This window comes from Panthera onca, chromosome A3 (genome assembly GCF_046562875.1).
Source record: "Panthera onca isolate mPanOnc1 chromosome A3, mPanOnc1 haplotype 2, whole genome shotgun sequence".
Classification (NCBI taxonomy): domain Eukaryota; kingdom Metazoa; phylum Chordata; class Mammalia; order Carnivora; family Felidae; genus Panthera; species Panthera onca.
Window position 1 is genome coordinate 131,418,279 of NC_138341.1, and position 71,435 is coordinate 131,489,713.

The window sequence follows — 71,435 nt, forward strand, 5'->3', positions numbered from 1 at the left end:
CGTATGTTGGCAAGCCCACATAAAGAAGCTTGGGCTCCCTCAACCATGCTTGCGTTTCTGGAGTGGAATTTACGCAGTAGAGAGCAGGGACCACGGAAGACTTGACTGCCGGACCCCACCCCCAAAGTTTCTGATTCAGCGGGTGTGTGAGCCTGATGGTTGGCATTTCTGGCAACTTCCCAGCGATGATGATTTTGCTAATCTGGGACCACCAGTTGAGAGAACCCACTTACAAACAAGTGAAATCGAACAAGTTTGAAATCTTTCCTTAGAATGTTGGTAATAATATTGGCATCATGACTTCCTTGCTATATGTAGTAGGGTAAAGCAAGCCATGTGGGTATCGGGAACCCAACTTTTCAGAGAATCCAATATAAAAATCAAAGAAACAAAAGCACTATTTTAATTCTGAGACAGAAACAGCCATATAGAGGCACCTAGTTGGCTATGTTGGTAGAGCATGTGACTCTTCATCTCAAGGTTGTAGTTTGGAGTCCCCTCTTTGGCTTAGAAATTGCTTAAAAATAAAATAAGAAAGAAAAGAGGAAGAAAGGGAAAGAGGGAAGGAAAGAAAGAGGGAAGAGGGGAGGGGAGGGCAGGGCAGAAAACAGCAATATAATTCACTCAAGTGTTGTTTTGTTTTACTCTTTAAGAGCATATATATCCTTTCTCTGTTATGAAGGCCCTGGGGTTGAAGCAGCCTACCCCCAAATCACCATTTCTAATTACCATTTCCCAGGAAAGGAACCCAAGGTCCTCAGGTAAGTAACTCTCCAGGTCCGGGTCAGGAAATGGTCAAGGAGAGCTCAGAACGCCTGCCTTAAAACCAAGAAGCCTCCAGAGTGTTGTCCAAAACATAGCCAACTTGAAGGAGACCCTGTCGGCCAGAGACCCCGAAGATTCTGAGCGTCAAAATGATGCCTACAATTTGCTGACAACTTGCCAAATGTACAATGAGTTCTTAACAAAAAATTCGAAAGTTCATTCACCAGTCTTGTCTGGGACCAGACATTATTCTCAAGGCTGGTTAATCAAGGGGGAGAATCAAGTTTTATTTATCCTGTCATGTTTAAGCTGTATTTCAAGGTCATCAGATAATCACATGAGGTCTTCTGTCCAATAATAAATGCAGAGGAAATGACAGAACTTAAAAAAAAAAAAAAAAAACCACCTTTTGCAACATCCCTAATGTTCGTCAGTGGCTGCTAAAACCCAAAGGAGAAAGGTTGATGGGGAACTTTATTACGGCTGGTTAGTCTGACACCTGAACCCACTGATCAAACATCACTACAGGTTGGAAAACCAAATATTGTACATGTCCAGAGGTGATGCGATTGGGAGCACACAGACCCCTGCTCCCCAAAACTGAGCTCAAATCTACTTTAAACCCCTAGATTTAATTCACCAGTTTATAGGAGATAGACTGGAAAAACAGGTCAGATGAAACCACAAATATGCAATAAACCCTAACAAGGTGCCAACTTCTACAGGACGAATGACGCAGCCTCTTCACTAAGTAAAATGTCCTCTAAGGTGTGTGTGGAGGGAGACGTGAATTAAAACAGGCTTTAAAAAAAAAAAAAAAAACGATATTCTAGGGGCGCCTGGGTGGCTCAGCCGGTTAAGGGTCCGACTTCAGCTCAGGTCATGATCTCACGGTCTGTGAGTTCGAGCCCCGCATCGGGCTCTGTGCTGACAGCTCAGAGCCTGGAGCTTGTTTCCAATTCTGTGTCTCCCTCTCTGACCCTCCCCCGTTCACGCTCTGTCTCTCTCTGTCTCAAAAATAAACAAACATTAAAAAAAATTTTCTTTTTAAAATAAAATAAAATAAATAAAAATAAATAAATAAATAAAAAACGATCTTCTAAACTAAGTGGATCTTGTTTGGGTCTTGATCACAACTCAACTGACCAAATCTAAGACGACACTTTTGCAAGGCTGTGTGGGCATCGTGGTTGGTTACGTGTGACCATGAAAGCCCTTATCCGTTAGGGACTCACAGTGAAGGGTCGTAGGGATGAAACTAAATCGTGTCTGAGACTCGCTTTAAAATACTCGGGGGAGAAAAAAATACTGCTGGCGAGGGTGAGGACTCATTACACGAACCCCTCTACTAAACTGTAGGCTTAAAGTTGTAGTTCTAAAAAGTTAAAAGCAGAAACGAGGGACGCAATAAAGACCCAAACCAAGACTGCAAAACACCAAATCTATATTTACATCCACATATAATAACATAACTTTAAGCTGAAATATATCATAAATAAAACAAGTAATGTCTACTGTTTGACAAGTATCAACAATTAAAATAAATCAAACTGGAATGAAATAAATACATAAACAAAAATCCAACGGATTGTACCTCTATTATATGTACTGTTGTCTCAAAGGGAAAAAAAAAAAAAAAAACATACAAAACCAGTAGTATCCCAATAGTTAATACTGATGGACAAAAAAAAAAAAAAAAAAAAAAAAAAAATTGGAGGACAAGGGCTGTGGAACAAAGGACATTTTTATGTATTCAGAAATTGAGAAATGTGGTTAGAAAAGAGAAATCTGAAAGCCCCCCCAAATTTCAGCATGACATGAATTGACTTGTTTTCAAATAGATTTGGTGATTTTTTTTTTTTAAATACAGGTTTAAATTTCAGCCCTCTATTATCTCGTATCCCCTTTTAAAGATTTACATTTATAGTCACAGCGAGCTTTCTGTAACACTCATTGGATTAGGCAAAGATCAAGTCAATCATCTTGCAAATGTGTTAAATCTTCAAAAATAGGCTATAAAAGTGCAAAACTATGAAAACAAAAATCTAGATTATGTACATATGGCTCAGCTTGTGAACAGGAAAAATGGTGGATAGTGTACTACTCTCTCCTGATACAAAGCACTTCACTACAAGGCCAACAGACCAATCAGGTCTCCCTTTCCCACGGGAGTTAAGACTTCTCGGTCAAGTACGCTTCGTGTTGCATAATGAAAACAAAAAAAATCAGGATTCTTGTAGGACTTTACTCTCGCTCTAACGCAGAAGGGCAGGGCAAGAAAACTTAACAGTGCAAATTTATTTTTGAAACAGTTTTCTTAATAAAATATCTTGTGGTTGCTAAACCCACGTACTGCTGAATAAACTCAGCCACGGACAGCATGTGGAAGGGAACAAAAGTCTAAAACATCTAGTAGTGAGCCAGCTGGTGGCCATCCTCGCTTTAAAACCCAAACTACATCTGGTTGCTCAACACAACCAAAAATGGGAAGACAACTGAGGTCAAGAACCAGATCGCACCCTCCCCATTACCAGAAGGCCCGGCAGGCAGTTCCTTATTCAGAATCAACGTGTCTACAATTAACTCGTGTACGTCCACGGTTAACCCAAAGGCCAGGCACACCAGGACTTCCAGATACGAACCTAAAATTTACCCAGACGCTTTCACGTCCTTTAAAACCGCTCCCAATATATGAAATTCATGTGTGTAAATTCAGCATTTCAGGTTTTTTACATACCAATTTAAGCGAAAGCCAAAAAAAACCCTGAATTTTCCAACAAAAGTGATGAACTTGACAGAAAGTAAGTAACTCCACATAGAATTTGGTATGTTTACTGGATATGGGGCTGTCCTGAAGAGGACAGACGCACTTCTCTGTAGACACGCCCGCTTAAAAACCCTACGGGGCACAGGCTGCTCTCAGAAAAGGGTCGCAGATCGGGACTCTTCCTCAGTTGACGGACTGAAAACTTGCAATGAAAGGGCACCGAATTCAGAATGGCTGACCTCAGTATATGCAGCACATAGTCACAGAGGGTCGATAACTTCCGTTCACAATTTTGTTAAGACGACGCACTGAGGAGGATTTAACATAATACAAATCATCGGGAATTTTTTTTTTTTTAAACATACATTTTCCATGAAAGAACACACAAACAGCAGGAGCTGCTCATGGGGATGAGCTACAGGAGAGAGAAAGGGGACGCACAGTATCTGAACAAGCAGGTTTCGAACTTACGTATGTACAGAGTTACCTGAGGTGCAAGCGTTCGTTATAGACTCTCCCCCCCCGCCCCCCCACCCGGATGGTTTGTGTTCAGCAGCGCTCAAGTATGCAAAAGACTCCTTATTTGGTCAACTCTAAAAAAAATATTATTCAGGGACAAAATAGAGATTTGCAGTCTCCATTTGTGTACAACCCAACTGTTCCAACTATGGTTTTTATTGCTATTTGGTACAAAAGCTAACAGAACAACTTTACAAAACCGTAGTGTTCCTGGTATGTTACATGCACGGCACGGTCACAGCTTATTTCACGAGCTTCCGCCATCTGCCTTCTCAAAGGATGGACTCACTCAATTTCATGGACAGAACACACATCCATCGGGACCTACGGGGGAAAAAGGTTCAAGAGAGCGGCTCAAGATAAAACTGAAAACAGCTTGGGAAAATCTTTTTTCTTTTAATAAAGAAGTGTAATAAACAGAACCAAAGGGATCTAGAAATGCACCGAGTTCCCCTTAAGCTCAAATGTCGCAACGAAGGGGCGCCTGGCTGGCTCAGTGGGTGGAGCATGTGACTCGATCTCCCGGTTGTGAGTTCGAGCCTCACGATGGGGGTGGAGGTTAACAAATTAAAGCTTAAAAAAAAACTGTTGCAATGAAAGGACCAGGACTCTGCACAACGCTGCGCCACCCCAGAGGATACTACTACGTTCTGAACAGTGATTTAGCGAAGAGGATTTCACCAAGAATCAGAATTTGCATCAGTTACACGAAGCCTGGCAAAGACCACCACAAGAAACCGAAAGGTTGTAACATCATCTGTTCAGCCAACATGTAACGGGTTTGATCAGTGATGGTCCCGGCAGCGGGCGAGGCAGTGAACAAAGCAATCTCCTCTCAAGCGGAGCTAGCAGTGAACTGGGGCACACAGGTAAGAGAGGCAGACGTGGGGGTGAACTGCACGAGCAAGGGGCAGCGGCCAGGGAAGTCCCTGGTTCCTGGCAGACGTCCTGAGGAAATGATGTTAACCGGTCCCGCGTATCAGAGAGAGGTGATCTGGCACCCAGAATGCAGAAGGACGTTCCAGGCAGAGGAAATGCAAGCAGAGATGCTCAGAGGTTACAGAAAGAGGCCGGGGCGGGACCAACAGGACAGTGGCATCCTCTGTGACTGACAGACTGTGCCCCTACAGTGCAAGTAACCTGTTACAAATTAGCTGTGCCTTATAATCCATCAACGATTTGTTTTGTTTTCATGGAGAGGGGGCTGAATCCCGCTCCTGCGACAACACTTCCTTCTCCTTCTCCTTTCACTAAGTGAGGGGAGAAAGGAGCATAGATCTGCATCAGCCCGATGGGCCCCACATGTGTCTCACTGCAAACAAGAGGGAGACTGGGAGTACATGGTGGGCGTTAGACAAGAAAAGCGGTTCTGGGAGAGAACTCAAACCTGTCCATAAACCCAGCTCTTGTCATTCAATTTATTGGTAAATGAGGTCTAGTAACTTGTGCGGACATCAGGCCCTGTAGCCAAACTCGGAATTAACTCAACGGAATTAACACAACTCTGAGGGTCCTGCTGGAGTCTTCTGCGTATCTACAGTTAGATACATTCGCCACGTGAACCACACTGTCAAAATGCACCTCTGCGCTCTTGTCCCGCTCCCCTCCCTCAACAGATAAGGATGCACCGAGGTTTTGAACAAGCTCTTTAAGCATGAGGGTTGGGGCCCAGGCTTTGGGTCATGCTAGGACAGAACTAAGAAGAGTGGGATGCGACCCAAGTCTCGGTACCCTCATCCGTAAAGGGTGCACGGGACCTCCCAACCCAGCAACCATTTTCTGTAAAGAGCCAGAATGTAAATGTAAATATTCTCAGCTTTGCAGGCCACGCGCTCTCTGTCACAGCTACCACTCTGCTGATGTGGCTCAGAAGCCATCGGCTATATGGAAAGGCATGGACACGACTGTGTGCCAGTAAAACTTTGCAGACAAAAACAGGTGGAGGTTTGCTAATCCCTGGCCTAATGCCCACCCCCCCCCCCACCCCGCATGTGGGAAGGATTAAATGAGGTCATGATTATAAAAACACTTCCAGGCTGAGCACAAAATAAATGCTTAGTAAATTCCAGTCGGTACTATTGTTATTAGTTACCATCATCATGGATATCCGGAGACCCTGAGTACTGGAGGTCTTAAGAACACTTTAAAAATCAAAAATAATTTTACTTTATATTCTACTGAATGAACTAGATGGTTTATTTTCAATTAACTAAAATCAACAGATCATATATGCTTACCTTTCTTACCCGAAACAGGAAATCAAGTTTTTTTATCATTTGGTCGATAATGTGCATTCCCAATAAAATTCTCATAGTTTCTCTTTTGTAGCATGCTGCTAGATAAGTGTTGATAGGACACAGGCCTTTTTCCTGATTGGAGAAAAAAAAAAAACGCATAAAAACATGTTACAACTGAAATGGTTTTAAGTGCCTCGAGGACATTTGCTAGCACAAAATTTTAAATCACTGAAGCCAGAATTATCTGAGTGCCATGTGGTCATTAGTAAGAATGACATTAGTAACTGTAAGTAAGCTACAATCTCGGGTTTCGGCACCAGAGTGGGGGGGAATAAAGCCCCAAACAATGGTGGTAGACGTTATCTTAAACCTACATGCATCATGAACCATAACCGTGGGGAAGAGGAGAAAAAATACTGATGTTTGAAAAGAGGCTTTCACTTGCAACATAGAGCCCTACTCTTCAAGTAAAGGCAAAGTTTTGACTCACGTCCGTTTTAACAACCGATAGGGAGAAAAATAGACACTTCTAATCAAAAGGCTGTAAAAATTAGTATTTCATCACAGGATTTAGAAAATTCACTGGAGTGTGTAAAAGCAATTGTTTTACAATTTGCTATCCCTACCGTATCAATTGGCATCAAGCTATCCTTGATAAGAGTATCGTCGCCACACAGAACCCTTAATTTGAAATTAATACAAACTGAGAGGTTTGAAAATGGATTTCTCTTTGGGGCTGCACAGACCAGCGGGGCTTATATCGGACAAAGGAAGTGGTTTAATTAAGTCGGCCTCGTGGGACAGCTCCCCAGGACACTCTGATCGACCTCTTCACCTGCACAGGTAAAGCGCCACAGGCCTCTAAGGGAAAGAGGCCGGAAGGAAGCAGGGGTTTTGAAAACACTTCCCTGGGGAGAACTCCAAAGTAATCTTCGACTTTTAACAATTTACCCACATGGGAAAAACGGGTTTTGTCCCTTCCTTCTTCCTTATGGATGTCTTATGGAAATATATGATGGGTATGAGACAAATTAACTCTATTGATTCTACCAACACTGTAACTGCTGAAATGGCATTCTAATGTTTGCTTTCCGTGGGGTCAGGCCATATGATGCACAGAGCCTCTTTTATGTGAAACGTTATCTACTGCTTAAATGTTTATGCTGTGTTGATAATATTACATCGATGCATGACCCTGTATGTTGTGTGCCTAGTATGTGAAGAAAGGGATTACAAGATGTATATAATGACTTGCTAACCTTGCGGCGTTCAGAGTTTCCAAAAGATGAAGAAAGACCAAATCTAAATAAAACACTTCATCGTTTAAGAAAAAAATTGTCCATATGGGAAAAGGGTGAGGCTTTTAAAATGCGCTGAATATTTAACAAAAAACGGTCTGATTCTAGAGTCCTAGCATCAAAAGAATGTCCACTGAGGTTCTCATACTTTCTGCTCCTGGTGGAAGACGCATGCTCCTAGAGGGCTCACAGTGCACCTGTCACCGGCTAGTGGGGACACTGCCCACCCACAGACCACTCATACCGGCGAAGGGACAGACTGGGCTGGGCTCCAAAGGGCTTCAGCATGAAGGGTGGGGAGCCAGCACTGCCCAGGGCCCCCCGGACCTCACTAGCATTGTGAGCTGGCTGCGGGCGGGGAGTGTGGCCTTCAGCCCGGAGGGCGTGGGCCCCCGGGTCTGTCCATCTCCCCACCCCTGACCCTCAGCAGCCCCCAGGCCCAGGGCCCAGCCCCTCCTCCACTCCCGCGGCCTAGGGTCCCTAGGCCCGTACCCCCTCCACCTTCGCCAGCGAGCCCAGGGCCTATTATCCACCCCTCCCCTGGCCTCCCCTTGGGGGAAGGGGGAGGGCAGGGCCTATTCCCCCGCCCCCCCCCCCCCAGCCTCCCCTTCGGCGGCGGGCCCAGGGCCTGTCCGCAGCCCCCGAACCGCAGCCGCAGCCTCACCTTCCGGGGGGGGGGGGTGACCCAGAGCATCCGCGCACCCCTCCCCCAGCCTCACCTTCGGCGGCGGGCCCGCAGGCGAAGAGCGGCGCGGGCGCGGCGCGGGGCTTGGGCGGCAGCGCGGCGGGCGGCGGGCACACGCACTCGGCGGGCAGCAGCGACTGCAGGCCGCGTACCACGTGGTACTTGGGCAGCTCGAAGGCCCGGCGGAAGGTGGGCGCGGGCGGCTCGGCGTCGGGCCGCGGCCGCTTGGGCAGCGGCTCTCCGGGCTCGGCGGGGCGGCCGCTCGGGGGGTCGCGGCCCCGCGGCGCCCAGGGACGCTCCGCACAGCCGTTGGCGGCGGCGGCAGGACCGGGCGGGGCGGGGCCGGCGGGCGCCCTGGCCTTGGCCTCGGGCCTCCGGCCCCTCTCTGGGTTGGCGGCGTCGGCCGGCGGCCGGGCGACCCCCTGCGCCCCGCCGGGCTGCGGCTGCGGCTGGTGCGGCGGCCGCGGCGCCTTCAGGTTGCTGGGCGCTAAAGTGCTGGGGTCGAGCCCCGGGGGCGGCGGGGGCCTGGCGGGCGCGGCGGGGCCCGGCTTCCCCCGGTCGCGGTCGCGGTCCCGGTCGGCCGGCGCGGCCTTGGCGGGCGGCGCGGGCGCGGGCCTGGCCTTGGGCTTGGGGAAGTGCGCCAGCGGGGCCACGTCCTTCCCCAGCAGCGCGGGCGGGCAGCCGGTGCGCCGGCTTCGCAGCAGAGACTTGCTCCTGCAGTTTTTGTGGATGTCGGGGTTGTACTTATGCTCCAGTCGCTGGTGCATCATCAAAACCTCGGGATAAAAGGTCTTGAAGGTACAAAATGGGCAGGTGATCCCTGGGATTAAACTTTTGCTCAGAGAAATGGCCGGGCAGCCGTGAAGCGCCCCGAGGGACAGGTTCAGAGGCTTCTCCTGGCAGTCCGCACCGGCCTTGTGCTTGCCCTCGGCCGCCGTCGCCGTCCCCGCGTGCTTCTCCCGGTGACCGACCTCGGCCGCACGGGCCGCACCTCCGGGGACCCCCACCTCTGTTCTACACGTGGGTTCCTGCGCCTGAGGGTCACCCGCCGCTCTCTTGGGTAACGCATCCAAATAGGCGGGGGCAGGAGTTTTGCAGACTCTATCAGTACTGTCCTCCGTTGCATTTTTATTGAAATCCTGAGTATCTTTGTGAACTGGTGAGAGGACAGTGCTGCCCAGAACATTCGGAAAGGCAGAGGCCATCCCCTTAAGTTGCTTTGCAGGTGGGCTGCCTTTAACATCTTTGGCACCATCGAAAAATCTTTTCAAATTTTTGGTTTGCGCACTGTCGGGGGTAAGTAGTGCATCTTCGGGCTCCTGGTTCTTCCCGTCGTTCTTGACTTCCGCCGCAATATCGATCTGTTTGTCCTTGTGATGTCTCTCCAGGTGATACCGCAGAGAGGTCTTCTGGGCTGCAGCATAGTCACAGAATTCACATTTGTACGGTTTTTCACCTAAAACAACAAATGTCACCGTATTACACGAGTTTATCTGGAATCAATGAAGAATCTGTCCCCAAGTGACAAAAGCGTCAAACCAGATCTTTGGAAACTAGAATCATCTAAGAGAGAATAGAGGGTCTTTCCTTTTCCCTTCTCCCTGCTGACCTTCGTACCCGGGGTTTTTCCCCGGCTGCTCGCTTCATCACCCTCACTCCACTGGGTATTTGAAAATGTGAATAGCGTCTTAAACAGCGCGCCTTAAACTTACTTCATCTTAAGCCTCGTAAACCATTATGGTACAGCTGCTTCTACAATCTCAAGGAAATTCTAAACATATTCTCGTTTCATCCCAAGTCATAAAAACCAATACCCAAAAAAGCTGTGGCATTAAAACATACTAAAGATAAAGAGCAAGTTGTAATAAGATGAGTGGCTACAACCGTCAGAAAGTAAATAAACTAAGTTCAAAATCAGGAACAGCTCGAGTTACAAAATGACACTAACAGACTGCCATTAGCACACTACACATTGACCCAAACTATTCTCCAAGGGTCTAACAGAATAGTCGAACAACAGTATTAAACAAAGAAACACAAAGAACCGCATCATCATTGTTTAAGCCAGGAAGAATTAAAGATCTAGGAAGCTCCTTACCTGTGTGCGTTCTGAGATGAATATTGAGGTAATAATTTGAACGGAAAAACTTCCCACAGTAACTACATTCTCTTGAGGACGTAAGATGCTTTATTTTTCCTCCATCATCATTTTTATCTTGAAGCAGAAACAAAAATATTTATGTAAGAAGACAGCTCGAGTACACGAGTAAGACAAGTGGGCTTTAAGTATTTTTGATGGAAGCATTTTTGGAAAAGCATAAAATAGCTTTTATATATTAGTGCTGGGGTAAACCAGAAAGGGTAGGAACATACCAAACACTGTTTGGAGGTCATCTGAAGTCTTGCAAGCTTTTTAGCATGCGTGCCTTGTTTTTTGTTTTGTTTTGTTTTGTTTTTGTTTCCTGAGTACAGCCAACTTAGTGGATCGTTAAAAGAGTCCGTTCCTCATTTGCCTCAATCACAGGAAAGATCACTTAACAGACTGACATGCATGGGCAACTTTCTGTTCTCCCAACACGTCTGCGACATGCCTGCTGGACCTACACTCGCTGGCTGCAATATCCAGCTTCTTCAGAGCAACTGATTTAGAAAACTGAGCCAATATAAATTGCCAGTTTCCCCAACCAGACAGAAGGCGGCGATCCTAAGATCAGGCCAGCTACCACTAGAGGGTAGCAAGCACAACCTAATCTTCACAGAAACTAAAAGGTTTGGCGTTGGGTCAAACACCTTGTTTGTCAAAATTTAGCATGTTTTGGAAAGCAAACCGTATCATTCGCCAGCACGCATGTGGACAAGATATACCTGAGACCAATCAGAATCTGTCTTCAAGTGACGATGGGTTCAACTTGAAATTTCAAACTCTGCACTGACCAGGAGAATAGATCTCTGCTACAAGAGAGTAAAGGTCTGCCGGGGACGCTAATTTAAAGGGTGATTGTATTTAAACTCCAGCCCTCCAAAAGACCATTCCGTTTGCTCCAGTTAAGATGCCCACTCCCACAAAACTGATTGTCAAAGTTCGAGATCAACCTGCTCTTACTACACACACTACACAATGAGGACAAGAGAAGGAAGTAGTCATCTCTTAAAATTGAGCATCACTAAACTGGCCATTTTGCCTTGAAAACCGAACTCCAACCTTTGAAAGGCCTCCTTTCCCTGCTCCTTCCTCACTCTGCATTTTGGACTGTATATATTTGGTTTACAGATTTAAAAAGCAGTGTATAAGCAAACCTTGGGCAGCCTCCAGTACGACAGAGACCAGACTGCATGATTCCCCCTCAACTCCCCGAGGAAAATGTATCCAGCTCTAAACATTCTCAAACAGCAGGAACAAGCACTGATGGAAAAAGATGTCATGAAGACTTAAAAAAAAAAGAATTACACGAATAACCACTGTTAAACCTATTTTCAAGTAGAACAAATATAAAAACAAAATGTTTACTTTGTCTTTTGATCTTCTTTAAAGTAAATCTAAAAGAGAGCCGGGTTGATGGTAAAAAACAGTAAGCCAAATGGAAACCACCCCCGTCATGATACAAATTGAGGAGAATCAATTCTCTCGACACAGAATGCCTAGCTTTGTCTTCCAATCACACCCACCTAGCCAAGTCTGAACTTTACTGCAATTTCCTACTCCCGAGTATGCATCAGAATTTGTTATGTTGCATCACACCCAAAAAGTTATGAAATGCCTCTCTTTTAACAGAAAGGACACGAAACACCCACATATACCTGGTTCCTGCTCCTTGGGCATCACCTCTGAGTTTTAAAGAACTGCAAACTTTTTTTACCAATAGGCTGTTGAAATGATCCTTGGGAGGTGGAAGACAAGGGTTGACGAACCAAATTTTGCAAACAGAAATCAGGGCAAAGAAATGTTAAGCAACCTGTAATCCGCCACAAAACAATGCAGTGGGAGAACCCGCCTCCAGGCAAGTCGCGGCGCTCCCAGCGATTATCATGGGGCATTCTATCTGCCCAACCACCAAGATTTCCACCCAAGATTTCCACCCGGTTCTCCGGCCCACACCACCCACACCACCCGCTGGCAGAATGTGACTGGCCATTTCATTTCTTTCAGGGCAGCTGGCGGACCTAATTATCTCCCCATTTACTACTACGTGCCCCTGAGAATGGGACCCACGCTAACAGGGACCACTATAAAGATAGAGGTCTGTGTTCAAGGCCTTCTTTATGATGTCATTAAGACACCATAATGTGCTTTCGAGATTCCCGAAGGCTGTAGTATGCTAAGTGCTAGGTTTCCTTGTGTCCCATCAAAGTCCAACCATTCTAAATACTCCAGAGGAACTAACAGCTTGTTCTCACATCCATCATGTGATCAGAAAAAGAACCAGGGCACTGGTTTGGGGAGGATCATCTGGTCAAACTCATCTTGGGTCTCACACTCGAGTTCTGACTAGCCAGCCATCAAGTTACAGTGAAAGAAGGCAGCGGCTGAAACCAAAGACCACTCTTGTGAATGATCATGTTTCTCTAAGACTAATTTACGTTCCCATCACTCGGCTGCTGAAGACGACGCAGGGGTTCTTTTAACTGTCTTCCAGCAGGAGAGTCCTTTATTCAAACCAAATCTTACTAAATGGATATGCCAAGTCTCTGGTTTAAGCGCAGATGGGCAAGGCTTGAAGCACACAGGTGGGATCTCTCTGCCTTAGATATCATGTCCACTGGGCCTCAAGACACAATGTGTCAGTGACAGCTTCTGTCTCCTATAAAAGCCATTAGGACACTGAAAACCTGAGCAGCGAGATTCCTTTAAAACATCTTTGGTGCGTTCGCGTTCCCTCTATTTTGAACACAAATGGACTTAGTTCCTGAGCTAACTGTTAACGAACACTAGTCCCCCCAGACATGAGAGGAGAGGGTACCAGGTAGCCCCAAACTCTCAGTACTCACCAAACTCTCTCAGTACCCTTGCTCTGGCTGATCATCATTCCCAGTGCCTTTCGTGACCCTAGAAAACCATCTGGAATAAATGCATGAGGGCTGGGTCCTGAAGGAAGGGGAAGTCTGTTGCATCGAAGGATAACTTGTTTTTGTAGATGAGATCAGGTTGGCCGGAAGAACGGAGCGAAGCCCAGGGTCTCTCAACCCTGACCTCACGGGACACTGGGACCACACAATGACTTGCTGGGGGGGCCGTGCTGTGCACTGGAGGACACTCAGCGGCATCCCTGGCCTCTACCCACCGGACGTCAGCAGCACAACACAAACACAGTTGTGACACCCAAAAAGACCTCTAGACACTACCAGGTTCCGCTGGGGGCAAAACTGCCCCAGTTAAGATAATGTGTGTCGCTTGTTAGCCAGATATTTAAAAAAAGAAAAAAAAAAAAAAAAATCACACAAGTTTTCAGAAGAGGAAGAAACCTTGAGAAAAATCAAAGCCCTGAGAGGTTAGGTGAACTTACAACGAGGAGGGTACCAGAAGAGCCTGGACTCAAACCCGGCTCTCCGACCCCGACCTGCCAGCGCTGTCCGGGGCTGGAGGCGGAGGAAGGACAGCACGCGACGGAGCGCCTCACTTACCCAAATGGAGCCCTTCCGGAAGTCCGTCCTCAGACCCATCTTCAGAACCGCCTTCTCGATCGACGGCTCCATTCTCGTCCAGGGCGGTGGTTAGGTCCGGAGAACACGTCCTAGGCTGCCTTCCGTCCACGGGCATGGTTGGCGATTCGGCGTCGGCCCTCCGATCCTTCTTGTGGACCCTCGAGTGCAAGACCAGCTGGTGGTAGGTCCGGAAGGCTTTGCCACACTCAGAGCAGTGCGTCGGCTTCTCTTTGTTCCCGGACAGCTTTGGGTCGGCTTCCACGGAAGGCACTTCACCGCCGGAGGGTCTGGGCTTCTCCTTGTCCTGGGAGAGGCCCGCGCAGCCGCTTTTGCTTGGCTTGGGCTTTCCAGAACCTTCGGAATGGCTTTTTCCGGCGTTCCAAATTTCTCCGAGCTCTTCTTTTTCGGAACACGAATCATCGTTGTCGGTGCTGCCCTCCTGCCCTGGCTGCTCCTTCACTTCTCGGCACACGGCGACTTTTCCTTTGGTGGCCAGCTGCCAGGCCTGATAGGTGGTGAACGGATCGAGCTGAGGTATCCATTTGGTGGGCTTCTTCCCGGTCTCGGGGTGCGATCTGGGCCTCAAGTTCAAGAACTGCAGGAACTCTTCCCCCGGAGCTGGCATTCCCCCCTGCGGAGAGTCTGTCTGTGTGCCTCCGCTGCCGGAAGCAGTGTCTTTGGCGTGCATCTTCCTGTGATCGATCAGACTTTCCTTATTTGGAAACAGGAAGCCACAAACCATGCAGATTTTGTAAGGAGAGGAGATGCTCTCGGCCACGTGCTCCTGAACCACCTCGTTGATGGTGGCGGGGCTCTCGGCGCCCGGCTGCAGTTTGCTCTTGGCCCCCGCTTTGCCGGTGTGTGTCCGCATGTGGTTCTTAAGGAACCAGGGCTCCTTGAACCTCCGTCCGCACACATGACAGCCGTAAGTGAAGGAGTCCTTATGCTTCTTCATGTGGATCTCGACGTCGAAAGCGACTCTGAACGTCTGCCCACACACTTCACAGCTGAACTCTTCGTTTTCTTTGCAGTTCTTGTCCTTCGGAGGCTCCGTTCTCACCTGAGTCTTGTCCAGAGGACTCAGGTACTCCGCTTCCACCCGCAAAACGGCCGGCTCGCAAAGGATAGGCCGATGTTGCATCAGGACATGTTTATTAAGGTCTTCTGAATGCGTGAAGGTCTGATTGCAGAACATGCAGTCCAAGGGCATATATCCTTCGATCTGGATTATATTTTTCTCTTGCGTAGCTCGGAAAGGAACGGTGGTGGTCCCTTTTATGGACACGGCATCATCTATCTCCATCTGGGTACCAAGAGAATTGCCAATAACTTCTGGTCCGTCCATATACACCAGCAGGGACTGAGTTGGCATGTTTCCTGGCACTTTAGGATTGTATACAAAATAAGAATCCGGTGGAGGGATTTCTGGAACTGGAATAAGGCCACTTGTAAGACTTGTCACTCACGCCCCCAGCAGCCCTGGACTTAAAACGAGAACAAGTAATTGTTACAAAAGTTCAAAAGCAAAGTATATATTCCTGTAGCTTCTTATCTTCAGAAGTCTTAGGAAGCTCGGTGGCAGAGCCAACCACTGGTTCTTTGCACAAACAAGGCAGACAGACTCCCCAGCGCTTTGATTCAAATATGAGTCAGCACGGAGCGTTCATTCTCTTTGTCTCCATTGAGTGAGTGATTCAACTGAGCAAGAAGTCAACCCCAGCAACCTGGAGACCAGGGATTTCCAAAACCTAGAGGGGGAAAAACAAAAACCAAAAACCACAGAAATGGTTACTTGGCTGCGGCCAGAGGGAAGAGAAGCCCGGTGTGGACGACGCACAGCTGGTCCGCTCGTGGCAGAAGAGGTGCCTCGTTCGTCCACTCCACTTTCGACTAACATCGCGCATCCTGTTAAACATGCCCGTTAATTAAATCGTTAGCATTTTACCCAATGAGGACACTCACCAACTCGCTGGATTTTCATCCAGGGAAGAAACTGAAAACGTGGTGCTCTAATGATTGAAGTCTAAACTTTAAGATTCAGGACAGAAACGGTTAAATTCAGCTGAATGCAGTTTAAATGCCACTGCAATGCAATGTGTGTCCTTACAAAGAGCCCCTGCAAATCTAGAGACGATACCCACTGTGAAGAATGCCAAGTAAGGCCCTCTCTAAATAAAACGTTTAAAGCCCGAACTTCAAACTGTCTTCTATACAGCCCAGAGACACAAATGCCGAACAGCACCCTCGAAGATCACACACGCACAGGCCAACAGCACACACGAGAACAGGAACCTTTCCTAAAATCCACATTCAGAAACTACAGAACACCTCAGAATGAGGCTCATCGTGGCCAAGGGGAACCTGAATCATTTTGGTTCACAGGATATTCTAGCCCTCGACCCACCGCCCAGATCCCAGCTGCTTTTTCAGAAGGCAGAAACTGCCTTCAACAAAAGTCAGGGTAGGGCTCCCTTGTGCACACAACAAATAAGGAAACACACGCACCAGGCTACTCGGTGAGGGTACACTTGAAAACCCTCCACACGGCAGGGTCAACATGGCTCAGTCTTTCATCAGAAAACGGGTCCTCCCACTTTTAACCCACCCTTCCCATTATGCACTGGCCAGGTGAAAGATGGATGATTACTTTATGTGGCTCTGCAGGCTCAGATTTAGAAGCCAATTTTCATTCTTGGAGAAGAATTAACCTCCAAACCCAACACCCTCCCCTCCACCTTTCTGGCAAGCACAGAATTGTTTCTAAATAGACTCAGCTACTTAACCTGAAGTCTGTTAATTCCACCCAACAGAACAAAAAGACTTGCAAACTACTCCCACCACCTTGACTTGACTTTCCTTCTCTCCACTTCCTCAAAGAGCAAGGGCCTCTAGGCTCAGAGAAGACAAGGAAACATTTCTTCCCCTTCTTTATACTCATAATAGAAGAAAATTCTCATGCTCTTTGCTATCTTTAGTTTTGAATACACTAGATCTTTAACATTAAGCTTTTCTAAATAAGGCTGCAGATCAAAGATTAGGGAAAAGAAAGAAGGTACTGAAGTGTTTTATCTTAATTTCTGAGTCCTTTGTTGTGATCACAATGGAGGATAAAACTCTTGGGCTGGCTACCAGCTTGGTGGGCTTTAACAGAACCCTCCAAAGACCCGAGTTCTAGTTCTGGCTAAGTCACAACCTTAAAGTTGTCACCACCACCTACCTACCTCACCTTCATCTACCTACTGCAGGCGGTTAAATTACAGGATCACCCTCAAGAGTTCCAAATTTCTATGGTTCCAGGGGCAGATCTACACGTATGGATAGACAGACACCAAAGAATATTTGATGCTTTCCCAATCAAGATATTAAATGATATCTGAAAAACGTAACTGATAATTTAGGGTTCTATGTAGTCTGTATTTACTGAATGCCGGTGTACCAGGTAATATTTTAACTGAAGAAATAACAGTACATACTCTAGACAAGCAGTTATCAAACTGACAACACTGTCTTCACTGGCAACATCTAGATGAAAAACAGAGAGACAACTCAGTGAGTCCTACACAAACGACACAGATTAATTTCAATTTGAATAGAGGCTGTCCTCTATTTGAGGTCCTTTCTATTTGGGGGTTGCAAACTAGCTTTTTTAAAATGAAAGAGTGGCAATAGCAATCAGTACTTTTTTTTAATGTCCTAATTTGCCAAAATCAAAGTTAGTCCTCTATGTTGGACCTGTGTGTGTGTGTGTGTGTGTGTGTGTGTGTGTGTGTGTACGTATGTAAGAAATTTTACTACTCTCTGATATTTTAAGTTTGGGGGAACTCCAGTTTCCTACAAATAATCTTTCCCCAAAAGACACCACTCCTAAACTCAACCTCTGAATTAGAAACATGGTGTGGGTACATACATCCCTATTATTTCCAATCCAGGGTAATGGCGTGACCAGAAGGAAATGCCTCAGTTTAGTTTCAATTTTTGTCTCTGAAATGTTCAAATATCTGGGTTAAAGAAGTCATCATCAGCTTCTAACACAAGACCTAGAGGATTAGTAAAGGAGGCACAGTGCAAAAAAAAAAAAAAAATAGGAGTGGAACAGAGGCCTGGAGATGAGGGGAAGGACGTCCTAGGCCCCCCAGCTGCAAGAGTCTCCTACGAGGAGTCTCCTACGAGGGTCAGATGGGGAAGGAGAACCTCCCCGGCAAAACCTGAAGCACTTCCTCCTCAAGGGAAGCTTCTGGCACAGATTGTGATGGCCATCGACTGTGCCCAACTGTCCTAAGCACTAGACTCCCGGTGAGTCATGGCAATCCTTACTACTCACCCAAGATCTGCAAACCCTGGGCCACCTGTTTGAAGATCCCAGGAGCAGAGACCCTGTCGACCTTGTTCACCATGATGTCCCCATGCCTAGAAGGGGTCCCTGGCATGGGGTCGGGCCCTCAATAAACCCCTGGTGAATAAATTAACAAACACTAACGTCATCAGTACAGGTATACGATCAGTAATGCACATCTCTGGCCACAGTCACCAGTCTGAACTGATCTGATATTAAAATTAACCCGAATGTTCATGAGAACTTCTTTCTACACGGCTCTCCATGGCTGCCATCTAATTTACCATTCTCTGCAGTTTCAAGGGTGTAATAATAGAAAACAAGATCCTAATTAATCCTACCATGAAGTTGACCAGCATGGGCAAAACCTTCTCATTTAGATTTAAAACTACGCTCCTTACTGACCCACCAAGACAGACGTGCAGGACAAGCTAGGAAAATCTGACAACAAACGCCTCGGACTCTTGACTTAAGAAACCGTTTGCAGACTAAACACTTCCTTAAACTATAAACCAATTACCTGTATCACTTAAAACCAATCTGCTAAACAAAACCCCCAATCTTTAACAGTGACTGCGATAATACTTGAATAATAACAAAACTTACCAAAAAAGACACATTCTAATCTAATTACTGTTAATAACAACCATTCCAGTCGAGTGAAGTGCACACCCACACACAGCCTTCCTAGAACCTCGCTCTCCAGGTGGAGCAACACAGAAGCCACGGCAGGCACACCAAGGCACTGCCGGCCCAGGAAGTTGTCTGTCTTCACAAAGAACTGGAGGAGGAAGGAGGGGGAGGATCTTAATCCGACCCCTAGAATCTAAATGCTTTTAGTTTGCAGAGAGGTTGAGCGTTCAGAACATACTAGGCTTCCCGAAAGGCGGTTTGCAAAATTGTTTGTCAGTGTTTAAAAAAACGTTCTTAAACCTTTAGTCAGGGAGACGATACACTTAACCTTCAGCTATACACCCCCAAGGCACCGAGGCAAGAGGTTATCCGGCATAACCTCGTATTCCGCAAGAGTACTGGTGATTACTTTATACTGTGATTAGATACTTTAAAAAAAATGTACAACAACATAATCTTTGAAAAACAGTAGGAACCATATTGCTTAGAAGTGCCTAAAATAGAAGTCTAATGCTCTTTAGGCCATTTCTGTTTTTTGTTTGTTTGTTTGTTTTGTTTTAAAGCAGATGCTCCGTGGGGAGTAAAGCTCAGGAGATTCTGCCACTATCTACAGATTTTGAAATTAGCAAATATTACACATTATACAATGCTTAATGAAAAAAATGCAATAATTTGTGCTTAAGCACAGCAAATTAGAAGGAAACGCCACCTTGCTGACAATTGCTGTGACTTGGGAATAGTCCTTCATGTACAAACGTACTCACACTGTTAACCTTTACAGACAGCATGCCTCCACTTTAGCTAAACAGGTTATCTTACATTTTTTGATATGGAATATTTATTACCCTATGATGGAGCAAGAGGAATTCAAAGTCCTCAAAAACTGTCAAAGACACCCAATTCTGTTTATAACTAAGTAATATGCAGTATTCCTGCAATTCTACTCTTCCCCTCCGAGTCACTCAAGTGTCCAAATATATGATCATTAAAATATTTCACCCAAACAAACTGCTAGTCTCTGGCCTGTTTCATTTGTATCCTGTAAAGGGCGAAATTATCTCCAAGATCTGGCCAGGAAACTTAACAGTTTTTCTATAAATGTTCCTTCTGTACGTTACACATATGAGTTTTTTCCTTAATCCGACAAGTGAGGAGAACTGTACATAGTTACGCCAAAGCGACAATCCAAACCTGTAACTTTAAATCCTTCAACACTATTTCAAGGAAATCACCAAGGTCACACCCATGAGCTGAATGGTCAACCCAACTTTCCTAATATAGCTGTGAAAAGATGTTTAAAAGTTCAGTGAAAAGATTAAAATATTCAAAAGGTTATATTCAGCATCACAATCTAAAACTAGTCAAAAGCAAATGGTTTAAAAATAAAAAAGCCATTGGCCGGTTCAAAGGCAAGGCCTGGGAAGATCCTACGGCCATCTCATTTTCCTGAAACTGTAATAAGGGCTCAGTTCTAAATACAATTAGAGACCAGAGTACTATAAAAATATACAGTCATATTCGTACATTTGAGTGTCAGGATTAAAAACTCTGCCTGATTCATTCCAAATCAATTAAGGTCAGTTAAAGGATCTCAACGTGAACTTGAAGCCACATAACTAGTTTTAGTTTCGGTATTATCAATATTAACAGATCCTGTGGTCTGTAAACTGGCTTTGACAAATCCCATCCTGATCAGAAAAAGAGAACTATAAGGGAAATGAATAAAACAAGACTTTTAATGCAGCCATCAGATGAAGCCTTGCGATCTGGGAGATTCCATTCCTGCTACTTCACCAGTAGTACACCTTAACTACTTTTGGAAAGATGTTAGACAGAACTGCACCAAAAAGAGAGATTTCAATAAAAAAAAGCCAACCTATCTTTACCTATATTCTCTCGCTCCCCACAAAGGAAACGCTTGTGTATCTGCACACACAGATAACTGCATATATAGGTATAGAAGGAACTAGAACCATTACCCCACACACCTACACCACTTTTTCCACAAGGCCAAATGGTGAGTGTTCTTGATTATACCCAATTTAACCAACCAGATTAAATATAAACACGGGCACGGCCTTTTAAGGCAGGCGCTCTTTCTTTAGCCAACATTTAAAGATTCCCCTCCCTATCTCTGTTGAGTAAATACTAAGGTTGTAGGTCTGGCTCTTTTAAGTCACCTGTTTGCTTTCAAAATTCAGGGAAAAGCTCTCCTTTCAATTAATACGTATAGAATCACTGTTCCTTAGATTTGTATGCTGGACTGAAAAAAAAAAAAAAATTAGCCACCGATTTCAAAAAACCCAAAACACACGTCTTCTGGTGTAAATGAACTGTGTTGAAGTCACCCCGATGGACACAGGTAGGAGAAAAAACAAACAAACAAACAAGCAAGCAGTTCTCCTAATGGGATTCGAGAACAAAACAGATGTGGACTCTAGCTCCGGTCCACAGAACCATAGTTTAAATTCAAAACGTTTCCTGACACGCTGGCAACTGATGAACAACGATACACAAAACACAAACGAATCCATTAAAAAACTGGCATCTGACTCCGGGTAACAGAAGCTCTTCAGCCCGAATTGAAGGAATGCGGAGGTCAAAAACAACTTAGGTAAAGCTTCGGAACAAAAGCCCAGGAATTCAAACTAATTCTCTCATTTAACTTCCCCGGCTGTCTTTTCAGGTTTAGTAATTTTATTTCTCAACGTGATCATAAAATTACCAAACTGGCCCCTGATTTCCAGTAACTCAGTTATGTAGTTAGCCTGGGCAGGAAGTAATGGGATGTTAAGAACAGTCAGTCAACAAATGTTCAAATGTGTAGTCGTTTAATGAACATTCCAATGTTAAGCATAAAGGGGCGGTCTGTGGCGGCAGCTGGCTGCTGGGGGGGGGGGGGGGGGAGCCCCAGCATTTATTTGGAAGCTAGCTCTAAACAAGAGTTGAGCTTCCTCGTCCTGAACGGCAGATTTTAGAGAAGGACGGTGGTCGCACTTCCTCAAAGTCAGACTTCCAGCTGCCCTCGTGGTCTCCATTCAAAATCCTCTGCCCCACACACCACTACCAATTTGCCTCACTGTGTGATCGGTCGGAGAGGAATCGTCCAGATCGCCTCCCTTCCTAACAGCCAACACTTCAAGAACTTTCTGCTGCCCCCAAAAGCAGGCCATTCGGTTAGGACGATCAAGCTTTCCCTCTCCCGAATTTCAGAAATTTCCTGCTGTCTTTGTGTAATTCATTCTTTCTTCCACGTGCATTTTAATCTGGTTAACACCCCTCCCCCTCCCAAATCTGGAGGTGAGGTGTACAAATCGAGACTCTTCCAGCCTCCTTTAGTTTACAGGCTGTAACTAAACCTTTCCCTACTTGGAGCATTTAATATGATTAGGATTTCTTTCATTTCAGCTCAGTAGCTATTCTGTAAACACCTTCCAGGTTTTTACTTGTAACACCTCAGTAACTCTTTGAAAACTATTAGGTGTATTCCAGATGTAGTCGTTTAAATTAAAATCTCCTTGCACTTACTTTATTCTAGTGGAATACTCATCAGCTTATACAACGGTCTCAGGTTTCTCGTTCCTACTGTACAATTCTAAACCTTGAAAATATATAGCCATTGTTCGGGACCTTGGCTTCAACTTCCCAATTCATTTACTAAACAAACTGCCAGGGGGTTACACTGAAATAGGAAATTAGCAATGAGCCATTTAAAATAAGTCATCCCCAGCAACCTCAAAAAAACTAACACACAGGCCATCCTGGCATGTGTGGGATGGGACCATGTGAACTGAAATGGTCTTTGAGCAAATGGGAACACAGCTTCACGTGAAACATAAAAAAAGGTCCAGATCATGCACAGTCCTAAAAGAGTCAGATCAAAGTATCTTTTTTTTTTTAATCAAGTAGTAGATAGTAGGCAGTCAAGAGTCATTAAAACTACTCAAAAGTTCTTATCAACCAATATCATTTTTGTGACAACAGGGAGAAAAGAATGTAATTTTATAAAGTGGGAAAACACATCTTTGGGGACCCCTGAGGCTCTAATCAAGCGTCTCGGAATTAAGAGTGCTCCAGGGTTGGGAAAAGGCAACCCTGCTGTGGCAAAAACATGCCATTTCATCATAAATGTTGTTAAAAGAGAGTAAAGTGATTATCTGAAATGAGGAGAGAGGGACTCTGTCGTTGCCAGGCCATTATATTCCTTAATGATTTCATCAGTTTGTAAGCGACTGGATGATGAAGTCTTATTTTCTGACTTCCTCTTTAAAGGTCCACTGGAAGGGAGACGGGCGGCTACTCCTCCCAGAAGTTCCACTGCCAAAAAATGGAGGCTTACAAAGAGAATGCAAATCAACCTCCACCTTAAGAGTAAAGGCAAACCCTAGCACTCCTCCGTCCTCTTCCCCTCTACTACCTGGGGGGGGGGGGGGGGGGGGGGGGGGGGATATCAAGCTGTTATCTAAATAGATTCTTCAGGGTGAAGGGGGAAAATATTTTCTACAAACTTTATCAACGTGGTGTATTAGTTCCTTTTTTTGATTAGGAAGTGAAAGGGAAGGATAGGAACCCCAGACCACTGCTAAACTTCGATCTTAACAAGTTATTAAAAAACAGCAAAGGTCACACTGCCAAGCGTTGGAAGGCGCCGTGAAGATAAAAGGTTGGAACCAAGTTGGACACTAAGGAAAAGTGTGTCCTTCGCCTGGAGAAGTCATAATCCTCCCCCACTTCCTCCCCCAGCACGCAAACCAATGTGGAGCCCCCGAGGAGGAGGCTTCCTCTTCTTCACGCTAAATAATTAACATTCCAAGCAATCAGATTATTAACCCTATTCGAACAAACAAGCCAAATAAATGGTGTGCCTTGTGGCTACTGACAAGAGGATTTTTAAGTAAGTCACACTGCCTCTTGAATTTAAGACCTTCTAGAACTGATTAAAAATGGAAGCAATTTGGGGCGGTGGGAGGGGTTTTTCACTAGAACACCAGGATCAAACGCACACACACTACTACGAGTCTTTGGGATACTGAACAAAACAGTATCTAAAATAAACAGGACTTCTCAGAAAAAGTCATCTACCATTAAAGGACACACCTTAAAAGTTCTTAGACACATTAACTAAGCAAGCACAAACCAGTGGTTTGACTGCTATATTTTTCAGACAAAAAGCAATTAGGTTATTACTCCGCACTTGCCCCTCCAGACACGACAGGCCTTTTTAGAAACGCTAGATTATTCACTCAAAGTGTTATAAAATTTAGTATTTTAAGTCTTAGCTGATATCCACCAGGGCATCCATCCATGGGGGGGCGGGGGAGGGGAGGGGGGGGCGTACAGTAACAGAACATTTCTAAATGTACTTCTTAACATATACAAAAGAGAAGGTGCAAGGCCTCCCAAGACCCCTACCTAGTCGCCAGGCCTGGCCGGCAGCTGTTGCTACCCTGCCTTTTCTTTTGTTGGGCTTAATCTCATGTCAACTCATTCAACCAACTCAAAAGCGATGAAGACATAATTGAATCAACCTGAACTAAATCAGACCTAGGCTTCTTAAAACATACAGCTTAATGGTTCCAAATGATCTAGAAAGCGAGGAAACCAGCTAGTATGTAGCACGTAGTAGTCAATACCACAGGACCCCAAACTGGCCCAAGGACCACTGCAACAACAGCCCTGCATTTAATACACGTTTAGGAATGCTCAAGCCAGCGCTTCAAGCCCTATAGGCTGATTCAGAAAGATAAACTGAGGCTCAAGGAATTTCAAAGAGGAACACAGCAAAGCCTTAAACTCCAAAGCGACTATTCTTTTCTTGGGGAAACAAAAAAAGAGAAAAAATAAAGTTTCTGCTACTCCCTGTGTAAGCAGGCCACTGGGGTCCCAGAAGTGGCCACTGATGGCTCTTTCCTGTTCCTGTAACTAAACCTTTAGGAAAAGTCCCCGCCTGCCCACCCCACCCCACCCCCATCCCACCCGCCCAAGAATGCTACTTCCCGTCCTCGGTGGCCCTTCCCTCAATCCCAAAATGCGGGTTCCAACCCGGGACCTGGACGTCTGTCCCGATCCCCGGGGCGCAGGTACCGGCCTGCAGGTCTGGCCCCCATCCGGGCAGGACCGCTCAGGCCGCCCCAAATCCGGCCTCCAGGGGCCCCCAGCAGCGCCCTCGTCTCCCCTCCCCATCCCGTGCAGCTCGCATTTTGGGGCCAAAGCTAGAGAGAAGAGGGCTCTACATCTGAAACTGCGCGGTTTCGCCACTCAGCGCCTCCTGGCAGAAACTTCCCTTTTAAAAAAAAAAGAAAGAAAGAAAGAAACACTTATAGGCGAACATTTCAATCCTTCCTGCCCTTTAGAGTTACTAGTTCTGCTTCCAGCTGGCTTTGGGACTCCAAGTAGAATTAAGTTATAAAGATATTCTTTAAGCGTTTAATGGCTATTTTAAAAGTTTCAAAAAATCTTTAAAATTAAAGAGAAAAAAAAAAAACAACAACAACACCACCTTATCACACACATCCAGCAATCGCAGCCCGTGCACCGCCTACTCAGGGATGGGCAGGAGACCGGGAATCCCGGGGACGGATTTGGGGGCGCCCGGGGGCTCGTTGGGGTGTGCGTCGGGGTCTGCGGCGACGCCAAGCCCCTCCCTCGGCCCCTGTAGACGCGCCCTCCGCCCGGCCCGTGTGGACGGTCCCGGCCATTGTTTGCGGGGGACGCCTGTTAGGACGCATTGTTTTGGCTGTTCCCAAGTTGCCCCGGCCCCCCCTCGGGGCCATCGCGGGGGGCTCTGCGCCGGCCCCCTCACCTCCGCCCGCCCCCCACGGCCAAGCCGGCAAACCCGGAGAGCCGCCCGGCGGAGCCACCCAACTTTTCCGGAACAGCCCCCCACCCACCCACCCACGCACGCACGCAGCCCCCGGCTCTCTCCGGCCGGCCCCCCGGCCCGGGCCGGAGAAGGGGGGACTCCCCCGCCCCCAAGCCCTCCCGTCAGTCCCCGAGAGTGAATGTGATGGTAAAACACTGTACACACCGGGGGCTCGCCCGGCACCTCCTCACTGCCGGGATCGCTCCGTAGCCGGGTGGGGAGGGGGCGCCCTAGAGGAGCGGAACAGAGAGCCGGAGCGGGGGCCGGGCCGGGCGGGGCGGGGGTCATCCGGGGAGGGGGGCGAGCTAACGAGCACGGGAGACTCGAGGGCGCCTCGGGGGGACTCCGGAGGGGGCGCGCGGCGCCCCTGGGCCCGGCGCGGGCGGGGGGCGCACCCCCTTTACCTGCGGCTCCGGCTCCTCGGCCATTTCCTCGCTCGGCGGCGGCCGGGACTGAACTGACACCACACGAGCGAGCCGAGGTTTGAATGAGGAGGGAGCAGGCGAGGAGGGGAGGGGGCGGGGAAGGCAGGAGGGAGGGGAGGCGACGGGGAGTTTCTCTCGGCCTTTTGTGCGGACACCTCCCGGCTTCCGCGCCCGCACCGGCCCCCCAAAAGAGACGGGGGGCCACTGGACGCGGGGCGAAACCATCTCCCCGGGCGCCTTGAGAAACCGCGCCTGGAAGACCCACCCCCCCCAACAAGGGAGAGCCCCCCCGCCCCCACCCCTCCCCCGCCCGGGGGATTTGGGGGCCGGGCTCACCTCGGGCGCGGGGCTAAGGTGAGCGGGGCGGGGGTGCGCACGGGGGGCAAAGGCGCGGGCGCCCCCTACTCGTCCGCGCGGGGACAGTGCAGGCGCGGGGGGTCCCTAGAGCCGCCGGGGCGCGGCGCGTCCGGCGCTGGGGGACTGTTGGGTCAGAAAGTGCTCTGGGAGCAGCTGTTGCGCCCTCCCTCGGCCCGGCCGCTCGGAGATGCCCCGCCTCCTGCCTTCACCGGCCGCGGCGGCCCCGCCCCTGAGCCCCGCCCCCGAGCCACGTGGTCCGCGCAGGCGCGCCCCTGCCCCGCCCACCGCCGCGGACTCCGCCTCCGGGAGGCGAGCGAGCCGACGAGCGCGCGCACTCCCGTTCTCGCCTGAGATTCCCGCGCACGCGCGCGCCTTTCACCACCCCCACACACAGTTCCCCCCCCACCCCCCGCCCCTCCACACACACCGCCTCCCGCCATCCGGCTAAACGTGGCCCGCGCGCGCTCCGGCGGTTCCAGTGACAGGTACGCGGGGAGGGCACCCCCCCCCCCCCGGGGGCAGCGCGCAGGCGCAGATCCAGGCCTCAGCCTCGCCGCCTCCCCCTCCCTCGCAAGGTGTGCCCAGGCGAGGGAGGGGCGGGTAGCAGCACTCCGGGTCATCCCGAATTACCAGCAGAAGGCTCTGCGCCCATTTGAGCAGGTCAGAAAGTGAAGTGCACAAGCATATCTTCAGATTTTCGTCAAGTGTGAGCAAGGTCGCGGAGGTGACATGATTAAAATGGTTTAATGGGTATCTTCATAAAGCTATCCTGTAATTGTTGTTTTTCCAAAAGGGCTCGACTTGCGCCGCTATTATAACTTGAGATTTCTAAACTTGGCCTGGGTTCCAAGAATCCACTTGGCTTTGATAGAAACCCACGTGGAGGAAACCGAGTTTAAACTGCGGGGGGGGGGGAGGGGGGAGGGGGGGACAAAACTAGCCTTGCCCCCTCCTTCCCAGAAACAACGTATTTAGAGCGTTTCCTACCCTTCCCTGCTCACAAAAGGAGAAAAAAGGTTACGATTCCGAAGGCCTGTCTGTGTTCCCTCATTTTAGGTTCGCCCCAGGAGGAACCACAGAAGCAACAATCACAACCACTAAGTTTTCTGCCCCAAAATGCAAACGAATTCAAATGTAAACAGAGCTAGGCAACTCACCGAAAACAAAACAGCAAAGTATTTTTTTTAATGGGATATGGGTGTATCCAAAATGGAAAAACTTAAAACCTATCAAGAAAGGCACTTAAAGGATATATTTAATAAATGGGGGGAGGGGGGGGCTATATAAATGCCCTGCTGGTGAGCAATGGAGTTCTTAATAGAAAATGGAATTTTGAGAGACAGCTTCTTAGCAGAGGGGAAGAATTTGCCAAGTGTGATGTTTTGCTGTCATTTTATATATAACTACTAACCCCACATATGGTCTGGTTAGTCTTTTTTAAAAAGGAAGTGAACCAATTACTTACTCACAATTAGCAGTGCCAGAAGTAAATTCTTCGGCCAGACCTCCTTTTTTTTTTTTTTTTTTTTTTCCACCCAAGTACACTGATGTTGATCATTTCTAGTACTAAGGTTCCTTTTCTCAGAGAGGACAAATACCTTCTTTTCAAATAGTTTTTAAACCCTTGTAAGTAGTCACATCCTAAAACGCAATCCAAGGGCACTCTTCATAAACAAGAAACTTCGTTTAACTTCTCCAAACAGCGGGCTTGGAGCATTGCTACAAAAACAAACTATGAGCAAGTGGAACCAGGTTGAGTCTCCACATTAAGTGTAGCCTTACTCTACATGTTAATGGATAACCTTTGAACTCTGAAACCTTGAATGCTGTAAACACAATAGCACTGATAGTTAAAATTCTAGTGTCAAAACTGAGCAAAAAGAGAAGTCCAAACTTTTCAGAAGGGATAGGGAAACAATCAAATGTTTTGACAAATAATGGTTCTACTAAGAACAATGAGGCTTCTGGCTCTCAGACCTTGTTGCTCCTGAATCATTTTCTGAGCAAAAAAAAAAAAAAAAAACGGTTGTGCTTTTTCTCTGTGCCCTTACAAAGCTACCACTTTGTTAGCATAATAGCATCCTATGGTTTGTTAGTTACTGTTTCTCTCCTCCTCCCCCCACCCCACCCCCCAAAACCTTGTATATGTTGTAGCTTTTAAAATTAAAAGAGAATTGTCTTCACTGATCTATCGGCTCAGAGTTTTGTATGCCATCCTTATGTTTGAGCAAAGAATTACAAAGAACCCTGTTCCTGGAGATGTGCCAATAAAACTGGGAAATCGTTGCAAAAATTCTGCCAGTGACTGAGGGCTGGGTTGCAAACACGTACTGTGTTTTTCAATGGACATGGAACGATCTGCATTTGCTGTAAGGGCATCTGTGAGACACAGTCTCCCCCTTTCAAACAGGAAGACTCGCGCTTAAGATTTACTTGGAAAGCATGCATAGTCAAAACAATTAAAAGTGGAAACTCCAAAAGTAAAGGAGAACACTAGGAGCATTTGGTTTTGTAGTAAAAGCGGAAGAACTCATTATTATCCTATGAAATGAAAATGGAAAACCAAGCGTTGGTCTGCATAAACTTAGCTCCACCCACGAGTAATCCTGTTTTGCCATCACTCCTAGCTAGACTATCTCTAAAGGAGTCAGGTGCTGCGGAGAGGCAAGCAACACAAACAAAGAATAGGACCAGAAATGTCCCTTCCCATAGAAGCTGATGCTCTGCACATGTTACTTGGAGAAAGGTCGAAAAAGCCCCACTTCACCTCTCCTTAACGCGACAAACATCAGCTACACCTCGTTTTTCACAATTATCCAAACAGCCCGGCCCTCCTCAAGATATATTTCCCAGTGTACGCTTAGAAAATTGCACCATTATCTCTGATTTAATCCTCGTGATAGGAGACCTCTTCATTTCCCTAACTTCTGGTTTTCTCTCCAGATGCTGCCTGCGACACAGCCTTCTCAGATCTAATAACAAAACCAAAAACCCTTCTAATTTGCTACATTTAACATTTATTGGAATCATCCTGGGAGACTTCGCCTTCATTAGAAGAACAATGCAATACGATCTTCCCATTTCACAAGTATTTATTTTACTGTGGAACTATTACAGAAAAACAGTTTTGGAAACTGTACGTAAATCCTTGGAGCTGAAATGGAGCCAACATAGACACTCGACTTAAAAGAATGCAGTGTTCAGAGCAGGAAAACCTGAAAAACTGCAGTGAGGAGTCAGCAGGAAAAGAAAATGAAAAAGTTAAGGCGAACCTTGCCAGCTCCTGCTAACTACAAAGGACATTTGAGAAGGAAACCAGGGCAGCCCTTTTAACACGACTGAATGCACTAAATTAAGGACGGATCACCCAACAACTCCAGGGAAAGCCACACAACTCTCCTTCCAGTAAGTTTCTTGATCCCACTCAAGTCCTCTCGAAATTTTAAGCCCTCTATAAAACATCGCAATAATAGATGATAAAAATAAATCGCAGAAATCACCTTTCAGAAGTGGAGGCAGCGTCTGGAGCCTGGAGACTTCTCTCGGAGTTTGCCAGCCCACCTGGCTCCGAACAATACTGCAAGAGATGAGATTACTGGTTTTTCCAAGCAAACCGAAAAGGGAGGGGCCAAGTAGAAGGCTCAATTCAAATTGAGGTTTTGATGCAATCATGACTTGATTAAATTAATCGACCTTGATGATGTGCAAAGAGCACAGTTGATTTTTAACTGTATCTGTCCCATTCCCCCTCCACTCTTCGGGCTCGACTTTTGTTTTCTGCCAATATCCTGGATGCTTTTCAAGGCTGACTTCACTCACAATGTAAATGTATAAACTTTCTTTAAAAAATGACATGGGTCGGGGCACCTGGGTGGCTCAGTAGGTTAAGTGCCCAACTTGAGCTCAGGTCATGATCTCATGGGTTCGCGACTTCGAGCCCCACATCGGGCTCTCAGCAGCGAGCCCGCTATGGATCCTCTGACCCCCTCTCTTTCTGCCCCTCCCCCACTTGTGCTTTCTCTCTCTCTCTCTCTCTCAAAAGTAAACCTAAAAATAAATAAACATAAAATATACACATATATATTAATTACATGTGTCACATGGCTTTCAGAGCACCCCTTGAAACCTTTCTGCACTCACCTGATATTCCAGATGGGAGCTCTGGCACAAGGGGAGGGGTTGGAGGAGGAAGGTGACTAACAAAGTTTATTGAAATTTGATGCCCATTCTCATCTCCATACGTGGATCCGCCCACTTACTCAAGCCAAAACCCAGAAGTCCAACTCTATTCCATCTCCATCACCCTACATGCACCTTTAGTCCACTAATTTCTATGTGAATATAGCTCAACGTTGTCCATCTACCTCCGTCTCTAACACAGCACCATCACCTCTCACCCTCTCCTCCAAATACATGGAGCACATAAGGCATCTGCCAGCTTCTTCCTTTCTAAGCTTGCCTCAATACAAGCTCCACCCTAAGTCCAGGAGATCTTTTACAGGGTAAATCAGATCCTGCCACCGCCCTGCTTAATGGCTTCCTATGGCCTGGGGAGGGGAAAGGGGGGTTAAAGAACAAACTCCAAGAGCTGGCCTCCCCAACTCTGTACATCTGGCCCCTGCCTAACCTGCAGCTTCAAGGTTTGGGAAGCCCTTGCCTGGGATTCTAAGCTTCAGCCCTGGGGCCTTCCCTCTGACCCGGAGCCTTCAGACCTGTGGCTCCCTTTGCCTGGCGCCCCCTACCCTTTCTTTCAAGATGGTGGCTTCTGTGCCTGGGAGTGGGGAGGGGGTGGCTTCCCTCCGACAAGGTTTCGGGACCTCTTCTCCCCACGGGTCCTGTCTCAACTATTCCATCACACCTTCTGAGAGCTGCATTAGCCTTAGAATATGATTTAGTCTCTCTGGGCTGCAGTTTTCTTCTCCACCAAATGTGGTGATGATGAAGAGGTGGAAGAGCAGGAGGAAGGCCTTAAAAGTTCTCATCACAAGGAAAAGAACTGTAACCATATGGAGTGATGGATGTTAACTAATCATTTTGCAACGTATGCCTACATCAGATCATTATGTCGTACGCCTTAGGCTTATACAAGGTTATATGTCAATCATATCTCAATAAAACTGGAAAGGAAGGTATTATGTAAATACCTATTTTTCTAGAAGACTCTGGAGAATCAAATGAGACACACTACAGAGCTGTGAACCCAGAGTTTTGCAGGGGCGAGTGGGGAGGCCCGGCATTGTTCTAGGCACAGGAGACAGAGCTTGCGGGAAGCAAAACAAAGCGTTTGTCCCTTTTTATTTATTTATTTTTTTAATGCTTATTTATTTTTTAGAGAGAGAAAGAGACCGAGCACACGTGGGGGGAGGGGCAGAGAGAGAGAGGGAGGCACAGAATCCGAAGCAGGCTCCAGGCTCCGAGCTGTCAGCGCAGAGCCTGACTCGGGGCTGGAACTCACGAACCGGGAGGTCGTGACCGGAGTGAGCCAAAGTCAGAGGCTTAACCGACTGAGCCACCCAGGCTCCCCAGCGTTTGCCCCTTTTTAGAGGGAGACAAACACATAGACAACAGATAGTATGTCTGCCTCATATATTGATAGAGCTGACCCCTTCCTCACCCTTGAAACACTTTTTCCCTTGCTTTGGAACCCCACATTCTATCGATTTCCACCACCGCCCCCTCTGGTCCTCACTGGAGGCTCCTTCTCAGAACCCTTTGCTGGTTCCTTTGCCTCTCCCTGACCTCCAGCCTTGGAAGCACCCAAGGCCCATTGCTGGTGCCCTGTGGTCTCTTTTCCTGTTCATTCCCTAGACGATTCCATCCACAGCCCAATGGCCCAAAAGACCATCTAGATGTTGAGGGCTCCCAAACATATATTTGTTATTTATTTTGAGAGAATGAGATGGGGAGGGGCAGAGAGAGAGGAAGGGAGAACCCCAAGCAGGCTCTGCACGGTCAGCTCTCTCGGAGCCCGATGCGGGGCTTGGACCCGTGAACCGCCAGCTTGGGACCGGAGCCCAAACCAAGAGTCAGACGCTTAACCAACTCAGCCCCCCAGGTGCCCTTCCCCTCAACTCTGAAAACGTATTTCCAACTACCACTCCATCTCTGCATAGATGTCTGCCCACAGCAGTGATCAGTAGATGCGCTCACAACAAACGCATACCGAAAGGAATAGTAAAACACGCAGCTTAGCTGCAGAGAGGTCCGGTGGGGAGGGAATTGAGATTTGGGTCTTCAGGCCAGTCCCTGGGATCTTGGCTCTCTTTCTTCATCTGCAAATAGGGATTCTAACCCCTTCCCTGCCTGCCTCATTGGATGGCTGGCTTGTCGGGGTCAAACCACAGGGGAGCTGGATGTCCGACAACACAGGGCGGCTTTTATGACAACTCTGCTCGTCAACACTGAGTATCCCTCCACAAAGGGCTCTACTTTTTCGTGGGACTATTTTTTTTTAATGTTTATTTCTGAGACAGAGCATGAGCAGGAGAGGGGCAGAGAGAGAGGGAGGGAGACCCAGAATCTGAAACAGGCTCCAGGCTCCGAGCTGTCAGCACAGAGCCTGACGCGGGGCTCGAACCCACAAACCGTGAGATCATGACCTGAGCCGAAGTCGGTTGCTCAACCGACTGAGCCACCCAGGCGCCCCACATGGGACTGTCTTTGAGTATACCTGGGACTCTGGCCTCAGCGTCCCTGGCAGCACTTACAGGAGTCCTGAAACCCAAGCTTCCACCCTTTGCTGAGAAGAGCATACGGGCTCCTTGTCCTGTTTTCTCCTCTTCCTTCCATCTCTCCCTCCTGGGTGAGTTAAGGGTCTAGTGGGCTATCTGTGTAGGTGGTTAGAGATTTCATTTTCTTTTGTTTTGTTTTTGTGGTTTTTGTTTTGTTTTGTTTTTTGTTTTTTGGTCTGAATCAGACTGTTAATGCCACTAAGGGCAGGGACTTGTCCAGACTCCCACCCAGCAATACCTCCTGCATTTATTTCTCTGCCTTGGGATGGATGGACGGTGCGGACCAGAGCACCGAAGTTTCAAAGAGATCCTCTGCCAACAGCAGAGCCGGCAGGCCGGGAGGCTAGCTGATAAGCGCTAACATTTATTGAATTCTTAATGTGTGCTTTTTCACTTTGTAACTCATTTAACCCCTCTAATGACCCTGTGAGGTAGGGTTTATATTTTTCCATTTATTAGACAAAGAACCCAGGCAGAGAGGGATTAAGCAGCTCTCCCAAGGCCCAGAGGCAATAAAATGGCAGCCTCCTTTCCTGTGTAGACACTGGCCAAGTCTTACCCCCACACCCTGCTGGTGCTTCCCCAGGACCTTGAACCAAGCCCAGCACATAGCAGATGCTCATTAAATACTGGACGGAAAAATAAGTAAATAAATAACTGCGTGCCAGGCACTTTACATCTATTATCATCACATCCTCCTAGTAACACAACGGCTACTTTTAGCCTTGCTTTAAATGCAGAGAGGTCAAATATGCATTCAACCCACAGAATGTGGCCAGCATTGTTTGCCACGGGCCTGGGACGCAACTACAAGGGAAGGGAGCTCTACGTGGACCGAGCTACCATTCCGGCAGAAGCGCAGACCATCACCTCTCTGTCACGTCGATCTTTTCAGAAGTCACATTGATCTTTTCAGAAGTCAAATCTGATTACATCAGGGTCCTGCCTAAAACTCCCCGTGTCTCTTAGAATAAAAACAAAATCCCTGATAATGCGGCAGGCGGGATTGGTGGGGGGACTTTATCCCACCAACACTGAGATGTGACTGGAAAGAAACGCAAGAAAAACCGACCCACTGAAGTTCAAGTTAAGTGTTTCTTCCTTGATTCTCTCCTGAAAGGTGGCATCCTGGTGCAACAAAGAAGACGTGGCAAATTGGGGGACACCGCTGTCTGTTTACTTTCTCTCCCGTGTGGAGGGCACACTCAGAGAATCAGAGCTGTCACCGATAAGCATACTGGCCACTGGACTAGCCAAATCTTCACCCCTTGAAGTTATCACTGCCTTTGCTTTAACAAGAGGAAACTGAGACTCAAGATGAGTAAGTAGCCCGTCTGAGGCCACCCAGCTGACAGTTGGTTCCCCAACCTTCCAGATGACAGTGAGGCCAGTGGGCCATTTGAACCCTGTGTCAAACCCCAGCTCTGTCACCAGCCGAAATCTCCTCTCTTCTAAAAATCTACACCGATGCACATTTCTCGACATCCTATTTCCTGAATGTTCACCAGTCAGCCATGAGTGAGTGTCTCTGGGGCAGGGTTGAAACATCCTCACCCAGCATTCCTCCCCACCCCCAATCCTGGAACAACAATATTTCACTTGGTTGCCCCGGGGCTAGCCCCTCCCACCTCAGTCCCTCCCTGGCATTCTTGATGTACCTGCTTACTCTTCCTCCAAGTCCTCCAAAGTCCCCAGTAGACTCCAGATCTCCTTTGAAGGTAGGGAAGAAAGGTCATGCAAATTCACGTCCCAAAGGCAATTAGCAGAGTGCTCTTTTGCACACAGCTGGGAGGCAATAAACGTCTGTGAAATGAAAAATGTCCTAGGGACGCCTGGATGGCTCAGTAGGTTGAGGTTGAGTGTCTGACTCTTGATTTTGGCTCAGGTCGTGATCCCTGGGTTGTGGGATCGAGCCCCACATCAGGCTCTAAGCTCAGCAAGGAGCCTGGTTAAGATTCTGTCTCTCTCCCTCTTCCCCTCTTCCCCACTTGAACTGTGTCTCTCTCTCTAAAGTAATGGAAGGAAGGAAGGAAGGAAGGAAAAGAAAAAATGTCCCAGAAAGAAAGAAAGAAAGAAAGAAAGAAAGAAAAAAGAGAAAATGTCCTAGAAAGAAAAGAAAAGAAAAGAAAAGAAAAGAAAAGAAAAGAAAAGAAAACAAGAGAAAATGTCCTAGAATGGATGTGAACTTTCCATGCCTTCCTTCACATGGCCCCTCACAGCTAATCAGTTACTCAGTTTTATAGACCCTATCATCCAAGTAGCTCTCAAGTGCACCCTCTCCTTTCATATTCCTACCATCCTGTCTTTTCCTTCTGATCTGCATAATAATTTCATAACCGGGTCTCGAGTACCTGTCTTCTTCTCAGCCTAGTAAATTTTTCCTCAATACCACAAATAACCATCCTTCTGCTGCCCTGTACAAAATTCTCCAATTTACCCAAATAAGTCCTAGTTCCCTCTCTTAGGATGCAAAACTACACCATGGCCCCAGCCAACCTTTCAGCCAGATTCATTCCATAAATATTTATTGACCACTCCTTTGTCCCGGGCACTGGCTAGGTAGTAATTAAAGAGTGAGGTACAAAACAAATTGGATTGCTGTCCTCATGGAGTTTATATTTTCATAGGAGAAACAGACATTAAACAAACCAAAACAAACAAAAAAAAAAATATATTAGCATATAATTATAGTAACTACCCTGAAGAGATAATCACTCAGGGGCTCGAAGAAGCCTACATAAGGATATTCATTGCAGCCTTGTTTATAATCGTGACAAATAAGAAACAACCTACAAGTTCATCAAGAGAAAAATGACCACATAAACTATGATATATCCAAATTTAAGAATATAGACAGCAGTTAGAAAGAATGAAATAGTGCTACATATGCCCATGTGCTAAATCACCAAGACGTGATGGAGTAAATAAATAAACAAAGCCACAAAAGGTATGCCATTCTTTTGTTCAAACACACACAATAGTATATTCTCTAAAGGAAATGCAAATATATATATATATATATATATATATATATATATATATAACATATATGTATGTGCACGTTTGTATATTATATATAATATATACATGTGTTTATACTACACAGGGATCAGAAATATATAGGCTGATCATTTCACATTACATACAAATATTGAATCATTATATTGTACAACTCAAGCTAAGAGGTTATATGCCAATCATGTCTCAATATAAGAAAGAAATGTATATGCAAATGCATGAATAAAAGCTGGTTAATTCTCAAATACGGGCAACGGTCCAGGACCCTTTACTGGCAGCTAAATATTTTAATCTTTTAACACGCAAAACACACTCATATTTGACCCAGATAAGTAAAAATTAGCTGCCTATTAACATACAATTCCAAACTACATTAAATACTCTGAGAAATTAAAAATGGAGAATAAAATACTTTGTATTTTCATACACTGCTTTTTTTTCCCACATACTGCTTTTTAATGAACTATTCTCTACTTACCCTTCTCCTTGCTCTGTGCCCACTACCTGTCCCACCTTCGTTTTGAATCTCCCCAAACCCACATGCCACATATGTCCAAAAATCAGTCTGTAGTCATCCTACCCATCCCCCATGGTCCTCTCCACATGCCGCCATGCTCTTCGTTCGGTCACTCTCTTTGTTCGGTGCCTCCTTTATGACATTTGCTGGGTTATGCCCAGCCCCAGATGTTGTCTGAATGGACTACAGGCTCCTCAACGGGAAGGCCAGTTTCCTCCAAATCACAGCACCCAGGAAAGTATCCCAATATTCAGCTGTTCAATGGAAGTAAATATGCTCCCTGGTTCTTCCATTCACTCATTCATTTACTGTCTCACTCAACAAATAGTAAGACCAACTGGGTACCAGGCACTGTTTTAGGTGATGGGAACACAGCAGGAAAGCAAACCCGCCAAAATGCCGATCCTCACGGAGTTAGCACTTAATGTTGTAGTGAATTAAATGATCGGCGCTATGGGGCACCTGGCTGGCTCAGTCAGTGGAGCACGGGACTCTTGATTTTGGGGTTGTGCTTTCAAGCCCCACACTGGGTATAGAGATTACTTAAAAATAAAATCTCAGGGCTCCTGGGTGGCTCAGTCGGTTAAGCATCTGGCTCTTGATTTCAGCTCAGATCATGATCTCATGATCTGTGGGATCGAGCCCCACATCGGGCTTTGCACCAACGGTAGTACAGAGCCTGCTTGGGGTTCTCTCTCTCTCTCTACTTCTCTCTGCACCCGCCTCCCTCAAAATAAATACATAAACTTTAAAAATTTTTTAGTAAAATCTTTAGAAAAGAATTAAAGAATTAAAGGATTCATGTTATGGAGACAGGGGGCGGCGAAAGGGGCCAGAGAGTCGAGGGAGCCGGTGAGGGTAATGTTCAACAGGCTAGTCCCGGAAGACTTCTCAGGTGGAGACATTTGAGTAAAGATCGGAAGGGGTGACAGTGGGAGCCACGCAGAGGCTCTCTCTGGGGAGAGAGCACTCCCAGCCGAGGGATCAGCATGCAAAGACCTTGAAGCGTTATGCCCCGTGGTTCAAGGAACAGCAAGGAAGCCGGCGTGATGTTGTGGCTGGCATGGAGCACTAAGAGGACACAAGTCATAAAATGAGGGTGGACGAGATCCACACCATTTGGGGCATTGTGAGGACAGGACGTTACTCTGGATGAACCTGAGGGCCGGTGAATGGTATGAACAGAGGAAGAATGATCTGGCGGAGGTATTAAGAGTGTTACTAAACAAACTGATAAACCAAGAGTCCTCCTTTGCTGCAATCACTCAGATATTTAAGCGTGTCCCTATTTTCAGTACAACAGCACAACAACAACAACGATAATAGTAACAGTAAGAAGAGGTAAGACAAAGCGTAACAAAAAGGGAAAAATAAAACAATTTATTGAGCCCCTGCTACGTGCCAGAGTCTTAACTCCACACCTGATCTACCCGATCATAGTGTTTTCTCGTTCTCCTGATAACCTGTAGACTTAAATTCATCTGGCAGATGAGGAGACCGTAGCCATTCGAGGTTAACTCACTTTCTGCCTTACTAACTTCTTTAACTTGCTTGAGATTCTACAGCAAGAATGAAGTAGAATTCTAGCCCGAACAAATTCCAAAGCCCATGCTGACTCATGCCATTCTGTTCTGTACTAAGCGGTTGACTTTGGCCTCAGGAGACTAGAGAATAATAATAGTGACCATCGATTAAGTACTTCTTATGGGCCAAGTACATTATTTGCACCATTTCTGGATACCCAGGCAGAATCGGTACCCTCGTCACCCAGATTAGAAGCCACACCTCCGAGTGGTGAGACAGGTAGTGAGTTCTAGGGCTGAGCTCTTGAAACGGGTTTCCAGGTTCAAACCAAGACCCCGGGCTACCCAACTATTGCCTTTGCCGTCTCACCGGAGCTCCCTCCCCACCTCCACCCCTGGCCTTTTACAGACAGAGGTAAGAGTCATCACTGACAGGTGTATTTGGAGGAATAAATAAGTCCTCACTACTAAAATGCCTTGGGGGGAATTTGGCACATAGTGAGCGTTCAATTAGGACAGGCTAGTGTCACAAAGACCACTGCCCACGGCCACACAGGAGCTCGCCCGCACTCAGAACCAGGTCTGTTCTCAACCACTGCACGGCCCTGCCAGGGTACTTATTCTGGTACCCTTATTCTGGGCGGGAGAAGAGAAGCAAGAGTGTTTCTATGACGTGAGACAGACAGTCAGAGCTGGCCCCGGGTCTGTCCACTCCAGAACCTGAGCAGCTCTTGACCACCAGAACGACTCCTCAGTGTAGACAAAGCAAGTGGAAGTCTTTGAAGAAAGATACCTCAATCCGAGTGATCCTCGAGGAAGCTGGGAGATACCTACCTGCCTTTCAGGGTTCTTTGGACACCTTCTCCAAACTGGAGGTCAAGCGAGACCGGAGAGGCACCTAAAGAAGAGGGTCAGAGGTGAGTGGCTCCAGGGAAGCGTGCCAGGTGGCTGAGCCCCTGTCTCCCGACCACAGCTCTCCAGCCACACCCTCAAACAGGATGCTGGGGTTTGGGGAAAATACTGGAGAGGAGATTAAGGTTAGAGCCACGCCCCTGGTAGGTATAGAGTGACCAAGAAATCAGGAGTCTACACTGAAGATTGGCCGTCTGCCTTGGTCCTCCGTAGTGCGGTGGACCCAAAGCCAGCTACCCCACTATTTCACTCGCAGCCAATGTTCTTCTTCGGCTCAGCAGCTCCCAAAAACGAACATGCAGATTTCCTCAGAAACCGGAACTGAATCAAACACGGTCCTCAGAGCCAGCGTAGACCCAAACCCTGGCTCCCAGCTCAGCTGCTGGGAAACCTCAGCCTCCTGACTCGACTTGCCTGCCTCACCTGTACAATGGGAAGAACATCGCCGCCCGCTGCACGGGGCCCGCTCTGGAAGGTTACAGGAGCTAATCACAACCAAACCTTAAAACGGTGCCTGGCACACGGCCATCAGCTCAGTAAACATCAGCCAAAATGACCTTAGTCATTATTGTCTCCGAACGTCTCCGTTCTAAAATAGCCCATCCGCTTAACGAATCCCTTTGGCTTCTTTGACAACTTAAAAAAAAAAAAAATTTGTGCTTAGCACATTTTGTTGACGTATTTTTACAAATACCAAGCCTGCCCGTCCTCTTAAAAATATTTTAAGAGATTATATTTTGTCCCCACTCGCTTTGAGGAACTGCTTCGGAGCCACTGAGTGGGCCAAAAACAGCAAGAAAGCAAAGGAGGATAATAAAACCTCTTTCCTGAACTTTTTCCAGAAAAACAAAAAACAAAAAAAAAAAGAATTTCAAGATTCAGATTCTGGGCTTTTAAGGACCATCTTGCTAAGTATTTTCTTATCAAGTTCCTTCTTGTTTTCTCCCCTCCCCCCCCCCATAAACACGACAGTAATGAGATAGTTTCTTCTTTCTCCCTGCCTCCAAAAAAAAAAAAAAAAAAATCTGTCCCATAAATTTCTCCCAAACCCACGCAACCGAATTTTCTACGAGGATTTGTAAGAAACTAAGAATCTCTGAACAGAAACGAACCGCTCCCGAAGCAGTTCTCATTTGAAGTCAACAAATAAGCACAACGTGTCCCCAAGGAAACAAAGTAGAATTTGGACGATAAAATGGCTCTGCCCCTAATCCCCGGTTCCCCCGAGCTGCAAGGCTGCACTGGCAGGAAACACATATGCCATCACAAGTCTCTGCTAGTTTTCACCAGTATTTCTGCATCAGCCCGCTCAGCCGTATGGACCCAAGTAAGACACCCAGCTTTAAAAAAAAAAAAAAAAAAAAGAAAAAGAAAAAAGGAAAAGAAAAAAAACTGGTAAAGGAAAAGAAGAGCACGCTGACCTGATCATTTCTACCTTCCCCGGGGTGGGTAGACAGAGACCAGAAGAAATGCGGGCGCCCCTCCCCCGCCAGAACCGGGCTTCCCGTCTGGGTGGAAACTATCTCATTACCACATTTTCAACAAGTAGACCCGGTTTCCTCGTGTAATCAGAGTTAGTCTGTGGTTGTTTGGCAGTCTGTGCATGCCGTGTTTTTAGAGCTATAGAAAATGTGTATTTATTTATTTTGTGATGGCTGCGACCATATGACAAACAGAAGCCAGCCTCAGCCAGTGATTTATAAGAGCTCGGGGAAGCAGTGCCTTTAAGCATTTTAATAGAGGCGCTCTCATCCTTTGTAAGTGGAAGTGTAAATTGGTACAGTCCTTTTGTAAACAACTCCGCGAGGCAAGTCAAGGGCCTGACAAATGTTCATACATTTGGGTGCAGCAAGAACATTCCTGGAATCAGTCCTAAGGAAATAGTCCTAATAGAGGACAAGGGGGCTGCGAACAAAGATGTTCATGGCAACAAGATTTACTATGAGGGGAAGGAAAATACACACATACTCCCTCCCCGTATGTGGGGAAACACGCGAATAAAGAAAGGGTTCGTCTTCCAAGTTATCCCCGCTCTTGCCCACGGCCATTTCAAAATTTAAAAGCTGCGAAAATATGCCACTGAGAAATAGTTATAATAGCAAGTGGAAAACTCAGGACGCAAGAATCACATTTTTAGTAAAATAGAAGTCTTCTTATTAGTAAGCAAAAAAGGGAGATACAGGTATATGTAAAATTGTTTCAATTGGTTTTCTTATCAGGGACGTTTTAGTATGGACTGGGTATTATGTGATACCAGGAACTAACAGTTAATTCACTAATTGTGATAAAGACATAGTAGGTTATTTGAAAAAAATGCACATATTTTTTAGAGATATATACCGAAACATACAGGAGGAGAATGACGTGTTAGAATTTATAATACTTAAGCAAATTTTTAAAACAGAATTGAAGCGATGTGCTTAAAATTGCAAAACGGGGTGAGGGCTATGGGGGGGGATTCATTTTACTATCCTCTCTACCTTTACATGCATTGCAAAATTTTCATTAAAAATTTTTAAGGAGGGGAGCTCAGTCTGTTAAGCATCTGACTTCAGCTCAGGTCATGATCTCCCGTTTCGTGGGTTCGAGCCCTTCCTCAGGCTGTGTGCTGACAGCTCAGAGCCTGGAGTCTGCTTCGGATTCTGTGTGTCTCTGTCTCTCCTCCCCTCACACTCTGTCTCTCTCTCTCTCAAAATAAATATGTCAGCATTAAAAAAAAAAAGTCTTTAAAAAAAATTTAAGGGGTTGTTTTTTGATAACAGAATATGTAGGACCTTTTTTTCTTACCTCCAATTTTTCTTAAATGATTTTTCTATGAAAACAGGAAGAGTTGGCAGTCCCACAGAGACGTTTTTATTGCTGTGTTACAGTAGTGAATCCCCAGAATGCTGTGGTATGCCTGTGTACCTTCACTGAACTCATAAATGGCCCAAATCCTCTCTCTGGGGTAGCACCCTGCCATCTAAGACTATGCTGTAAATGTGATCGGCTGATAAAAAGCCCAGCTGCCACGGACCATTTTAAAGGTTAGGAACCATCTAAACACACACACACACACACACACACACACACACACACACACCACTTCTTGCCTCTTCGGTGCTAAGTGGCAACAGACTCTTGGTTTTACTTCCAAAGTTTCATGCAATAATCATGTAAGCATCAAACAGCACGGAGTTCAACATGCCACCAAGCTGACTCAGAAGGAAGGTTCCACATTCCTTAATTAGCAGCATCAGAAAAGTAGCACTTCCTGCACTGGAGTTTCCCATTTCATCCAGCTACTCATGGGCTCAACCCACCCCACAGGTTCTCACAGAGGAGTGCCATGAAGTCTGGAAACAGAGACAGTGTTCTTTAATTTATCTTAATAATTCCCTTTGTTCCTCTTTATCCTGCCTTGTTTTATTCGTCACACTCTTCATCCTCTTGTATGCTGATTTTTGCAGATTGAAAGTGTCCGTGGTAGCATGATGTATGTCCTTTGTCTCCAGACTTCACGGACACGCTGGAGATACTGAGATCACAGTTGGGAACAGAATACGTGAACACTTCACCCACTTGAAAATACAGTCCTCTTGGTTATTAATAGCCAAAAAGATTCAAAGTACTACTGGACCAGAAGCTTCTTTTTTAGTACCAATTACTTAAATTAAGTTTCTGATCTGTATTAAAGTTCTCTGGCACAACTCAGGCAGGACGCAAGTGCATGAGGAAGATTTCCAAACAAGATTACACGGTTTTCCAATGTGATATATTTGATCATCTTTGAAAAGGCAGGGGCAACACAATTGCAACCTTAATTGAAATGTCAAATTCTCATTGGATTTAACCACTGTAACAATAATTTACTGTGAACTTCAGAGGTTTTGGAGAAATGTACAATAACCCTAAGCAGGTGACTGACAGATTTGACAGATGCTTAAAAAAAATACTATTTGGGAAAAAAAAAAATACTGCTCGGAAAAAAAAAATACTCTTTGGAAAACATTATTTTTGCCCTTTGAGGGACCCTAAAAATCCATTCTATGATGCATTATTCCATTTTCCCCTTGCAGTCTTCCCTTCCTCAATCTATGTCTTTTCAAAGAATTCTTCTCCTCTTTGACCACCAGGTTGATAGATTTATATTTGCTTTTTAATCAAGTACCTTAACTGTAAGAGAGTAGATAAGAAAAGCTCATAGTCTAACACCCCGGGAGAGAGCAAATGTTTGCCTCAGTGGCAAACCCACGTTCTCAGGGGTCTAAGAGCAAAGAAGTTCCACTTGGGGATTTTATTTCTTCTGAAAACATCTTCTGGTATTTGAGAACGTCTGATGCTATTTAGTGGGGCAGACCAACCCCTGATTAGATCTTTTAAGAACAAAAGCCTTTCCTTCTGACCCCAGAGAGTAATGAATTCCTTGTAACACTACGTGATAATTATGATGAAAAGCGTATTTTAAAATCAATGTACTTTAAATAACAATCACGTCAAGTTGAATCCAGAACCAAATTAAATCGACTTTGGCCTTTTGGTGTTCTTGGGTCATGTAAGAGCTGGGTTTGACTTTATCCCTGACTCAGTCTCCCTACTCCCTCCTTATATCACAAGACACTGTAAGGGGCATAAAAAGTGCCCCATGACTATGATATTGTCTTCTTGGAGACCTAAAGAGGTCATATATATTTTTTCTTGAAAATAAAGTTTATAGGGGCGTTTGGCTGGCTCAGTTGGAAAAACACATGACTCTTGATCTCAGGGTTGTGAGTCTGAGATACACCCATATTGGGTGTAGAAATTACTTAAAAACAAAATCTTAAAAAAAAAAAAAGAGAGAGAGAGAGAGAAAATAAAGTTTGTACAAGCAATACAGTGTAAGACCTGACCCTGAACCCAAGAAGCTGAGTCTTTTTTCAAAGAAGTTGAGATGGAAACACAATTGTTTTAATTAATATTTGGGGGATGGTCTTCACATGTCAGTGAGAATTTTGCTCAGAAAAAAATGATATCCGAATTCACTCTAAAAAGTGATGTCTCCTTCCATTTCTGTACATTAGCAAATGATTTCTGCCCTCTTCTTCACTTTTCCAAATTATGAAAGATTTTTACGGCTTTCTTCATTTTCCAAGTATGCTGCAAAACACTGTAAATATCAGAGAAACACTGGAATTTCAACCTGGAATCATTCAAAGTTTCTGCTTGGAATCCAGGGCACCCGCCATTGACAGCATAGTCTATTGTATTCTGTTTACATAGAATCCAGATGAATGGTACCCACCTGGAGCTGTTCAATGGACTGAAAATAATCTTAGCAAACGTGTAATGGTTTGGGTACAGCCACTGCTACGTCATCATCGAGCTGGGGCCACTGCTGCTGCCACTGTCTGTTAGATAGGACCTTCAAACCCTGCTGGCCTTCTTGATAGTTCTTTGCCTATCAGTGGATCATTAGTTGGAGCATTTCCTTAGTCATAGAGCCTGGCCGTTCGTTGGGATGTTCTCAGGAGGAACTACGGTTGAAGATAACAGAATGGTTATTTAGACGTGAATGTGGTGGGGGGGGGGGGGGACACCTCTTTCTTCTCGGGGGCTCAAGATTGTTTCGTTATTTTCTGATTCTTGAACTTTTAGCTCTTCTTAAGAACAGAGATCTGATTTTTTTTTTTTAAAGCTTTCCGATGACATTTGAATGTTGAAGTCTTTTGAAAATATTTACATTTTCCAAGCAGCTAGCAACACTCTCTGTCTTCTATAGTTCTCGAGATTAGGGAAAATAAGAGAGAGCTAGAGAGTTGGCAAGCAAGTGTATCATAACCTGGCAAAGACATTCCTGAGCAAAACTATATGGGTTTGAGCTTATTGGAACATTTGAAAGCAATTAAAATGCTTCCCCCCCCCACCCCAAACTTATTTTTGTCCTTTTTTACTTTAAGCACACAGAGGCGTACAGCTGAAAAATAATATGACAAGCGTGAATGAGTCATCAGGCGGATCAAGCCAAGAAGCTACTGTCAGGGGTCTTTATGGAATATACTGGATGGAATGTCTATCATCCACGCTTTGGCTTATCGGAGGGGTCAAGACCAGCCCTTTAAGAAAAACTGATCAGCTTCCCAATATTCAAATTCCTACTTTTTGACCTGACACAGAATATCCTGCCTTGTGTCAAAAATACCATCTTCCAAACTATACCGTCTTCCAAACTGTGGGGATAGACACTGAAAAGAGGCCTATGATGCAACTATATATAAAGTGTGTGTGGAACACACGTAAACGGAAGATAGTAGAAGCCACGGGAGATGAATCAGAATTATTCAAGATAACTCCACAATGAGCTCGAAGAATATCATTAGGTCTACGGACCTGCCTTATTTTAAATACAAGTGCTCTCAAACTTTACAATACCTCGTAGGAAAAATTACAGGGTGTATACTCCAGTATGCAGTCGACAAGTCCGTAAAAATGCCACTTTATTTTTATGATTGGAAGCCTTACTGTTCATTGTAGAAAATTTGAAAACCGCAGAAAATACCCCAAAAGCTGACACCAAACACTCAGAAACAGCCACGGTTCCTACGTTGCTGTGTTTCCCTGCACCTTTATTCATTTGTTTGTTTGTTTATTTTCCCTGCACCTTTTTAAAAAAGACACAGTATTTGGTAGGGTCCTGCTTTGTCCTCATCTGAGGGTTCACAGTGACGGTTTTTCTCAGGTGTTAAATAATGTCAGATTCTCCAATCACGTCTTGTTTTCTTTCTCTTTTAAAATCTACAAAATATGAATGCTGTACAGACCCCCAACCGGCTCACCCATCCGCCTTCCACATACAACACCTTCTGGTCAGGGAGGGTGGTGCAGAATATCTCTGAAAAGTGAAACAGAAAAAAAAAAAAAAAAAAAAAGTTTCACTCACAGTTGAATTCAAACCCTAACAGGTAAAGACTTTCATACCAGGAAACTCTTCCCCCCACCCCCCTCCTTTATCTTAAGATATTTCAGAGCAAATTATCTGGGAATAAAGACCACAAAAGGGGTATTCACGTTGTAAAGGTAAACCAAATTGAGAGGGTAATTGTCTCCTTAAAAAAAAAAAAACAAAGTCTTAGCTCTGGTCTTGGTGACTTGGAGGGAGGGCCCTGGGTGGCTGGAGAACCACCGTGGGAGGGGTACCGAGTTTCTCTGTGTACCCTTTGTGCTTCCTGAATTTGATATCAGAAGAGGGCATTCACTTCTTTTAAAAATACAGACGTAGATTTTTTAAGTACGTATGTCTGAATTGCAGTCTTAAGGGATCAAGCGCATTAAAGAAAAAACGTAACCACCTCTGTCTCCCGAGGTTCCTCACCTCCTCCTCTCACCTTCCACTTTAGAATCAAACGGCACTAAAAACAGAACACCTGCTCCATTTTGACCATGAGTACGTTGTCAGAGAGGCCTTGAAGGTGCCTTCCCAAGTGGATTACCTGACCACATAAGAGAGAGACAGGTAATTTATGAAAGGACTCTTCGGGGCATTTGTACTTTGTCTATTTCCAGCCTGTTTCAGCTTTCTCGGGACCCACCCGACCTCGAGGATGGTGAGCGGGCTCCTGGGAGTGAAACCGATGTCCGATTTGTCGATTTGTCGCAGTCCAGAGCGAGATGCTACGGTGAGCTCCACCTGAGGGCTTCCTCCACACCTTCCCACTCCGCCGTGTGGGATTAATTCAGACATTTTCTGAAGTATTTACTTAGACGCACTCTCCTTCTGAGTCAGTATGGACTTTGTTCATCCCATTTCCTTGAAATATGTCCACCTTCATGGGTGAACACAGGAGCGCACTTTCTTCCAGAGCACACGTGGATAGTATGTATTTACAGAGATGTCAAACAGACAGACATACAAAAAACAAAACATGTAATATTTGAGCTTCCCTCCCAAAGGGAGGACAGGTGCTTCTCTGGCTTGTAGTAAACGTTGCAAGATTGGTAATTTGATACATAGCGTGAGAATCCACTGCGGGGCGTCTCTCTTTTTTGTCTTTCTTTCTCTCTTCTCATCAGACTGTGTGTCTGGCTTGGAGAACCAGCCAGGGACCCAGGTAGTGGTGAGCCCAACAACCTGCCACACCAGACTCAAGTGACAAAAAGTCTGATTGCGCAATATTCTCAGCAGGTTGGCTTTCCACGTTCTAGAAAACGTTTTTAATGGGTTTGAGATCCTTTCACACTAAGCACTTTGGGCTTGAACTGTCGTGCCTTGTCATGAAGTTGTGTTTGGAACTGTGGTGAAAGTCGGGATTTTTCTCTTCCTCCTCTTTTTTTTTTTTTTTTACCCCCCCCCCCCCTTTAAAAACAAGATAAGCCCCGTATGCAAATAGAGTCCACAGCGACCACCACCGTCCTGGTTCTCAGCTTTATTTCTCCTGCTGCAGAGCCTGCCTTCACCCATTATGCGCTATTTGCATACCTTTAACATTAGAAACATTTATTCCAGGAATGAGTCATTGGAGGCATCTTCTGCGTTTACAGCTCGGAAGCTGGATTCAGTAGCATTAATGCCAGAAGAATGGATGTCTTCTGTATTAAAAACCTCGGGATTGTTTGTGCGTAGAGAGAGACAGAAAGAGAGAGAGTTTCCGTTTTGTTTTTGTTTGTTTCATTTGAAGAGTGAAATGTGCTCAAATACATTAAAGATAATGCTTGAGATATATTTAGGTACATGCTTCACACCCTAAAGCAATATGCGGTATGAATGAGAATGTCTCACTCTGCGGGGAGAGAAATGGCAGACTATATACCCTTCCTGAGCCGGCTATAACCAGCCTCTCAAACAAGAGTGAGGGCTGAGTACCTTGAACATTTTTTTCCCCCAGCTCTACTGCGATATAATGGACACACGACATTGTGGAAGTTGAAGGTGCACAACCTGTTGATCGGATACATTCGATTTTGACAGATGTCTTTTAATGGAAAAAAAAAAAAAAAAGGAAAGAGAAAGACAACCCCAATGCTTTTCTCAGAGAGAACAGGAAGCCTGAAGGAGGAAGTATGTGACAGTTTATTTTTCAACAAGCACACAGTGTCAAGTGAATGAAATCCCTCTGGAAGCTGTAAAAAATGGAGGCTGGAAGGTGGCTGTGTTCAGGTAGCACAAAAGGCTTCTCAATATTTAGAACCTTTTTCTCAAAGCTAAGTTATTAATGAAATCCAATATTGCACTTTTCCAAAAGGAAACACTGAGTCATTCATGAAATGATCTAAGATTTCGAAACTTGCTTACACCATTTTTTTTTTTTTTCTCCTCCTTTCCTACCTGTGCCAAAAGCAGGCTCAGAAAAGCCAACCAGTAACTGTGGCCTAAATCCAGGGAGCCGGCCAAATTAGCCGAAGAATGGAGTAATTTAACAAAGACTCCCGATGCCCCAGAGGGTTCCTGTCTCACCCCATTGGCAGGCCAGAAAGGGCCTGCCAGCCTCCCTGGGTCCAGAGCCGAGGGGCCTCTGTCCCCGCCTCCCTCCGAGGGAGCCCGTGATTAACCAGTTCTGGCACAGCGGTTATTTGGCCATACCCCTGGCCTGCCTCCAAGTTTCGTGTGGAACAACAAATGGGCGTGGGCCCCCAGATAGGCAGGCCCGTGTTCCAAGGAGGCAGTGAACACTCACGGCCAAGAGCCCTGCACGATGTGGCCAGAGCTGGGGTACAGCCGAGAATGCGTTCGGGGAGGGAATGCCAGCTTCTCGGTCCGTTTATCGAGGGTGTCTCCACTTAGGCCATTAAATAGTGTCCAAAGACAGTCAACACGCGTGTGGGTCAGGAATAAAGTGTGAGTCAGGTCGTTCTGACCCCCTCCTCTCTCTCTTGCTGCGGAAGAGGGTTTCCAGGTGCTTGATTATTTTATTTTATTTTATTTTACTTTATTTTATCTTATTTATTTCACTTGTTTCATTTCATTTCATTTATTTTAGGAGAGAGAGAGAGAGAGAGCACAAGGGGGAAGAGGGGCAGAGAAACAATCCCAAGCAGACACCACGCTCAGCACAGAGCCCTTTGCAGGGCTCGATCCCACGACCCTGGGACTATGACCTGGGCAGAAATCTAGAGTCAGACGCTCAACCGACGGAGCCACCCCAGTGCCCCGCAGGTACTTATTTTTAAAAGCATGACTTTAGGGGCGCCGGGGTGGCGCCGTCGGTTGAGCGTCTGACTCTTGGCTCAGGTCTTGATGTCACGGTTCATGAGTTCAAGCCCCATGGTGGGTTCTGCACTGACAGCATGGATTCGACTTGGGATTTTCTCTCTGTCTCTCTCTGTCTCTCTCTCTCCCTCTCTCAAAAATAAATAAACATTGAAAAAAATTAGTAAATAAAAACACGACTCTAGATCAGAGTACTTTAAGAATGACACCACCAAACTTTCTGAATAGGCACAGGGGAAAGCTCCCGTTTTCATCTTTACAAACACCCAGAAGTCCATGTAGATAAATCATGTAGACAAGGAAACAGTGCTTTGGTCCAAACAATACAGGAAACGCCTGGAATGGCGCCTCCTTAACACAACGCCCTATGTTTGCCTTGTACTATTCAAAGGATTTTACAGATACATTATCTTCAGACGACTCTGCGAGGTAGAAGGGGGAAGCGCACTTGCCCATTTTACAGATTAGGAAACCAAGGCCCAGAGAGGCCGTGGCCTTTCTAAGGTCACAAACTCAGTCAACTGCAGAGCCCGAACTTCGGTCCAGGACTCCTGACGAGGAGGCCCGATCCTCCCCCTCCTCGCCCCGTCCCTTGTAACCGGGCTCCGAATGTTCCCTTCCGTGTGATGTTCCCGGCTGTATGTCCGGGCTCTGTAGGCTCCCGGGTCTGTTGCTTTTGCCCCGCAGCCTGTGTTTCCAATTCCTAGGATTCCCAGGAATATTCAAAATCTTACTTCTGCCCCCTACTTTGAAGATTCTGGTCCTTTTTCGCAACGGGGGATGTACCTATTTGACCAGGAAGTGGTCCAGGCTCTGGAGTTCGTGTAGAATGACTTCCTCTTTTTCTCCCTGAATTTATTATGGTATTAATTTGATCCCAACACCTAAAAACAAAAAAATCCCAGACTCCGCACCGCGTACGAGGGACTTTTTAAAACAAAAGACTCTCCTCCACTAAGATGTTACTAACAATCACCAGGGATTTTAAATTTCCTGTGTGTGTGTGTGTGTGTGTGTGTGTGTGTGTGTGTGTGTGTGTGGCTCTTTCACACTTTTTTTTTTTTTTACAAAGATTTTTTTTTTTTCCTGGTCATTTAGGAAGCAGCATATTTTTAAAAACTATCTTATTGTTTTTGTGTCGCTCACATGGGGTAGTTCATGGGCGGTTATCACTAACACCAGAAGGAAAAATATTGCAGACCTTCATGACAAACCATTACACTGACATAGGTCTGGCTTATTTAGAATATGCCCAGTAAGCACTGGTTAAAAATTGATGATTCGGGGCAGTCTTTCTCCACTGATTTTTGTAAAATACCTAGGAGACCTTGAACATTCTGTTACAGTTTTACAATCACGGAGAGGAGGACGGAAGGTGGTGTTCGCGAGGGATATTGCTTTATTACTCAGCTAAAAGTCCCTTTGGCTCTAAAAGTCCCTCCTCCCGGCTGCTGCAGGCTGGGAGAAGTCAGCATTTTCTCTCTCCCTTACTGGTGCTTTTACCATGCAGAAGAGACTCCATTTTCAAAATCTGTGAAAGAAAATCTTGTGCTTTTAGCGAATGACTTTCCCCCTAGTGGGCAGAGACCGCCCCCCCCCCCCCCGCCCCTTCTTTGCGAAGCAAGAGCCACTGGGTGAGAGCAATCTGTCACCAGCTCACGTGGCTGTGATGGAAAGCCCTTTTACATGCTGTTCACCATGTCTCAGGCACTGTTGTGTGCTTTTATCTTTTTTTAATTAAAAAAAAATTAAGTTTATTTATTTATTTTGAGAGAGACAGACGGTGTGAGCAGAGGAAGGACAGAGAGAGAGAGGGAGACAGAGAATCCCAAGCAGGCTCCCCGCTGCCAGCACAGAGCCCGACACGGGGCTCGAACTCACGAACCAGGAGATCATGACCTGAGCCGAAGTCAGAAGCTTCACTGACTGAGCCACCTCGGGGGCCCTTTCTTGCACATTTTTAAATATACAAGGAATATTTTTATTTATTTATTTATTTAGTTTTAGATTTTATTTTTAAGTAATCTCTACACCCAATTTGCCCAACATGGGGCTTGAACTCATGACCCGAAGATCAAGAGACAAACACTTCACCAACAGAGCCGGCCGGGTGCCCCAGAAATACCTCCTAATCTTTAAACACGCAAAGTGGTAAATGTGTCATCTTTTAGCAAGCAGGTTTGGATGCCAATAAACTAAACCACGAGTCGAAAAAGTGTCATTTTTCTTGGATAACTCAGACTTTTTCAGTGCCCTCATTCTGTACTGAATAACCATCCATGATGAAATAGAAAGAACATTAAGTCAAATTGTACCTACGTGGACTCTACGACTTTCCCTGGAAACTTCTTTCCTGGGGCCAAATTCCTAATATGGGTTCTGTTCTCATGGTTATCTCTTCTTCCTCCTCCTAAACAGAAAGTGCGAAAATAAAGGACTCGGTTTTTAAACACACACACACACACATTTTTAAATGCAGCACACACACTATGCATATTACAGTGCAGTTCTAAAAAGAGAAAGAAAAACTGTCTCTGCAACATAAGGGAAGTATGCAGCACTCACACGGGTCATTAAGACTTGCCTTTATTATCATGTTGCTAACCACTAAGGGACACATGCAATGCTGTGACAAGCATAATTTAATTAAGCTTTCCATTCGGTGTTGTTTGAAAAGACCTGAAGGCTCTCACCGTAAAGTAAACCCAGTGCACATCCCACAAGAAAAAGTGGAAATGATTTCACCGAATGAAGGAACTCAGCGAGCTTTTTCCTTCTTATCGAGCAAAATGGATTTACGCCGATAAGCCGGACCCCGTGAGCGCCAAATGCTGCCCCGGTGCCTTCACAGCGAAGTCGCCTCCCCCCCACCACACACAGGAACACAGGATGTTTACTCTTCACCCAAACCTTAACCAAAGGAAAATACAGCAAACGAGTCATCTGTGTAAAATCCATGGACTTCTTACGTCTTTGGCATTCCAGATCTTGGATTCAAATAAATAAAAATATTTACGAAGCGATTCATCTGTAATCTGAGTGAAATCATGACCGTGTGCAATATATGAAAATCGTACCCCCCTGGACAGCCATTCAGCAGCATACTTCGATTGCAGACCTACTCTGCTGGGCAGTATTTTAGGGGAAGGCGGTCTATTGAGTCCTTTAAGACTCACAGTCCTTGGGGGCTCCTGGGCAGCTCAGTCACCTCAACATCCAACTTCCGCTCAGGTCATGAGCTCAAGGGTTCGTGAGTTCCAGCCCCACATCGGGCTTACCGCTGTCAGCACAGAGCCCGCTTCGGATCCTCTGTCTCCCTCTCTCTCTGCCCCTCACCACCCCCCCCCCCCCCGGCTTTCAAGCATGCTCTCTCTCTCTCTCTCTCTCAAAAATAATAATGATGATAATAAATAACTACACATAAAAAAAAGACTCACAGGTCCTTGAAACCATACTTACTTTCTTACAGCCATGACAAAATGGAAGTCTTGCAAACTGTGGCCTGGCACCTTCCTTTTGTTTTTGTTTTTCTTCTTCACTGAAAATGTATCGCGCGCCTACGGTGTGCCAGAATCCGGGTTGGTGCAGAAATGCAAACTTTCACGCGCAAAAAGGTCCTGGCCAGAGGCAAAGTTCTATTTAGCCGGGTCGACAGACATTAAACAGGCGAATTCTAGTGGAATCCAACCATTTGTAATCATTTGGATTACGAACAGCTTGATTAAGGATGCATAGTGGCCAGGCCCTCCCTGGGAGACTAGGGGTCACTCGCATTCTGAGTGTTACCCCAGGGGAGTTAGATGCAGGAGTCCTGAGCCGCACCCTGCAGGAAGTCTTTAACTACAGTCGGAATAAGTAATCAGAAAAATTACACGGCACTGGGGCGGCCGGCTTCTCCCCGAGGAATAAGGGTCAGTACTTGGGCCCTGTGATACTTTTTAGGGCCCACAAACATGTTTTTATTTTAATTTCTCCCAAAGCCAGAAGAAAAATGAATCTGACAATAATGAATATATAACAATAGTCCAGCCGGGGTTATATGCATCTTTAGGCCAAAGCCATGGCAAAATAGAATTTTTAATATCCTTTTTTTGGAGGAAGGGATTCACAAAGGCTAAATAATACTGTGGGTCCCTAACTGCTATGGTTTAGCCCTGGTGCTATGGGAATATATATACAAGGGATCTGATCCCGGAGGTGCCGGGGGGTGGAGAAGGCTTCCAGGTAGAAGGGACCATGGAGCTGATATCTTCAGGGAGAAGAGAAACCAGCTATGCTACAGGCAGTGTAGGGAGGAATGAGCAGGGGAGGTCAGAAAAAGAAGAGGTTTCTAAGGAGAGGGAACAGAATGTGCAAAGGTCCTGAGGTAGGAAGGAGCATTTTTCATATCCACTGGAATTTAGGCTCCATGCTTGTTCCATTCTCAGCCTGAAAGGTGCCTGACCCACAACAAGCATTCAATAAATATGTGTTGAATGAATCGGGACCTTGTCTCTTTTTCACAAGGGTGTGACAGCCCACCCTAGCTTTATCTCTCCTTCTGAAACCTTCCTGATCAATATTGTCTCTCTGTCCTGTCTTCACAGCTTATGAGCTGTGTGACCTTGGACAAGTTGCTCAACCTCTCTGTGCCGCTTCTGTTTACTCACACCCACCTGTAAATAACCCTCGATCTTTCTGTGAGGACTATCTTAGTTAATATGTGTAAAGTACTTAGAACAATGTCTGGTACATAATAAGCACTCAATACATGCTAGTTAGTTTTATTATTTAATCACATCTTACTAATCTTATATACGTGTATCTTTCAGTAAAATGGAAAAATCCTTTATGTGCTGATTCGATGACTTTTACCTTGCTTCTCTCAAAGCAATTAGCATGATCCAACCCACAGAGTAAATATTCAATAAATATTAGGGAATTGATAAAAATAAAATTTAGCAACGATATTAATTAGGATCGGAATCAGTTGTAAGTAACAGAAAAACGAGGTAAGAGTTTATTTTGCCCCACAGATTTGTGTCTAACATTGTGTGACACTCCATCATGTCAGAACCTGTCCCTTTCTATTTTCTTGCTTGGCCAGCCTTTCATGTGGCGCCAGCCTCAGGACCCACCCTTGCTGCTCAAGCTCCAGCCATCAGACCACATTCCAGTAAGCAGAAAGAATGCAGGGAGGTCAGAAAAAGAGACATGTTCCCTTAAAGACAATTCCAGGAAGTCCTCTATACCACTCCCCCTTACAGACCATTGGTTAGAATATAGTCACGTAGCTACCCCCCAGAGCAAAGGAAGCTTGCTTGATAGAAGCATTCTTCTATCTGGGTGGCCATGTGCCAGCTAAAAGTTGGGATTCTATTACTGACAGAGAAGGGGAGACAGATATTGGGGCCACTGTGGTCTCTGTCCTGGCGGCCTGGCCAGTTGAGTTTGACACGTGATACTCCAGAGAACGGGAATGATCTCAGCCCTCTCAAAGGAAGCCGGTCACATTGGGCCTGGCTGTGATTTTTATAAAAGCACTGTTTTATGTTCCTCCTCAAACTCTAATAATACCTTTAGAATTGACGGCTCTCCATTTATAAATGTCCGCGTTCGCTAATGATGCAACTCCCTGAGGAAGAAAGACAAATGCATAAAGCCAGATGATTGCATAATTTTTACAAAGGTTTTCTTATATATGTACAATTTCAAGCAAAAGAGAGAGGAGGGAGTAATGACTTTCCATCTACCCATTCTACAGTTTCTGCAACTATCAACTCATGAACCCTTGTGTCATCCATTGACCGAGCCACGCAGGTGCCCCATCAAAAAGTTTTTAATGTGATAGAAGGTTTTTTGCCAGTGTTTGAATTTCCCTTACTGTCTCAAAAAAAAATAATAATAATAATAAAACAATAATAATAAAATAAAATAAAATAAAATAAATTTCCTTCATTGTTTCACAGGTTTTTGTTTTTTGTTTTTTTAAGTTCATCTGTTTGAGAAACCATCAAGGTCTTGTCTACGGCCATACCACCCTGAAGGTGCCCGATCTCGCCCGCTCTCACCCGCTCTGGGAAGCTAAGCAGGATTGGGCCTGGTTAGTACCTGGATGGGAGGAACCAACAAGGTGTTTCCAGTGTGGTCGGACGGCATGCCTCTAAGTACCTTTTAATCTGGCTGCACAGCTCAGCACCGTAGCCACTGGCCACACGTGGCTATTTAAATAAACTTATTTTAATTAAATAAGAAATTCAGTCAGCCACACAAGCCACATTTGAAGGGTTCAACGGCCGCGCGTGCTGTGCAATAGCACCTACCACGCGGGACGGTGCAGACAGAGAATATTTCCACCGGTGCCGGAAGTTCCGCTCCAGCGGAAGAGCACCGCTCTAGAGGATGCCCGACCCCTTTTTTCCCTGCAACTTATTTGTTGAAGAAGCTGAGGGTGTTTGTCATGTAGAGAGCCACACATTTTAAACTCTGCTGATGGAGGTGGCTCAGTCCGTGAAGCATCTGACTTCGGCTCAGGTCACGGTCTCCCGGCTCGTGGGTTCGAGCCCTGCGTTGGGCTCTGTGCTGACAGCTCGGACCCTGGAGCCCGCTTCGGATTCCATGTCTCCCTCTCTCTCCGCACCTCCCCCACTCACACCTGCCCCCCCCTCTCAAAAATAAATCAACAGAAAAAAATTTAAACTCTGCTGATGGCAACCCCTCATGGTCAGTTAACATGCTTCTCTGTCTTCTGTGTTCCCCATAAACCAGCAGTTAGACTTTACCACCTTGATCCAATTCAGAGTTGATTCCTTGGGGTGGAATAAGATGACAGGGCAACCCGATTGTAGGTAGTGTGTTAGAAAAAAAAAAAAAAAAAGCACACAGAGAGATCAAAATCTGGAAGGACGTACACCAGAACATTATCAGTAGTTATTTTGGGGAACTAGAATGACCTTATTTTTTGCCTGATTCTTGCTGATCTCTATGCCATTACTTATTCCACAGTGCGCACGTCTTTCTAATGGAAAGTAAGCAATACCTGCTATTTACCGCAAAAACAATGTGCCAAGCACTGTGCACAGCGATTCACTTACATTAGCTCATGGAATCCTCGTGACAATTCTATGAGGTCATTAGGATCTCTGCTTTGCAGTAAACACTCAGAAACATTAAGTACCTTGTCCGAGGTCACGTAGTCAGTATTTGGTGCGGTCCGGATTTAATCTCTCCAACTGCCTGACTCTCGAGGGATTCTGATGTTGGGCAGTGTGGTGTGCAGCCTGAGAGACTTAGCTTCTGGAAAATCCCGTCAGGTTATTCCGAGGCAGACCCAGGTCTGGGAACCGAACCGCATCCCTGCCCAACCACACGACGCCGTCCTCCACAAACACGTCGTCTCCCCCCCGCTCACCCCTGCTCTCAGCTGGAAAGCAGTCTACGTCTGGCACGTTCGAAGCATAAAGCCTGACGCCTGCCCCGAGCGTCTGCTCCAAAAAGGCACCTTGGAGGCCATGCTTGAGACTAGATGCCACCCGACTTCCGGCTTCGTGTGGGGCGTCCACTTGTGACACGCTGTTAAGACGGGACAGGAAAGATGGGGAGTGTGTGCGGACGTGTGGATGTGCGCGTGTACGTACGACGTCTGGGCAGACGGCCGGGGAAGCTCTCCCTAAAGCAGGGGTTGACGCACGAGGGACCCAGGGCTCGAATCCAGCCCACTGCCTGAGCATGCTTTTTCCATTTCCAGCCTGTTGGAATAAAACCATTTTTAAAGAGGACAAAAATCTCGTGACACGTGAAAATTACAGGACAGCCCCTTTCAGCGTCCACAAATGAAGTTTTATTGGCACACAGCGCCGCTCGTTGTTTGCGGTCTGCGGTTGCTTTGGCACGGCAATGGAAGGGTTAATTGTTGCCCCAGCGACCACGTGGCCCAAATGCCTAACATGTTTACTCTGACTATAGGAGCAGGTGACACAGTACATTCGAAGGCCTGAGGAGGGACCGTGCCCGGTGTATTCCTGGCAAGACGAGGACCTGGTGGTGATGGTAGCAGAGCGGACGAGGGCAGAAAGCACGGGGGACCAGATCCCACGCAGTCAGTCCCATCATAGGGACTGGGGTCCGAGCCTGAGCAAGACGGGAGCCAGCGCGGTTGTGTGGTGAGAGGTGTTCCGGTCTGGCTTCTTTTAACAGATTTCCCTATTTTAAGAACAGACTGAAAGGGGGTGGGGGAGAATAGAAACAATGAATCCAGCTCTGAGAGCAGAGCTCTCCGAGAAGCTATGCAAGACGTGATGAGGGGTTGAACCAGGAAAGTGGTAGAATTGCTGGGATGTATCTAGTGGGATTCTTTTTTTCTTTTAAGATTTTTAATTTTCCAAGTAATCTCTACACCCGACATGGGGCTTGAACTCACAACCCCAAGATCATGCGCCACTGACTGAGCCAGCCAGGCGCCCCTAGCTAATGGAATTCTAATGGAATTCTTTTTTTTTTTTTTTTTTAATGTTTATTTATTTTTGAGAGAGAGCGAGAGGGGGAAGGGAAGAGGCAGAGGGAAAGACAGAATCCCAAGCAGGGTCCATGCTGTCAGTGCAGAGCCCAACACGGGGCTCAATCCCACGGACCATGAGATCGTGACCTGAGCCGAAATCAAGAATCAGATGCTTAACCGACCCAACCCCCGAGGCGCCCCTAGTTTTCTACTTTTCATAGCCTGCATTGTCTAACCAAAGACTATCTAACCCCTCTACCACCTACACCCTCCGTTGACACGTCTTTGGTCACAACTGTAGGCTTAGGAGCTCAACGCTAGACAGGCATGCGGCAACGAAGGGGATCGTGAGCAAGATGTCACATCTTCAGAGACAGCAAGAAACAATTTTGTGTCCTTGCAGCTTAGTAAGATAATCAGGGGGCACCTGGCTGGCTCCGTCAGGGGGGCACGTGACTCCTGATTTCGGGGTCACATGTTCAAGCCCCATGTGGGGTGTTGAGGTTACTTAGAAAATTGCTTAAAAAAAATGATAAATTACAAAAAATATATAATCAGGATGTGCAACTATAAAACCTGGTGAGGGGCAGATGCTCATTGGACACACCCTTTCCAGTTTCTGGCTCGTTCGCTCTGTCATTTGGAGGAAAGGGGCTTCCTCTTGGGTATTTGGCAAAGCAAGTTTTGGTATTTTCCTGTCTGGGCAAAAATACACCAGGAGAGGAGATCTTCCAGAGATATGTGAGTTGCAGCCAAACAAAGTGGCTTTCTGTGGGTCTCTGCCAGAAAGGAGAATCAGCTGTCATCTATTCCTAAAATAAAAGTCCCTTGGAGAAGGAAAAAAGGGGGGAGGGGAATGGCAATTATGTTGAAAGTACAGAATTTAGCCTCTTCTCCGCCATGGTGGTGGGAGTGGTTAATTGTTACTCGCTATGTCTTTTTCTTTACCTTTTTTTTTTCTAATTTTTAATTTTAGAGAGAGAATGTGAGTGGGGGAGAGGGGCAGAGGAAGGGAGAGAGAGAATCTTATGCAGGCTCCAGACTCCGCGCAGAGCCCAGTGTGGGGCTCGATCCCCCAACCCCGGGGATCATGACCTGAGCCGAAATCAAAAGTCAGACGCTCAACCCACTGAGCCACCCAGGTGCCCCTTGCCAGATCTTCTCACAAGACTTTTAGGATCAAGCTATTCCTGGCCAGGAAACAAAACCAGAATTGTCCCATTCCCCAGTGGATTCAGATGAAAACTAGTAATAAAATCAAGGACAAGTACAGAGGCGCCTGGGTGGCTCAGTCAGTTAAGCGCCCGACTTCGGCTCAGGTCATGATCTCCCAGTTTGTGAGTTTGAGCCCCGCACTGGGCTCTGTGCTGGCAGCTCAGAGCTTGGAACCTGCTTTGGCTTCTTCGTCTCCGTCTCTCTCCGCCCCTCCCCCGCTTGCACTCTGTCTTGTCTGTGTTTCTCAAAGATGAGCACACATTTTAAAAAATAATAAAACAGGGGTGTCCGGGTGGTTCAGTTGCTCGAGCGTCCGAATTCAGCCCAGGTCACGATCTCACACTTCGTGAGTTCGAGCCCCGCGTCGGGCTCTGGGCTGACAGCTCAGAGCCTGGAGCCTGCTTCAGATTCTGTGTCTCCCTCTCTCTCTGCCTCTCCCCTGCTCATGCTCTGCCTCTCTCTGTCTTAAAAATAAATAAAACATTAAAAATATTTAAAGAAAATAATAAAATGAAATAAAATGAAATGAAATAAAATAAAATAAAATAAAATAAAATAAAATAAAATAAAATAAAGTACAACTCCAAGAGGAGGCATTGGAGAAGTACCAGGCTGGGTCTGTAAGAGATCACACATGAGATGAGACACATATTTATGCCGCATGAAAGTCACACGCTCGTATCCTATCATTCTGTAAACATGACTCCTACCTGAACAATAGACATATTTTATCAGGGAAATGATTTTTCTCTGTTCCTATGCTTCTGCACTAGTAGGTTTGTTCAGTAATAAATATGTGAGACTTCTGTTTGTAAGAAAAGAAAAAAGTACAGAATTCAGAATGGATGCTAGCAGCAACACAAAGGGGGGATTGTTAAGGGCAGTGAACCTGTTCTGGATGATGGTGTATGGTGGGTATATACCATTATGCATTTTTCAAAATCTACAGAACTACAACATAAAGGGTGAACCTTAATGTAATCGATGGATGTTAGTTCATAATCAGGTATCCGTATCGGTCCATCAGTTGTATCAAATGTGCCACACGAATGCAAGAGGTTAATAAAGAGGAAATTACGCAGGGGAGGGGTGGGGTGCATATGGCAACCTTCTGGACTTTCTGCTCTATTTTTCCGTATACCCACAACCACTCTAAACAGTAAGGTCTATTAATTATGACAAATAAAACTTTAAAGGGCGCACTTTTTAATGAGAGCAAACCTTGGTGTTACTGTCATACAGATGGGAAATAGAAACCTTTTAAGGCATAGCTATCTCTTGAGAGGATGAGGTGGAAAACAATGTCAGCCGCCTTTCCTTAATTTGGAATATTGATCCACTGTTCTGGAGTTTGAACTGTATGCGAGTTTGCTTTTGTTGTTGTTGTTCTCAGTATTTTGTCATCCAAAGAAAGCCCACAGAGAGCTGTGACTCTTAAAAGACGGTATGAAATGTTTCAACAACGGACAAACCTCAGACTTCCTGTATTTCTGTAACTTGTAGCTTTCCCTTCCTTCTTTTAATTTGTTAATGATCTCTCTTCTGTCACACGTCCCTAACTAGATCAGTGGATCAAAGGTGAGGCTTTGCTAAGTAATCAGTGTAATTTCAGCCATGTAGCCAGCTATTAAAAACAGACCTATAGGGTTTTCAAGGACAACCGAGGTATTGATTTCGCACCAAAAATTCATGCAGTAATACACCAGGGCCAGTGTTTCTAAACCATCACCTTTCCTTATTCACTGGGTCCCTAGTGAAATCCTGCACGGCTCAGAAAAGGCAAATCCACCCAGACTCCCTCCCCCACCCGCCCCCAGCCCAGTTCCTGCCTGCAAGAAAAGAATTTCACTCTTAGAAATTAGACAAGGGGAGAGAAAACTCATTTTTTCGACAAGCATTTTTATTACTTTTTCTTTTTACAGATGTGTCTTCCTATGCATTAATTTTCCTTCCCAGTTATTACACTTGTATGTGGATTTTTTTTTTTTTAGAGGACACATCTCTTATGTAATTTGTTTTGTATTTCTGGAATGAGGAAACTTTTTTACTCATATTGTTAAAATCTACACAAGGCACCCGTGTGATAGATCACCCTGAGCCTTGGAAGGAAATGATTCACCACAATACTGTAACCGAAAGTGTTCTAATACCAGGGAAGAAGGTAGGTCATTTAACTGTGTCACCTGCACAGAGCAGCTATGGGGGCATCAGAGCCTTCTCAGCTTAGCCTTTGCCCTCAGAACTGCTCTGCGCCTGGTGTAGCCTTTTCCCACCAGCTCTGTTCCTGTTCTCTGGTTCCTTTCTCCAAATATATTTAAAAAAAAAAAAAATTGATGCTGGGAACTCTATTTTTAAGTTTTAAGAGAAACCTGCAACTTTGTGATTTGTTAATTATCCACATCCATTCATCTGCCTCCAAGGTCCTTCTCAGGCTACTCTCTACTCTCTCTCTCTTTTCTTTTAATACTTTTTTTTAAGGTTTTTTTTTTTTTTTTTTTTTTTTAATTTATTTAAGTAATCTCTACACCCAACATGGGGCTGGGACTCACAACCCCGAGATCAAGAGTGCATGCTCCTTGGACTGAGCAAGCCAGGCACCCCTCAGGTTACTCTCTTCTAATTTTGTACCTAAATTTGTTGGGTGAATAAATGAATAAAACCAGAAATGCCCAGAATAAGTCCAGAGTTGTAAAAATGAAACACATCTATTAACAAATAAAATAAATAGGGGCACCTGGGTGGCTCCGTCGGTTAAGCGTCCGACTTCGGCTCAGGTCACGATCTCGCAGTTTGTGAGTTCGAGCCCCGCGTCGGGCTCTGTGCTGATGGCTCGGAACCTGGAGTCTGCTTCGGATTCTGTGTCTCCCCCTCTCTCCGCCCCCCCCCCCACTCTCTCTCAAAAATAAATAAACATAAACAAAAAAATTAAGCAAATAGATCACCGTTGATGGAAAATTATCTAAATATTTTACACTCTGAGATTCAAGTTGCTGCTTTAATTCTTCTTATTCCACATGGAAGTGACTATGTGTTTGATTTGATCCATGTGTTTTGAACAAACGTGCTAAAATTAGGTAGGGCTGTAATATGACTTCCATGAGTTCTTTCCTTTATAGAAAAATAAAATAAAATAAACTATATTGCATAACTGCATTGGTAGAAAAACAAATATATTAAGCATTAAAATTTTTTCTTCAATCTAAAAGGTCATGATTTTAATAAATTTTAAATAGATACTTCTGATTTTAATAGATACTAAAACGAGGACACCTTGGCTGGCTCTGTTTGTGGAACCTGTGACTCTTGATCTCTGGGTCCTGAGTTTGAGCCCCAAACGTGGGTGGAGAGATTACTTAAACAAAACAAAACAAAACAAAACAAACCCCCAAACTATTTTGTGGGCCTGCTGTGTCTAATGGAGAAGTCTTCTCCGGAGAAATGTCATTTTATAGAAACATAGATTAAATAATCGTAAAACCAGTGACAGAAGACAGATTTAAAAAAATATATTTTTAAAAAGTCTGTCAGTGAATTGTCACAATTATGAAAAACATTTATATTTTTTAAAAAAACCTTCAATATAAAATAAAAATCAACTGAATGCTCATACTAGGGGAATATAAATAAATTTTGGTACCTCAATGGAATATTATTCCCTCACTAAGAAAATCAGTTTTCAATAACCATTTTTTAATGTATTTGAAATGCCAAAAAAATTTTTTTTTAAATTTTTTAAAATGTTTATTTATTTTTTGAGAGACAGGTTGACAGAGTGTGAGCAGGGGAGGGGCAGAGAGAGACAAGGAGACACAGAATCCGAAGCAGGCTCCAGGCTCCGAGCTGTCAGCACAGAGCCCGACGCTGGGCTCGAACCCACGGACCGCGAGATCACGACCTGAGCCGAAGTCAGACGCTCAACCGACTGAGCCACCCAGGTGCCCCTCACACAAAAAATTTTTTTAATGGATTTTCTCCCTAGAGTTAGTGAAGGTCTATGGAAATACTCACTTAATGGGTAAACCAGCATGGACTTTTTGGAACATTTTGGAAGACATATTGGTGACATCTATTGAAATGTCAATTTGCGTACAGTCTCCAACTCACAAATTCCACGTCCAGGCATTTATTCTATAAATTCCTTTCCACAAGTGTGCAAATATAGAAAGTCATATCGTTGACTAACCAGAACAGCAGAGAGCCAAGAAGGAAATGGCCATCATTAGTGGTTACATAAATGGTTGTATAAATGATGGTCTGTTTTCACTATGGAATACTATGAAGTCATTAAGAAGAGTAACATAGATATGTCATAACATGGCTCATTGACCAGGATTGCATCACCTACTTATTTCTAAGCTACTGGTGGTCGGTCAGGTGGGTTTTTGCTCTCCAGAGGACGTTTGCAATGTCTGGAGACATTTCTGTTGTCCCAGCTAGGGGGGATGGGGGCGGGGGGTGGCATACCCCATCTAGAGGGTAGAGGCCAAACATCCTACAAGCACAGGGCAGCCCTACAACAGAATGATCCAGCCCCAAATGTCGAAAGTCCTGAGGTTGAGAAATGTTATTCTAAACTGATCACTGGCAAGGATAATGGGACATCCAGATTTGCGTGTTAGATGAATCAAATTTTACCTTCTGGGACAAGGGTGGGTCCAGCCTTCACTCTGAAGAAAAACACCCAGAGACAGTCATGGTTCTGTGAACAAGAAAGAACAGAATAGTTGCTGTGTTGTGTAAACAGCCAACAGCATCTGCCACAAACATAGAAAACAGCGAACAATATAAAACAAAGAATAGTTTCATGTGTACGTAAAATACTGAGAGGGTATGCACTCACACCATTCAGGTCCTTAGCTGAGGAAGAGTAAAGGTGCGAGTGATGTTTATTTTCTGGGTTTGCACTGCTCTGCTTCGTACTGTAAACATTTTCTGTAATGATCATGCCTTACTTTTATTATTAGAAAAAAATACAAAAATATTTCCGTTACATTTATAACTGAAATATGAATCTGGCAACAATATAGTTCTTGAGGTGTTTTTTTTTTTCCATGATGCTGCCATTTTCTCAAGTTGGTGGATGAAATTTAAAAACAAGTGAATGCTTCTACGAAACTTGAATACATCTGACAAAATCTTGATTTTCCAGATTACAGCTGAAACTGAGTTAAGTTGATACAAATATTCAGCTTGTTTCTTTATCTTTTTTTTTTTTTTTTTTTTGCTTTGGGTAATTTTATTTTCCATATATAGCCTTGAATGGAAAGAGGAGTAAACGGAAGTCAGAAAGTCTGGCTTCTCACACCAGGCACACGGACCTGGGCAAGTTGTTCGTCTGGCATGATCACAACAGCACCCAAAGGCAATGGGATCACCGTCTGGAAAAAAATATCTGCACTCCCGTGTTCAGGGCAGTGTTATTCACGAAAGACAAGATATGCAAACACCTAAGTAACCACCAGGTTACAAATGGATAAAGGGAAAGTATATATGATACATAATGGAAATATTATATTGGAATATATATCATGGAATATATATCTATATTTCCCCTATATATTATAACGGGATATTCTGGGATGTTCATGCTCTGAAATATTATTCAGGCAGGAAATCCTGCCGTTTGCAACAGCATGGATGAAACTGAAAGGTTTTATGCTGAGTGAAATAAGCCAGACAGAGGGAGCTCATTACTATACGGTATCACTTGCATGGAGAATTTTTTTCTAACTGAACTCATAGAAACAGAGTGTAAACTGATGATTACCAGGGGTTGGCGGGGGGCCGGGGTGCCTTTAGGGTGGGGGCAGAATGAGGAGATGCAGGTCAAAGGGTACATCTTACAGTTAGAAGTAAAGTCCAGCATGGTGACTATAGTTAATAATACCGTATTACTGGGGCGCCTGGGTGGCTCAGTCGGTTGGGTGACCAACTTCGGCTCAGGCCATGATCGCGCAGTTTGTGAGTTCGAGCCCCGTGTCGGGCTCTGCGCTGACAGCTTGGAGCCTGGAGCCTGCATCGCATTCTGTGTCTCCTCCTCTCTCTGCCCCTCTCCTGCTCACATTCTGTGTCTCTCTGTCTCTCAATAATAAATAAACGTTAAAAAAAATTAAGAAAAATAATACCATATTACTGTCTATACTTGAAACTTACTGAAAGAGTAGATTTTTTAAAGTTTATTTATTTTGAGAGAGAGAGAGAGAGAGAGAGAGAGAGAGAGAATCCCAAGCAGGCTCCGTGCTGTCCGTGTGGAGCCCCTGCGGCTCTTGAACTCTCGTGAACCTCGAGGTCATGACCTGAGCTGAAGTTGGACCTTTAACCGACTGAGCCACCCAGGTGCCTCACTAAGAGAGCAGATCTTAAGGGTTCTCACACACACATAAAAGGTAGCTGTGAGGTGATGAAGGTGTCACCTTGCTTATGGTAATCATTTAACAGTGTATACAACAGCAAACCATCCCTTTGTATATTTTAAATATATTACCATCTTATTTGTCAATTACACCTCGGTTAAGCTGGGGGAAAACGATGGCAGCAAACACCTCCATGGACCCTGCTGTGTGCTGAGCACTGTTCTATGTACTTTACAGCCATTTGCTCACTGAGTCCCCTGAGCTACTTTGTGAGGCAGGTGCTACTATGTTCCCGTTTCACACAGGTAGACTCAGAGCTCTAGCGCCTTTCTCACGCTCACAGAGCTAAGCGGTGAGTGGGAGATTTGAACCCAGGCGTTCGGGGTCACTATGCCTCAGGATATGCTGGGGCACTATGTTGGCCTCCTAACTCGTCACTTACCCAGCGTCTTGGTCCCCATCAATCTCTCCTATTCCCTTCTTGCCACAAAAGTCATTTTTCTATAAAATTTTTTTATGTTTTTATTTTATTTTTGAGAGCGAGAGCGAGAGAGACAGAGAGACAGAGCATGAGCGGAGGAGGGGCAGAGAGAGAGGGAGACACAGAATCTGAAGCAGGCTGCAGGCTCCGAGCTGTCAGCACAGAGCCCGACGCGGGGCTCGAACCCACGAACTGTGAGATCGTGAACTGAGCCGAAGTCAGACGCTTAACCGAGCCACCCAGGCACCCCAAAAGCCATTTTTCTAGAACACAATTCCTGTCACTCACCTTCTTGGAATGTCTCAGTGGCTTCGGATTCCTGCTGCTGGGACTCAGCCCCAACATTGCAGGTTGGGCACTGGTAGCTAAATACGGCTCGCTGAGAGGTGCCATGGGTTCTCACAGTGATCTCGTGTGTGTGTGTGTGTGTCTGGTTTCACTTTTTATGAATTAATTTTTTTAACACCTAAAATCCTGGAGAATGCGTAAACAGTCATACACATCCCCCCAAAAAGGCATCCTATGGGACAACTGGCCTGGCCTGTTTAACAAGGCACGGAGAAAGGAAGAAGGGACTGAGCTAGCCTGGAAAAGACCAGAATGACATAACAACCCAATTCCGTGCCCGGGGCCTGGATTGCATCTTGGTTTGGGTAAACCAGCTGCAAAAGATACTTTTTGGGGGGGCGTCTGGGGGGCTCAGTTGGGTAAATGCCTACAATCGTCATAGAGCTCCAAAGTGCTAAGGGACTCAGCAGGACTGGCTTGACCCAAATGACAAATAAGGAGGGGGGAAAAAAGGATGAGACAAATGGAGACCAAGCAAACCAGCCCCAATGAAGCGGTGAGGTTCTTGGTACCGAACTCCAGGCTGGCCAGGCTCATCCCACAGAGACAGGCGGCCCAGGCCCACCAGAGGACGTCGGCGCAAGGGCAGGACATTGACTTGAAGCTTGTCAATAAAAAGCTTTGGCAGCACGTGCTCTTGGCTGGCTCCCACGTGAGCAAAGGGGGCGGAGCTAACCCAACCAGTTCTCCATCCAAACTCAGCATCGGAATAAACCACGGACCGACCCGCCTGGGGTCAGAGGTGCGAGTGGCGAGAGGCCAGGGGGTCACGCTAGTGGCACTCCTCCTGCAGGGAAGGAAACATCAGGGCTGGGGAAGCATTGCCCTGCCTATGGCATCAATCCCCACCGTCCTTTCCCAGTTCTCTTCTGACTTGCTTCTGGGCGGGATGCCTCTCTGTCGACCCTTCTCTCACCCGCTCCCACTCCCCATAATTCGTCCACATTTGCCTTGTGATCATAAGAGGGAGCAGTTGTTCAATGACTTTGCACCAGGCTCCTCTCCACTGCCTCCTTTACACCTTACTAAGATGAGACACCATGCTGATCCCGTCTTACAGACGAAGAGAGGAGGCGGGGGGATTCGTGTCCTTGGCGCAAGCTCTCGCAAGTAGTGAGTGAAGAAGTCGGGACCTGAACCCCACCACTCTGGCTCCAGAGTCTGCACCACTGATGTTAGAATTAGCGTGATGCTTGTTTCTGTAACAGGGAAAATGGGCATTCAGACGCCAGTGTTGGTAGTCACTGGCTAAGTGACTTAGCTTCCATCCAGTTTAAGCTTCCCCTTCTAAAATGGGATGACGCTCTGTCGACAAGAGCCAAAGTATGGAAAGAGCCCAAATGTCCATCGATGGATGAATGGATAAAGAAGATGTGGTGTATACACACACACACACACACACACACACACACACACACACACAATGGAGTATTACTGGGCAATCAAAAAGAATGAAATCTTGCCATTTGCAACTACGTGGATGGAACTAGAGGGTATTATGCGAAATTAGTCAGAGAAAGACAAATATCATATGACTTCACTCATATGAGGACATGAAAACACAGAACAGATGAACATAAGGGAAGGGAAGCAAAAAGAATATAAAAACAGGGCGGGGGACAAAACCTAAGAGACTCTTAAATATGGAGAACAAACTGAGGGTTGCTGGAGGGGTTGTGGGAGGGGGGAATGGGCGAAATAGGTAAAGGGCGTTAAGGAATCTGCTCCTGAAATCATTGTTGCACTCTATGCTAACTAATTTGGATGTAAATTAAAAAAATAAAATTAAAAAAAACTTACTGGAGATCTTTTCACATAGATGTATCACAGCCTGGTAACAGCTTTCAAAATGTTTCATTTTAAGATCTGACTGTATTTAATCAGTCTCCTGTGAAAGAACTTTGAGTCCCTTTAAACTATCCTCTTGCCACAATCTGACAACATTGATAAATTAAAAGACGCCAAGAAGTCATCTACATGAAGGTCATAGAATATTCATTAATTATGTCCAAAGCTTTGTTACAGTATATGTGATAAATGCAATAAAAATACAATAATCCTGCTAAATAAATACATTAATAAAATGGGATGCTGCTGCTCCCCCTCGAGGGTGGGCTGTGACCACTGAATGACCACGTACATCTAAGGCAGGTCTCGGCCATCCACCCCCAGAGGCAAATCTGGGCAAGTGCCTGTTTTTACAAATAAAGTTTTATTGGAACACAGTCATGCCCATTCATTTGTGGATTATCTATGGCTGCTTTCACATGACTTGGTGAAGGTGGCTGAGACAGACTGAATGGCTCTCAAAGACTAAAACATGTGCTATATGGCCTTTAAGAATAAGTTCACTGACTCCTGAGCTAAAGCATTCGGGACAGTCTTTTGCACCTGGAAGATACCTGATACTTATATTTAATGTAAAGTCAAGAGCAGACATCAGGTTCCGTTTATCACTCTTTCCCTGGGTCCAGCAAAGTCCTTACACATATTAGGTGCATTATACAAAGTAAAGTTAGAGTAATTAGTGATAATGAAATGTAATAGTTATAGCACAGCATTCAGATGAAATTAGTTGTTTTTTTTAATTTTTTTTTTTTAATATTTATTTTTGAGAGAGACAGAGACAGAATGCGAGTGGGTTAGAGGCAGAGGGAGAGGGAGACACAGAATCTGAAGCAGCTCCAGGCTCCGAGCTGTCAGCACAGAGCCCGACGCGGGGCTCAAACCCACGAGCTGTGAGATCATGACCTGAGCCGAAGTCGGACGCTTAACCAACTGAGCCACCCGGAAGCCCCTGAAACTAGTTAATAATAAAACTTCAGGCACATTTCTAACTTGAAATGACCCGTTTACTTTTTCAGTATTCTGTAATTTCAGTTAGAATGCAAATAATCGTGTAACATTGGAATGCCACTCAGCTGTCTTACACTCACACGGAGGGGGGTTGGTTGATGTAGGGGACCAACTTTGCTATCTTTTATTATTTTTCAGGTTGTAACGATCATAAGATGAAGCATAAATGTATTCTGCAAACTTCAAATTGTGGGTTTTAAATCATTCTTTTGTTGTTGTTGTTTGTTTATTTTGAGAGGGAGAGAGAGAGCTCAAGCGAGCGCAATCGGGGGAGGGGCAGAGAGAGGGAGAGAGAGAATCCCAAGCAGGCTCTGAGCTGTCAGTGCAGAGCCTGATGCGGGGCTCAAACTCACAAACCGTGAGATGGTGACCTGAACTGAAACCAGGAGTCGGGCGCTTAACCGGCTGGGCCACCCAGGCACCCATCAGATTGTGTGTTTTGGTGCCTTCCACCCCACGGAAGTCAGCTTTTAGAGTAGACACAACATAGAAATAGGGTACTGGCCAGTGGTTGATGCAGTGACGACAGGGGGGAGACGGAACGGGAGAGACGTCAGGAAAAGAATGGGAGCACGTGTCATCAGATCACCAACCCAGGGGCAGATCAGTAGGATGCAGTCCCGCACCAGGATCCAGTACGGGCGTTTCTAAGTACGCTCAGCAGGCGCATCTTGTTTTAAAGGGAGGCATGTTAACCTCCAAGCAGAACCTAACCAGAGGCAACACTCCAGGCTTCCCCACAACACACGGGGAACGGCGGGCTGGCGTCCCCAGTGCAGTCCACATACTGTCGTGGGCTGCCCCGTCTTGCTGCCCATTGGTGGGTCTTTACAGCTTATTTTTACTACTGCTGTAAGACAAAAGGAAACAAAGAAAACCAAGGCTCTTAGCCCCAACGAAGTACGTTGAAAGCCAAACGTGAAGTCGCTTGGGAACCAGCCAGTTTTGCATTAGCCACTTTTTCTCCAGTTAGTGCCAAGAAACAGTGTTCAGCAGCGCTCATTCCACCAAGGTGGCCTCGCTCTCTTTCGTTTTTTACTTGTTTATGCAAAGACTGTAGCCCGCGAAGACAGACCCCACAGCTCACGGCTGTATCACCAGCCTCCAAAACAGCATCTGACAGGTAGCGGGTCTTCGGGGCTCTCCACTGAAAGGGAGTGTGGGCTGGTTCTGTTCCAGGTCGTGGCCATACGGTGGTGAGCAAGAGAAATGTTTTCCCTGCCCTCCTGGGGCTTACATCCCAGGGAGAGGCTGACATTCATCAACGAGCAATGAGGGAACAAGTCCATTTTTATTGATTGCACCAAACGCCACGAAGGCAACAGGGTGTGTCCCCTTGCCAGACTACCTGGATCTGAATTTTGGTTCCCGACCCAGGGCCGGGGCACAGGCGAGGCAAGCGTGGGCAGCGTTGAGATTCTTAGGTCGCCATCTCTACAAAGCGGGGTGAAGACAGCATCACCCTTTTAGGCCTTTGTGCGGATTAAATGTCAGGGAGTTTGCACATCTGCTGACACACAGGAGGAGCTCAGTAAATGGCAGTAATGATTATTGTATTATTTCCATCAGTGTTATTAAGCCTATGGAAACCCGTCACGCTTGAAGAAATACTTAAGCAATAACGTCAAAAGAGTCCAGAAAACTAAAGGGGCTAGGTGCCGCATTTTGTCGAACCGAAAACATCACGTTGTAAGACGCTCTGTTATCGTATGAACTCTTGAGGAAGAAAGAGTTGCTTCCGCTTCCAATCGCAAGATGCCATCGATCGCAAAACGCACACACCAATTTCGGTTATGTTAAAATGTAAAAATTATCGTGAACCTTAGAATTGATCAACTGTGGTACCGTCACCCCAATTCCATGGCCATGAAGCAGAAAGGCGTGTCTTAAGTATTATCTATTTCCAAAAGATTGGGTGTTTCAATAAGTATTTGTTTTGGAAAGTGTGGCTAGTTCATATCATCGAAATTCTAGGATCCCTGGGCATCTAGACTGGTACCATTTAATAATAACTACCGAACAAAAGATGACTAAATGAAATAATTCGTTAAAGCTACAATTATAAAGAGTCTCCGCTCATAAACAGCAGTAGAAATTCTATAAAATGGGGGCACATAGCTGGCTCAGCGGGAAGAGCATGTGACTCCTGATCTCGGCATCGTGCGTTTGAGCCCCACATGAGGTGTAGAGATTACTTAATTAAAAAAAAAAAAGGAAAGAAAGAAAACTTTAACAAGTTCCATAAAACAGCAACAAATGCTCTAAGAAAGTAGATGGAAGTCTGTCATCATACAAACACGAGGGGGACTTGCACAGGCATTT

General features: G+C 45.6%; 1 protein-coding gene and 2 long non-coding RNA genes across 16 annotated transcripts; 1 reads left to right on the top strand and 2 right to left on the bottom strand.

The window, feature by feature from the left end:
* Positions 1–2,504: 2,504 nt before the first annotated feature.
* ZNF217 (zinc finger protein 217) lies at positions 2,505–40,718 on the bottom strand. Of its 11 annotated transcripts, none has more exons than XM_060620564.3 (9): positions 40,644–40,718; positions 39,646–39,858; positions 39,145–39,208; positions 30,022–30,098; positions 13,891–15,659; positions 10,370–10,486; positions 8,306–9,727; positions 6,289–6,420; positions 2,505–4,375 (listed from the first exon to the last, which is right to left on the bottom strand). In XM_060620564.3, exons 5-8 carry the CDS (start codon positions 15,281–15,283, stop codon positions 6,311–6,313), a joined length of 3,042 nt encoding a protein of 1,013 aa, XP_060476547.1. In that variant the 5' UTR covers positions 15,284–15,659; positions 30,022–30,098; positions 39,145–39,208; positions 39,646–39,858; positions 40,644–40,718; the 3' UTR covers positions 2,505–4,375; positions 6,289–6,310. The 11 variants fall into 11 exon arrangements, with proteins under 11 accessions (XP_060476547.1, XP_060476565.1, XP_060476573.1 ...); XM_060620582.3 differs by lacking the exon at positions 40,644–40,718 and adding an exon at positions 34,911–34,962 and having other exon boundaries at positions 39,646–40,010; XM_060620590.3 differs by lacking the exon at positions 39,646–39,858 and having other exon boundaries at positions 40,644–40,701.
* Positions 26,134–48,374, top strand: LOC132670246 (uncharacterized). 4 transcript variants are annotated; one of them, XR_009606550.3, is made up of 4 exons: positions 26,134–26,220; positions 34,373–34,573; positions 46,578–46,856; positions 47,684–48,374. It is a non-coding gene; the product is annotated as an uncharacterized LOC132670246 (long non-coding RNA). The 4 variants fall into 4 exon arrangements; XR_013554482.2 differs by having other exon boundaries at positions 45,141–48,374; XR_009606544.3 differs by having other exon boundaries at positions 46,578–48,374.
* Positions 46,007–53,270, bottom strand: LOC132670256 (uncharacterized). The gene is made up of 3 exons (XR_013554483.1): positions 52,844–53,270; positions 51,704–51,794; positions 46,007–46,072 (listed from the first exon to the last, which is right to left on the bottom strand). It is a non-coding gene; the product is annotated as an uncharacterized LOC132670256 (long non-coding RNA).
* Between the last annotated feature and the right edge of the window lie 18,165 nt (positions 53,271–71,435).

What these genes read in the sequence shown, in the direction of transcription:
- ZNF217 (XM_060620564.3), bottom strand. Translation starts at nt 15,283, where the DNA reads ATGCCAACTCAGTCCCTGCTGGTGTATATGGACGGACCAGAAGTTATT. An exon ending in TCCGGAAGGGCTCCATTTGG is followed by an intron (nt 10,487 to 13,890) that starts GTAAGTGAGGCG and finishes TTCTGCTTCAAG; the next exon opens with ATAAAAATGATGATGGAGGA. An exon ending in TCATCTCAGAACGCACACAG is followed by an intron (nt 9,728 to 10,369) that starts GTAAGGAGCTTC and finishes TTGTTGTTTTAG; the next exon opens with GTGAAAAACCGTACAAATGT.